At 35.7% G+C, this 72,089-nt stretch overlaps 1 protein-coding gene and 1 non-coding gene across 2 annotated transcripts; one reads left to right on the forward strand and one right to left on the reverse strand.

Moving 5' to 3' along the window:
* Positions 1 to 26,017: 26,017 nt before the first annotated feature.
* TRNAE-UUC (transfer RNA glutamic acid (anticodon UUC)) lies at positions 26,018 to 26,088 on the forward strand. The gene has a single exon. It is a non-coding gene; the product is annotated as a tRNA-Glu (tRNA).
* Positions 26,089 to 26,259: 171 nt separating this feature from the next.
* Positions 26,260 to 34,195, reverse strand: LOC141717832 (ATP-dependent DNA helicase DDM1). Its single transcript, XM_074520037.1, has 16 exons — positions 34,066 to 34,195; positions 33,710 to 33,821; positions 33,151 to 33,405; positions 32,974 to 33,060; positions 32,291 to 32,637; positions 31,993 to 32,182; positions 31,729 to 31,904; positions 31,162 to 31,231; positions 30,892 to 31,081; positions 30,240 to 30,335; positions 30,070 to 30,164; positions 29,864 to 29,983; positions 28,617 to 28,736; positions 28,357 to 28,455; positions 28,156 to 28,266; positions 26,260 to 26,951 (listed from the first exon to the last, which is right to left on the reverse strand). The coding sequence occupies exons 2-16, from the start codon at positions 33,779 to 33,781 to the stop codon at positions 26,712 to 26,714; spliced, it is 2,268 nt and encodes a 755-aa protein (XP_074376138.1). The 5' UTR covers positions 33,782 to 33,821; positions 34,066 to 34,195; the 3' UTR covers positions 26,260 to 26,711.
* Between the last annotated feature and the right edge of the window lie 37,894 nt (positions 34,196 to 72,089).

The raw sequence follows: 72,089 nt of genomic DNA on the forward strand, positions 1-72,089 counted from the left end.
CTTTAAGTCATATTCACATTATGGTCACTTCATTTTTCTAAGTATCGTAGGTTCATTCTCATTATCGTCGTCGGCTCCGCTTATGGATTCTTACGGTTTCTACTCGCACGGTCTCGGCTCCGACATTTTTATAAAATTCAAAAATCAGTATTTTTACTTTAAATTTATCTGAAAGTTAGAAAACTCAATATGTTACTCTCTGTAAAATTTTCATGATTTATGAACACTTTTAAGTTGATCCTTTATATTTTCAAAGTTCGTGATTTGTAGCAGTTTTTGTCGCGTAAATCACTTTTACTAAAATGGTCATAACTTTTGATTCGTAAATCGGAATCAAGCGATTCAAGCGCCTAAACGATCCTTATAACATTTAATATCCTAAAAAAGGGTTATTTTTCAATAAATTACAGTTTTAAACTTCGGGACTTTCTGCAGAAACTTAAAGTTATGATTCGTTAGTTTTTACGGAGTTATGTTTACGATCGGGGTTTCGTTTACGCCCTAACTCTTAACACAACCACCAACAATCATCATATCATCATCAACACACAAACTTCTCTCAAGAACATTATGTTCTTGAGGCAACAACAACCAACCTTAAATCTACTTAACTTAATCATCAAGATTTCACCAATAACACCCATTATACTAGGTTTACTACCACATACTAAATGGATCTTAAAAATGAATCTTAAATAAAGTTGGGTCAGAGATTTTTAACTTTCTTAAAAGTTTGATATGTGTACTTGAGGATGGTGGAGGCTTGGAAGTGCTTGGTATGATTTTTAGAACCTAAAACCACCATTGAAATCAAGGAAACCAAATAGAGGTTACTATTCATACTATTCACTAGTGAGTTTCTTGAATTTATTTCACCCATCAAACCTTGATAAAAAGAGATGAAAGAATTTTCTTACCTTAGTTTAATTTCTAGGAGGCTTGAGAATTAATTGGAGGATTTAACAAGAGCTAGAACTTGGAGTTTTGAATTTGAATTCTCTCCCCTTTTTTTTTATTAGGGCCGAATGGAGCATCAAGGGGGGTATTTATACTCCTCTTGGTTGCTTAGCTTGGTTGATTTGCTAGGTAACTTCTAGGAAGATGGGGTGATATCTTGCAATTGATTTTATTCTCCTATTATAGCATTCTAGGTTGATTCTTGGTTGCAAATCTTAGGGACAAATCTTTGTAGTTTGCTAGCTTACAAGCTAACTACAAGGTTTAGCTTCCTTAGCACACTATTTTGCTAGCTAGCTTGATCACCCTATGGTTAGCTCACTATTTGATGAAGTAACTATGGTTACTTCCTTACCATGGTTTAGTTAGTGCGTTACGTTTATTTAATCGTTTACGCATTCGCTCGGTTGCTTAAACGTTTTCGTAATACTTACTCGTAAATGGTTCGCGACATAATTCCTTTCATATTTATTCCTTATATTTTTATTTATCCTATTTGAATATAAATCCGTAGTGTTTTAATCTCATTATTATATTGTGATTCCCGTAATTCTCGATGAGTCGTAAATACGGCCGTTTTTCAAAGTTTGTATTCTTTGAAAACTAATAGCGTTTACATACACTCATTTGATACGTATAGTCGTAATATCAACTCCGAAACTCATTTTCTCATGCACTACATAGTGTGGGCTCAAAAGTTTTTCCCCGTCCGTCAGGGTTACTATTCATTAAACGTTTTACAAGGTCTCAAAAATTCGAGTTATTACAGTCTTCCCCTCTAACAAGGATTCCGTCCCGGAATCAAGTAGAAAATAAGTGGGGATATCTATTCCTCATTACGTCTTCAAGTTCCTAAGTTGATTCCTCAACATATTGACTTCTCCATAAGATCCTAACCAGCTTCACAGTCTTGTTCCTCAGCACTTGCTCTTTCTGGTCCATTACCCTTACTGGCTGCTCGATATAGGTCAGGTCTGGGGACTGGTAAGCGGTACTCATGTTTAGTCTGGTGCCTACGCATTCCTGGAAGCTTCTCCAAAATCGGGAATTAAACCTTGGGTCTCTATCTGACACTATGGCTACAGGAACGCCGTGTCTCACTACAATTTCCTTCAAGTAAATATCTACCAACTTGTCTACGGTGTATCTTTCGTTGATTGGTAGGAAGTGTGCGGATTTGGTCAATCTATCTATGATAACCCATATGGCATCATGATTGGTCTTTGTTCTTAGTAAGACTATCACAAAATCCATGGCTATATGCTCCCATTTCCATTCCGGAATCTCTAGGGGTCATAATAGTCCACTAGGTCACTGATGTTCAGCCTTCACTCTCTGGCATATCAAGCACTTGCTGACCCACTCTGCTACTCCTCTCTTCATGTTAGGCCACCAATAATATTCCTTAAGATCACGGTACATTTTCGTACTTCCTGGGTGGATTGAATACCTAGAGATGTGCCCTTCGTGCAGCAGCTCATCCTTTAATTCTTGCACATTTGGAATCCAAATCCGGGACGCATACCTCATGATCCCTTTCTCATCCTTCTCGCATCTCACTTCTTCACCGGTCAATGTGAAAGGAATATGTCCTAAGTCCAATCAGGTATTAGAATTTAGGAATAACTTTTATGTAATCTGTTTTGATTTCATTGATATTAATAAAGACTTGTTTTGTTTTTATTACGGGCTCTATCTATTTAAGTGTTTAAATAAGATATACCATAGTTTAGAGTAAAGCTTTTTATGGATTATGATGAGATCATAATAGTGAGACCTAAAAAGATGATAACTCTAAACTTAAATAGTTCCTGGTCATAGGATTACTAACTGGTAATTAATAATCCGCAAAGATCGGTACATACTATGCTTGCTTCATTTTGAAGGATGTCTGTTCTCATAGACATTTGTGTGGTGACACTATAGCTAGTATGTAGGTGCTTATTATGGAATAAGTTCACTGAACATGACTCGCCCAGCTGAACAACTGATGGAGTTCACTCACGTGTCAGCAGTTGTTCGCTTAGTGATAGTTGTACAAGTATCCTTGGACTTGAGGTCATCATAGTCATCTTGTGTACACTGAACTATGCTTTGGTTTAGTTCTTAGTCTCCAGGGACAATTATTAGGGCTCTTCTGGGTATAGAAATTTGTACACGAAGATAGTGTATGATCAATAAAGGATCTACCCCTTCCAGTGAAGGAAGCGAATGTTCAAGGCTGATCCACTTATGCTAGTTCAGGAATCTCTGGCCAGAGTAAATGAAATTAGAAAGGAGTTTCTAATTTGCATAGAACTATGCATAGTAAATGGTAAGCAAGTGATTGAATTAGATAGGCTTGACACGAGATCCATGCCTTGTATTTAATCGGGAGATTGTAGGGTAGAAGGAGTTTATTGTACGGTAACTATTCACTGACAGGTTCTTGGTATTCTAAGCAGTGAATTCATATTATCTGGATAGTCGCGATATGTTGAAAAGCATCACTCACGATGTAGAATAAATGTGATTAATTAATTAATCATATTTAATAAATTAGAGAATTTATATAAATAATGATAAAATAGTTTTATTATTATTTATTTCTACTATCGGCTTAATATTGAACCTACAGGATCACACCATAAAAAGAGAATGATTTTTTGGTGGAGGAATTAATTAATAATGGCTAATAATTATTTATTTGTGAAATAAATAATTAATTGGCAAATTTAATAATTGATTAAATGAGATTTAATTGATTATAAATTAATTAAGAAAAGTTCTTAATATTATTAATTAAGGATTTAATTTTTGGAAATTAAATCAAGAGAGAGAATTATTTCTAAAGTGTTTAGAAAAAGGATTAATAATTAAAAGGTGTTTTAATTATTAATGAGAATAATAAATGGGAAAATAATAATAATATTTATGGGAAAATTTCAGCTGAAAATTTTGCCTATAAATACACTATTATAGACCCTAATTTTATTCCAACCTTGAAACCCGAAAACCCAAAAAGTTTGGAACACCCAATTCTCTCCAGCTCCTCCTCCTCCTAAAAGTCGTTTTCTTGGTGGATACCGGTGGAGTGCTTCACACTTGAGGAGCAACTGCTAAGGATCTCTGATCGTTGTCTCCGAATTAATTTTAAAAGGTTAGATTCGATCCCTCGAATTTTTATTCACGATTTATATGCTTTTATTTGGATTTTGTATGTGTAAAAGTGTTTTTCCATGCCCCCGCTGCGTTAAAAATCCAACATTGGTATCAGAGCATAGGTTGTATGCATATAGATCTGTGGTAAAAATTTCAGAATTTTATGTGCTTGTATGAATTAATTATGATTTTTACAAGTTATGTCATGGATTAATTTTATCTGATGAGAAATCGTTTCTCAGAATAATTTTGAATGTTGATCTGGGTTCTACAAGTGTTGTAGATCGTCTGGGTATTTTTTCATAATTTTAGGATGTATAGATTTTTTATTATGAATTTTTGAAGTTGTTGCAATTAAATTCGTAATTAAATTAAGTCATATATATATACAATTGTTTGTATGTATATATCTATCATATGCGTCTGCTGTCTGTGATTGTTACGGAGTAAAAGAAGACAGCAAAGCAAGGAGACAAAGCACATGTGATGTGCTGCGGCACAGAAAGACAGGTCTGACAGCACGGCGATCGAGGAAAAGGCGGCGACTGATAACAGGACAAAGGACCGCGCGTCGACCACGCGCGCGTGGGGCTCACGCGCTGGCCTGCCACGCGCGGCGCGTGGATGACACGCGCTGGTGATGTCATGCTGATGTCAGCATAGGGGTTAGGGGCGCGTGTGGCGCGTGGGGGAGGTCTGACACGCGCCTGACAGCGCATGTGCGCGTGATGGCGTGTGGGACATTTTCTCGGGGCGCGTGCGGGCGCGTGGAAGCTCAGAATGGGGTGATTTTGGTGCCGTTGGATTCGTATTTTCGAGACGCTTCTAATGGTATATTATATGATATTTTATGAAATTGTTTCGAACTGTTTATAGCTAACAGAAGTGTTTGTGAGCTATTTTTAACTGTTTAAATTGCTTTTAAATACTTCATGTGATACATAGAGATGTATATTGCTTAGACGAATGTGCTAGATGATGTAACATGCCTACCTTGATGTTTATTCATGTTTATATATGTGATATATGCTTAGTTTATCATGCGATGATAGATTTAGGTAAACTTGAATGAACATAAGGCGTTTGTTAGACAACCTAGTATAGTGAAATTGTTTCATAACCTTAATAATAATATTATGAATACAATCATGAGATTCTTGTGTTTATGAAACACGTAATTGAATATGAATTTTCGATATGAGAGAAAGGATGATTCTGTCAACAACAGATTTCTATCTGTAAGAAAGGGTTATTAAGTGATGCCTCTTGACAATGCTCCACCCGATCTGGGAATCATCTGATTATTGATTATTGATTTGAAATATTTAATTTAAAAGGAAGAATTTCTTTATAATATGATTATGATTGTAACGTAATATAATCCCTCTAAAATTAAATAATATCAAGTAGTAATTGGCCAATGACACAACGGGCTTGTGTCGGTCATAGCCTTCCAACATGATAGAAAAGTAGTTCTTATTTTTGAATCATTGTCGGTTCGTGCTACAGCCGAGGGCTTTGATTTCGAAATAAGAAATACTTGTCTATTACATAGAGATGTGTACATTGAATAAGAATCTAAAGGTCGTTATGTGCCACAGCCGTGGGCCTTTGGGGACTGATTCAATAGTACGGAATGTTGGGTTAGACTTGATTTAGAATATTGAGTTTGTCGTGCTACAGCCGAGACTCAATTATTCAAGAGGCTAAAGTTTAATTAGGGAATAACATGAGATGTAATTGACAAGAGTTGTCTGCCTATTGAACATTGCATGGCGGTTCGTGCTACAGCCGGGGTTGTGTAATGGAATGTAGGATCCCTATTCCCACTAGCATTATGAATGCTTAATTTTTCACATAGGGGGTTGAATAAATTAGGAAAACTAGTGGGAGCCACTTATGAATAAAGACCCGATTCATATAGTGTTTTGAAATGAAATCGAATATTTGCTAAGTGTTGTTATGTGTTTATCATTTACAGATTTACTTTATACGTTATGTCTTCTCCACTATCACTCAGGAGCATACTGGATGCTCACAAATTGACTGGTCCTAATTATGCTGACTGGCTTCGAAACTTGAGAATTGTTCTCAGGATTGAGAAGCTGGAATACGTGATTGACTCACCTAAGCCCACTGAACCTGCTAGTGATGCACATAATGATGAACACGTTGTGTATCATAGGTGGATAGATGATGCAAATGTTGCTCAATGCATCATGCTAGCTTCCATGAACATTGAGCTACAGAAGCAACATGAGCATATGGATGCTCACACTATCCTAATGCATCTACAAGAGTTGTATGATGTGGCGGGGAGGACAGCTCGATATGAGATATCGAAGGAGTTGTTCGGTTGTAGGATGTCTGAGGGATCATCTGTGAATGACCATGTACTTAAGATGATCAATTTGATTGAACGTCTTGGACAACTTGGTTTTGCCATGGATGGGGAACTGAGCCAAGACTTGGTCTTACAATCGCTTCCGAGTTCGTTCTCGCAGTTTGTTGTGAACTTTCACATGAATAAGTTGGATGTCAGCCTGCCTGAACTCCACAACATGTTGAAGACTGCGGAATCGAATTTTCCCCCTAAGAAGAGTTCTGTTCTTCTAATTGGTGAAGGTTCCAATCCTAAGAAAAGGAAGAGGAACTCTTCCAAGAAGAAGAAAGTAGGTGAGAAAACGCCGGTTCCACCAAAAGCTGAAGACCCCAAGAGCAAAGTTGTTTGCTTTCACTGTAACAAGGTGGGGCACTGGAAGAGGAACTGCAAGGTTTACCTTGCAGAATTGAAGAAGAAGGGTAGTGAGACTACCGCTTCTGATTCAGGTATGTTCATGATATAAGTGAATATGTCATTTCTACTTGGGTATTAGATACCGCCTGTGGTTCTCATATCTGCAATTGTTGCAGGGACCAAGGAGAAGTAGGACTCTTGAGGAAGAGGAGGTGATTCTACTGATGGGAAATGGAGCAAGAGTTGCTGCTGAAGATGTAGAATCATTTCATTTACATAGGCCTACGGGCAAGACTATTGTTTGAAATAATTGTTATTTTGTTCCCTCGATTGTGAGGAATATTATTCCCATGTTAGACTTGGGTGGATTTTTCATTTATTATTGAGAATAATGAATGTTCTATTCTTAGAGATAATATTCTTTATGGACGTGGTGATTTAAATAATGGTCTGTATATATGTGACATAATTTACTTCAGATTGAACAAACTAATAAAAGAAAAGGGATGATGAAAATCTCACTTTATTGTGGCACTGCAGTCTCCATTTAGTGGACATGGAGAGAGGGCTGCAAATTTGCTAGGAATGGTACACACAGATGTATGTGGACCAATGTCTATGCAAGCCATGGGTGGATTTTCATACTTCATTACTTTCATAGATGATAGATCTGGATACGGATATGTGTTTGATGAAACACAAGTCTGAGGCCTTTGAAAAGTTCAAAGAATATAAGTATGAAGTGGAGAAACAAACCAAACATAGTATCATAATTCTTCGATTAGATCGAGGTGGTGAATACTTGAATGGAGAGTTTCTGGATTATCTCAAAGTAAATGGTATAGTCTCCCGGTGGACTCCTCCAGATTGGTATCTGAAAGGAGAAATCGAACTTTATTAGACATAGTTCGGTCCATGATGAGCTATGCAAATCTTCCAGTATTCCTATGGGGTTATGCATTGGAAACCTCAGCATATTTACTGAATAAGGTGCTTTCCAAATCTGTTCTTCAAACTTCGTATGAGATATGGAAAGAAAGGAAACCGAGTCTTAAACACGTTAAGATTTGGGGATGTCCAGCTTATGTCAAGTAAGTTGACCCAGATAAGCTGGAATATCGATCCGTAAAATGTAGTTTTGTGGGATATCCTAAAGAGACTTTAGGGTATTACTTTTGCACCGATCATCGGGTGTTTGTCTCCAGACATGCTACCTTCTTGGAAAAGGAGTTTATCCTTGAAGGAAACAGTGGAAGCAAAATTGAACTTGATGAAGTTCAAGAAGCACAAACTACTACGGATCAAGTGGAAACACCTGTTCTGACTGAACAACCTTTTGTGGAACAGCCCATTCATAGGTCAGGGAGAGTGTCTCGCCAACCTGAGAGGTAATATGGCCTTGTCATTGAGAATGACAATGAGTTGTCGATCATTGTTGATGACGACCCTGTGACCTATAATGAGGCTATGAGTAGTGTTGACTCAGAGAAATGGCATAGTGCCATGAAATCCAGAATGGAATCTACGTATACGGTATACAAAAGATTGATTATAGCAGATGGCCAGGTGGAGACCTATAAGGCCAGGCTTTTGGGAAAGGGATTCAAACAAAGGCAATGGATTGACTTTGATAAAACTTTTTACATGTAGCCCTGTTAAAATCAGTTCGGATTTTGCTTGCGATTAATGTGGTTTAAAGCAAGCTTCTCGTAGATGGAACATCCATTTTGATGAGACAATCAAAGAGTTTGATTTTATCAAAAACGTGGATGAACCATGCGTCTACAAAAGGGTTAGTGGGAGCGCGATAACATTTCTTGTATTGTATTGAATTAGAGATGACACACATAACAACATAGCAGACCCACTCACAAAGCTACTTTATGAAAGTCACTTTGATCGTCAAGATGGGTATTAGATACCAGAGTGATTGGCTTTAGTACAAGTGGGAGATTGAAAGGAATATATCCTAAGTCCAATCAGGTATTAGGATTTAGGAATAACTTTTATGTAATCTGTTTTGATTTCATTGATATTAATAAAGACTTGTTTTGTTTTTATTACGGGCTCTATCTATTTAAGTGTTTAAATAAGATATACCATAGTTTAGAGTAAAGCTTTTTATGGATTATGATGAGATCATAATAGTGAGACCTAAAAAGATGATAACTCTAAACTTAAATAGTTCCTGGTCATAGGATTACTAACTGGTAATTAATAATCCGCAAAGATCGGTATATACTATGCTTGCTTCATTTTGAAGGATGTCTGTTCTCATAGACATTGTGTGGTGACACTATAGCTAGTATGTAGGTGCTTATTATGGAATAAGTTCACTGAACATGACTCGCCCAGCTGAACAACTGATGGAGTTCACTCACGTATCAGCAGTTGTTCGCTTAGTGATAGTTGTACAAGTATCCTTGGACTTGAGGTCATCATAGTCATCTTGTGTACACTGAACTATGCTTTGGTTTAGTTCTTAGTCTCCAGGGACAATTATTAGGGCTCTTCTGGGTATAGAAATTTGTACACGAAGATAGTGTATGATCAATAAAGGATCTACCCCTTCTAGTGAAGGAAGCGAATGTTCAAGGCTGATCCACTTATGCTAGTTCAGGAATCTCTGGCCAGAGTAAATGAAATTAGAAAGGAGTTTCTAATTTGCATAGAACTATGCATAGTAAATGGTAAGCAAGTGATTGAATTAGATAGGCTTGACACGAGATCCATGCCTTGTATTTAATCGGGACATTGTAGGGTAGAAGGAGTTTATTGTACGGTAACTATTCACTGACAGGTTCTTGGTATTCTAAGCAGTGAATTCATATTATCCGGATAGTCACGATATGTTGAAAAGCATCACTCACGATGTAGAATAAATGTGATTAATTAATTAATCATATTTAATAAATTAGAGAATTTATATAAATAATGATAAAATAGTTTTATTATTATTTATTTCTACTACCGGCTTAATATTGAACCTACAGGGTCACACCATAAAAAGAGAATGATTTTTTGGTGGAGGAATTAATTAATAATGGCTAATAATTATTTATTTGTGAAATAAATAATTAATTGGCAAATTTAATAATTGATTAAATGAGATTTAATTGATTATAAATTAATTAAGAAAAGTTCTTAATATTATTAATTAAGGATTTAATTTTTGGAAATTAAATCAAGAGAGAGAATTATTTCTAAAGTGTTTAGAAAAAGGATTAATAATTAAAAGGTGTTTTAATTATTAATGAGAATAATAAATGGGAAAATAATAATAATATTTATGAGAAAATTTCAGCTGAAAATTTTGCCTATAAATACACTATTATAGACCCTAATTTTATTCCAACCTTGAAACCCGAAAACCCAAAAAGTTTGGAACACCCGATTCTCTCCACCTCCTCCTCCTCCTAAAAGTCATTTTCTTGGTGGATACCGGTGGAGTGCTTCACACTTGAGGAGCAACTGCTAAGGATCTCTGATCGTTGTCTCCGAATTAATTTTAAAAGGTTAGATTCGATCCCTCGAATTTTTATTCATGATTTATATGCTTTTATTTGGATTTTGTATGTGTAAAAGTGTTTTGCCATGCCCCCGTTGCGTTAAAAATCCAACACAATGTTCCTCTTTCCTCACTCATCTTCTTTTTCTGACATACTCATATCTTTTCAGTCAGCCCTGGCACAAGCTTAATCTCAAATAATCCTTTTGTTCCCCTACCGGTCATCCTCACGTCAATTTCCATCTTCTCAAATTCCTTAATCAACTCCTCCGATGTCATTATCATCTTGAGTCTTTCCTTCCTACTAAGGGTGTCAGCCACCACATTGGCTTTACCCGGGTGATACAAAATTTCACAATCGTAGTCTTTTATCAACTATAACCATCTCCTCTGTCTCATGTTCAGTTCCTTTTGAGTGAAAATATACTTGAGGCTTTTATGGTCAGTGTAGATCTCGCATTTCTCACCGTATAGGTAGTGTCTCCAAATTTTTAGGGCAAATACTATGACTGCTAATTCTAGATCATGCGTAGGGTATTTGCTCTCATATTCCTTCAATTTCCGAGAGGCATACGCTATAACTTTGTCGTGCTGCATTAGTACACATCCTAATCCTTTAAGCGATGCGTCGCTGTATATCACAAACTCTCCCTTTCTATCGGGAAGAGCGAGCACCGGTGCTGACACCAGCCTCCTTTTCAGTTCTTGAAAACTGTCCTCACATTTCTCTGTCCATACAAACTTTTCTGTCTTCCGGGTAAGTCTAGTCAATGGACCGGCTATCTTAGCAAAATCTTGCACGAATCTTCGGTAATATCCTGCTAAACCCATAAAACTCCTAACCTCTGTTGGGGTAGTTGGTCTTTCCCAATTGGATACCGCCTCTATTTTGGTAGGGTCAACTAAAACTCCTTTGCTACTCACCACATGTCCTAAAAACTGAACTTCTCTCAGTCAAAACTCGCACTTCGAGAACTTGGCATACAATTTCTCATTCCTCAAGATTTCTAAGACTATCCTCAAATGTTCTGTGTGTTCTTGCTCTGTCTTTGAGTAGATCAGAATATCATCGATAAAAACTATCACACATATATCTAGGAACTTTTTGAACACTCTGTTCATCAAATCCATAAAGGCTACGGGTGCATTGATTAACCCAAACGACATAACTAAGAACTCATAGTATCCATACCTAGTGCGAAAAGAAGTCTTCGGTATATCTTCCGGCTTGATTTTCAACTGGTGATATCCTGTCCTTAAATCTATTTTGGAAAAATGTACGGCTCCCTTGAGTTGGTCGAATAGATCATCAATTCTGGGGAGAGGGTACCTATTCTTAATAGTCAGCTTATTCAGCTCTCGATAGTCTATGCATAATCTCATATTGCCGTCCTTTTTCTTTACGAACAGTACTGGTGCTCCCTATGGCGACACATTGGGCCTTATCATTCCATTATCTAATAACTCTTGCAGTTGAGAAGCTAGTTCCTTCATCTCAACTGGGGCTAGCCTATATGGGGCCTTGGATATTGGTGTCATTCCTGGTGCTAACTCTATAGCGAACTCTATTTCTCGGTCAGGTGGCAATCCTGGTAAGTTCTCTGGAAATACATCCTCGAATTCATTTACTACGGGTATGTCCTGTATATTAGGGACTTCCTTCTTGGTATCTATCACATAAGCCAAATAGGCCTCTTTACCTTTCCTTAACAATCTTTTTACCTGTGGCATGGTTAGAAATTTCCGGTTCTGTCGTTGACCTTTAAACACTACTTCTTTTTCATTCTGCAATCTTATCTTTACTTTCTTCCGTTCACAATCTATTTGCGCTCCGTTACCGGATAACCAATCCATTCCTAAGATTACATCAAATTCTCCTAACGCGAATGGGATTAGGTCAACCTCGAAGATCTTCCCTTCTAATTTTAACTTGCACTTAGGGTGTACTTGATTTACAGGAATTATTTCTTTGTTTGCTATTTCCACTCGTAATATCTCACGTAAGGGTATGGCATTAAGTTTTAACTTTTTAGCAAAATCTTGAGATATAAAAGACTTGGTTGCTCCAGAATCAAATAGGATACTTGCATGTTCGGAATTTAACAAAAGGGTACCTGCTATCACGTCAGTGTTTCGGACAGCATCTTGAACGGTTATGTTGAAGGTCCTAGCAGCTGGGGGTTGGTTGGATGCAGCTTTGCTCATCCTTGAGGCTGGGGGATTCAACGTTGGACAATCCTTTCTCATGTGCCCTACCTTCCCACATTGGAAACACGTTACATTGGGTCGGGTGCAGTTATTGGCAAGGTGTCCAATTTGGTCACACCGGTAACATCTCAGAGGGGCTCTTGTCTGGGTACACACTCCAAGGTATCTCTTCTTACAGGTTTGACACTCTGGTATTGGGGCACGTGGTTGGCTATGAAATGTTGCCCTAGATTGTTCGTCGCCCTGGCCAACACTCTCTCTTGGGGCCTTTCTGAATCCGGGGCCTCGTGCAGGTTAGGACACCGCTCCCCTGACGAACCTGCTCGGAAGGCTCCTATTTCGGTTCCTATTCATTGGCTTCCAATCTTCATTTTCCTTCACACTCTGCTCACTTCCAGCTTCAACAATCGAGACTTTTTGCATTAAGGTGGCATAGTCTGTCAACTCTAACACTGCTACTCGGTTCTGTATCCACTGTTTCAGACCAAGCTGAAACCTTCGCGCTTTCTTTTCTTCGGTATTCACGAACTCAGGCACAAATCTCAACAACTCAGTAAATTTGGCCTCATATTCTGCCACAGTCATTTTATCATGTTTCAACTCCAGAAACTTAATCTCCATCTGGGTTTCCATAAACCTAGGGAAGTACTTGTCTAGAACAGTCGGGTAAATCTATCCCATGGAATCACAACATCAGTTTCTAGGTTTCGTTTGGACTCCTACCAGTAGTTAGCTTCTCCTTTCAGCATGTAAGAAGTGAAAATGGTCTTATGTCGTTCCTCAACACCTAGTATCTCGAAGGACTTTTCTATCTCTTTGAGCCAGGCCCGTGCTTCAACGGGGTCGGCAGATCCTAGAAACTCTGGGGGTTTGAGAGATTTGAAGGCTCTAAAGGCAGTAGTTGCAGTCTGTTGGGCAGCATGTGGCTGTGGTGGAATAGGTTGTTGGTTCAGATTTGCTCTTAACAGTTCCATAAATTCATTCATGGGGTTTCCTCCCTGATGGGTATCCTCATCCTCTTCTTCTACATATTCTTCCTCATCATATTCATTATTGTCTAGGTCTTCTTCACTTTCCTCATTCACTACAGGGTCAGGTTCACCTCGTTGTTGGTTAACAGATTCTGCGGGCTGTGCCCTGGTTCCTCTTCTACGGGGTGGTATTGTTCTGATATTGAAAATTGGTCAACATAGTTGTAATTATAACAGTTGGATTATTTTATTCATATGTAAGCATGTCATTTATTATCTAGCAGGTTTTTATAAAGTGCAATAATATAGACATCATTTCTTAATAACTGCTTAGATATATATTAATAAGATCTCCCATTTATATCTTGGGGATGAAACAACTAGTCGAGTTCATACATGCCTGATTACAATCTATCACTACTAGTTCTGAATACTGAAATGAAAATACATAAGCAGTGTACCCTGAAGGGCTAGGAACGCTATCTACTACTAGCTATCCTATCAAAATTGGTGATAAGTCACCCAACCTTCTTCAAGGTCCATATCTAGTCACTAGTCTCTCAGTCACTATCACTGCGAGTGAGGTCACGCACCCTCCTCATCGCTCCTGCAATCATCAGCTCTGCATCAACTACCGGGATGTATCATCCCACTGCTGTCATCCTCATCTGAACCCTGGTACGGAGCTCGATCCCATCGATCTCTCTGCGGGCTATGGCTGGGGAAGCAGCTCTGAAATTTCCTGGGTATCCTAGTCGGGTGGCTCTCTCAGCTGTCAGTGCCTGGTGTAACTCCGCAATACGAGCAGATGCCGCAGTGATCTCAGCGTTAAGCTGACCCACTATCCAGTCGTGTACGGCTGCATGCATGGTCGCCGGTGGTGGTAAAGATGAATATGGGTCGCTAGAGGATATGTCATGAACCTCGTGGAACTGTGCATGTATCGCCTCCTCATCATCATCAGTATAAGGCATAGGGCTCTGGATCCCTGGGGGTGGTGTAGGAGAGCGGATAGCCTGGTGAGGGTACATCTCTACATCTCTCCAGACTATGCCATTAGCTATGGGGACAAGAAGGTTAGTCTCCTCCTCTAGAACATCCTCAGTAGGATCATCATTTGAATCATCAATGGGTGGGCTCTCTAGCTCGGGAATAGGGTCACGCTCAGGAATCATGACCTCATCAACAGGATCAACCTCCCTCCTAGGCTCCACTGGTACCTGACACAATAGGCAAGGTGTTACTAACTTAGAGTTGGAATTCCCTTGAGGGTAAAACGGTCAAGACTACCCGTGTAGCCCAACGACGAATTCGACTTGAGCTCTAATTGATTATTTTGTTATTCCTATGTCTACATATTTTATGTCTCGTTGTTTCCAAGATTTGATAACCTAAGGCTCTGATACCATTTCTGTGGCCCAAAACCGGGGTCAGGAGTCTCGGAGGCCACGCCATTTAAACTCACACAACTCACACTACAATATATAAATACTCACGCTTCACGACCCCACACTTATCACACACACACACTTACAGGTTATTGTCTTGTAAATGAACCATCATAACTAGAGTAATTGTTAACCATCAAGTGATAATTATTATAACCCAAAAGTAATTAATCTTACCGGGGAGTGACCTTTAGGTAAGGCTAGTCCACCGGCCAAATATATGTTTCTTGTTTCTTACCTTACATAAGTCATACTTATAAATAAGCCAAACTATAAACAACTGAAAACTAATCCAGCTTATTCTGACTACCTGTGGTACAGCACCAAACAATCTACGGAACAGCTGGCCATTTCCTACCCGTTTCCTGGCTGTGGTTCTCATGGCAGGCATCTTGATTCACTATTGTGTTGTGTCAATTTAAGAAAACAAGTGTGAGCTATAATTCCCAGCATAATAATGTACAGTATGAAAATGACTGTATGATAACATTATATATGATTATTATATTTTATTCAAAAATAGTTTTCCTTGGTGATACACACCTTCTTATGAAAACAATTCTTTAAGGGATTTTAATATCATGCGAATACATTAATAGTAATCCCAGCACCTAGGTTTGGGTTACGGTATTGCATCACAATTCCAATTGGAAGAATTAGGACACTCGTTGGAGCCACCATATACGATGATCAGTCGTAATACGATAATAGTAACCTTTTTAACTAGTAGAAGGACGACACCTTCGTATCCCGGTTATCACCATTTCCACATTCGGGCTACGTGTCCCATTTTCGGGTATACACATACTTCACAAGTTCCTGAGTACACTGAGTACCTTCGCCTACGGTACCTTTGGTAGTCCATCTAGCACACATACTACCAGAGTCTACCCCTCCCTTGTCCTTTAAAAGAATTCTATCAATCTCGAGAACTCGAACCACATCGAAGTTCCCCAAGCATTTTGCTTGTTGATAGAAACAGCTTATCTCTCTAAGATATAAGTGTATATATATGTATATACGTACTTCCGAGAATTTCGGAGGAAGTACTAAGTATGTGAGTTGACCGTTGTCAACAGATAATTAATAAGGGGGAAAAGTTTCTCCTTGAAACTATATTCAACATATTAAATAAGTCGGGATAATATTCACCGATGATCTGAATTTATTCGAATGATATTCTGAAATCAGAAAGTATATTTTAAATCTATGATTTTTAAATCAACAATAAACCCTTTAATAAATAATAAATAATTAAATGATAATCGATAAATAATTAAACCTCGAATGGGTTTATTCTTTAAAAGAATATTTAAAATAATATTCCTCAACTAGTTTGTGTCTCCATAATTAATAATCTATAGTGATTAATCGGGTTCATTCTCATTATGTTCACTTCATTTTTCTAAGTATCGTAGGCTCATTCTCATTATCGTCGTCGGCTCCGCTTATGGATTCTTACGGTTTCTACTCGCGCGGTCTCGGCTCCGATATTTTTATAAAATTGAAAAATCGGTATTTTCACTTGAAATTTTTATGCCAGTTAGGAAACTCAATATGTTACTCTATGTAAATATTTCATGATTCATGAACACATTTAAGTCGATCCTTTATATTTTCAAAGTTTGTGATTTGTAGCAGTTTTTGTCGCGTAAATCACTTTTACTAAAACGGTCATAACTTTTGATCCGTAAATCAGAATCAAGCGATTAAAGAGCCTAAACGATCCTTGTAACATTGTCTATCCTAAAAAAGGGTTATTTTTCAAGAAACTATAGTTTACAACTTCGGGACTTTCTGCATAAACTTATAGTTATGATTCGTTGGTTTTAACGGAGTTATGTTTACGATCGGGGTTTCGTTTACGCTCTAACTCTTAACACAACCACCAACAATCATCATATCATCATCAACACACAAACTCCTCTCAAGAACATCATGTTCTTGAGGCAACAACAACCAAACTTAAATCTACTTAACTTAATCATCAAGATTTCACCAATAACACTCATTATACTAGGTTTACTACCACATACTAAATGGATTTTAAAAATGAATCTTAAATGAAGTTGGGCCAAAGATTTTTACCTTTCTTGAAAGCTTGATATGTGTACTTGAGGATGGTGGAGGCTTGGAAGTGCTTGGTATGATTTTTAGAACCTAAAACCACCATTGAAATCAAGAAACCAAAGAGAGGTTACTATTTATGCTATTCACTAGTGAGTTTCTTGAATTTATGTCACCCATCAAACCTTGATAAAAAGAGATGAAAGAATTTTCTTACCTTAGTTTAATTTCGAGGAGGCTTGATAATTAATTGGAGGATTTAACAATAGCTATAACTTGGAGTTTTGAATTTGAATTCTCTCCCTTTTTTTCATTAGGGCCGAATGGAGCTTCAAGGGGGGTATTTATACTCCTCTTGGTTGCTTAGCTTGGTTGATTTGCTAGGTAACTTCTAGGAAGATGGGGTGATATCTTGAAATTGATTTTATTCTCTTAGTATAGCATTCTAGGTTGATTCTTGGTTGCAAATCTTAGGGATAAATCTTTGTAGCTTACTAGCTTACAAGCTAACTACAAGGTTTAGCTTCCTTAGCACACTATTTTGCTAGCTAGCTTGATCATCCTATGGTTAGCTCACTATTTGATGAAGTAACCATGGTTACTTCCTTACCATGTTTTAGTTAGTGCGTTACGTTTATTTAATCATTTACGCGTTCGCTCGGTTGCTTAAACGTTTTCGTAATACTTACTCGTAAATGGTTCGCAACGTAATTCCTTTCGTATTTATTCCTTATATTTTTATTTATCCTATATAAATATAAATCCGTAGTATTTTAATCTCGTAATTATATTGTGATTCCCGTAATTCTCGATGAGTCGTAAATACGGTCGTTTTTTAAAGTTCGTTTTCTTTGAAAACTAATAGCGTTTACATACACTCATTTGATACGTATAGTCATAATATCAACTCCGAAACTCATTTTCTCATGCACTACATAGTGTGGGCTCAGAAGTTTTTCCCCGTCCGTCAAAGTTACTATTCATTAAACGTTTTACAAGGTCTCAAAAATTCGAGTTATTTCATTTGACATCATCAATCAGAACTTGTGCATAATTTCATAATGAACAAGTTGGGGGAGATTGTAATATATAATTAATGATGTCAAAGATTGCTAGAGATAACAATATCATTAGCATCTCTGATCATAGTATGAAGCAAGTCAAATGGACATCTGATCTGAGTAGAAGATTAATAAACAGCTATTTCCAGTAATCAGTTAAGCTTGGGGTCAACCCTGAGTAAGTTGTATTGTTATCTAAATTTATATTTTGTACTTGTAACACTTAAAGTCTGTAAAAATGCAAAGGAGGAGACTGGAGTCTTTTTCCTAAAACAGTATCAAGCCTAAGGATTCTATTTGGAATAATATCAAGAAGATCATGCCTCAGAAGAATTTTGAAGAAGCTAACAGTTGAATAAATCTGTCTGGAGAAAAATACCCTAAGTCAAGATCTCTACAAGTCACAGATTTAATATTATCGAGAAGTCATTCGAGAACTCCAGAATGACTTATCGAGAAGTCATTAAAGTTTCAGAGAGTACCGACGGATGAGGAACATCCATCGGAATAGTAGCTTGTCTAGTCAATGGATGACTGCTGTTAGACACATCCGTCGGGTTACAATCACTACTCGACGGATGAGCAATATCCACCGGGATAGAAGAAATGAATGAATTCAAAGTGGAGAGTCAGGAAAGCTGCTAGAGAACTAAGGAAGATATCGACAAGCAAAATTGAAGAAATGAAGATTGGAGATATCGACAAGTCATTCATTCACTAGAAAACTTAGGGTAATCGACAAGTCTACATTCAGTAGAGAACTCTGAGTTATCGATAAGTCAAAGTGAAGATATGAAAACTAGAGATCTCGACAAGCTGAAGACCTCTAGAAGCCAAACTCAATATGGAGTGCTAGAGATCTCGATAAGCCTATGTACTTATCGATATGTAAAGTGTTATTCAAACTGGAGATCTCGAGGTACAGTCTCAAAGTACAGAATTGCATATCAGTTCAATATCCAAGATAAACAATCAACAAACAATCCAACAGCTGGATTGACAAGTCTACAAAAAGCAGCTTGAAGAGTGTGCAAGATCAATGGCAAAGATTAACTGACAGAGGAAGATTAAAGTGCACACGGGGTGCTAAAGATATGCTAAGCCATAAATGGAAGATTTACTTTTCTATAAATAGAAATGGCAAGTGACAGCTTAGAAAAGCTAATAGCATGTTTATTATCCACTGTGTAAACCAGCAGTTAACTGAGTTATAAAGTTAACACTAGTCCTCTAGTTAGTGGTAACAATTTAGATCAAATCTCTTGTATCACTCTCAAGAAGAAGCTGAGCTCTTTAACATCAAAGAGTTTAGAAATTTTGTAGCAAAACAGTCTTAATTTTTAATATAAAAATTAAGTGAGTTTTGAAGATCTGTATTCTTTATTTTCTACAAGTTTAGATTCTGCATGAACACTTTTCTATACAAGATTTAATTTACTTTGTTCAACCATTAACTTTCAAGAAAAGCCTAAAATCAGAAAAACACATTCACCCCCCATGTGTGCGTGATTCATTACCTAACATATACCGTCAGAACAAGAGTCACAGCCATTAGAATCTCATTTTTAGACATCAGTCCCATCTTCTCCAATTTCTCCTTAGTAAGCTTGGGAGCATCAGGACTACTCTTAATACTCGGTAGATAAATAATATACAACAACAACGACACAACAATCAACGACACCAAACCCGGAAAATGGCCTCTTTATCCCAGTCCATCCACCCAATCGTCTTCTGAATAGTATTAAACGCCAAATTCGCATTCAACGGATTCGCAGCCATAGCTATCAAAAATATAGCACAGAAATACTCAATATAACATGCACAATTAAAGCAATCACTAAACTAATTAAAAAAATACAAAATTTGGGTTTCAAATTTAAATCCCCAATTCTAAAATTAGGTTTTGAAGCTTACCCAATTTAAGTTTTGACCACCGACTTAGATTTAACCTCCATCTTAGCTTTAAATTTAAGTTGTAAACTCCTACTTGAACAACCTCCTACGGCCCTTTAAACTTCAATGAGAGCACAAAGAGAGAGAGAGAGAGAGAGAGAGAGATGGAGAGAGAGAGAGAGAGAGAGAGAGCATTCGAGGAGAGAGAGAGAGAGAGAGAGAGAGAGAGAGAGAGAGAGAGAGAGAGAGAGAGAGAGAGAGATGGAGAGCACAGTTGAGTAGAGAGAGAGTTGTTCTTCAGTGATTAAAGTGAGAGAGGAGAGAGATGAGAGTTTTGATTTGTTTGATTTTATGGTTTATTTTTATGTTTTATCAGTTTGTGAATTTTAATTTTTAATGATATGTTGAAAAGGGGGGAGATTGTGACTTGAAATTTTTCTGAGGCGAAAAATGAGGGGGAAATTTTCAAGAGAAAATGAATTAGGTTAAGGGGGAAACGGGGGAGGCGCGCTTGATAAATTTTTTAAAACCCACTTATAACATCGGTTGAGCTAAAAAACCGATACGTATCTTACAAAAAGACATTGGTTGATTAAAACCGATATAAAAAGCACTTTTTACATTGGTGCCAACACCAACCGATGTTTAAGAGACAAAGTCTATTCTACTTTTTCTAGTACTGCGGGATGAGATACCCTATGAGGGTAAGGAAACATGTAGGACAAGATAAAGAGATCTTACTGAAGTACTATTTGGTTCTCTATTTTGATGATCCATTAAAAAAAATGAGTAGTGTGAGATCATGATGGATCTACGATAGAATTTGCCTTGATATTGGATTTCTCAAATAACGAACGAAGATAAGTATGAGGCCTTGGTGGCCAGAATCGCCTCAGCTAAAACCCCGAGGGTCAAGAACTTCAAAAGTTTGTGGAGACTCAATATTTGATGATTTCTCAAAGTAAATGGGGAATTCAAAATAAAGCACGGGACAACAATAAAATATGAGAAACTTGTGAAGACATGACTCACTTTAAATAGTGCTACATCCCGAGGGAGGGAAGCATGAAGGTCTTTGCCTAGGAAATGGAAAATTTCACGAGAAGCTTTTACTTCCAAGTCGAAGACACAAAAACTAATACAAAGCCAATAGCACCGATATGTGTGAGGACTCGTTTCCTAGAAGTCTCGACTAAAACTAGTCGGTGACCCGACGATGCCATGGAAGCATGAAAAATGCTGAAAAAAGATTTGAAGCTTAATCTGATTGCAAGGACTTTATACAAGAAGTAGTTCGTGATTCCTTACTTGAAATGCCCGAACCTCCAAACAACGGAATTGGCCTTAAAAGAAGTACATAAAAGGAACTGTGGGCTACGCTCGGGGGCAAGGATGTTGCTCAAAATGTATCCTATTTAGATTATATTGGACAAAGTTAATGAATAATTTCAAAGATTGTGAGAGGAAAGTATACTTGATGTCGGAAGCACACACATGTTGTTAGGAAATCTTATAAGATATTGATTTTAATCAATTCCCATGTCTCGTTTACAACATATGAGATTGATATTCTTGATATATTTCCCTAGCCGGTGTCTAGAGGTAGATCCAGACACGAAGAGGATTGAGGCTAAAACCCTTAGTTGTATAACCAACATTCAAGTGATACAATACTCGTAGAAAAGTGTGATATAAAAGTATGAATTCCCATGAATCCTATTGACGGGCGATGGAAATGAGAAGAAGGATAGTAAATCCTGCTCCACAACTATTCCTCATCCCTAACAAATCGGAAAGCCGAGGTAGCAGATTGAGGGACTAAAAAAGAAGAACGAATACTCGGGAAATGATTTGGCAGATGATCTACTACACCTACAAAGGGTGTATCATACGACTTGCAAAGAAAAGATAAGATTTATTCCATTATTAATGGCTGATAAAGCTGATGTTGTGATGCCACTAGGAATCACTCAAACAACTCCAAAGAATGGGGTCATTGAGCCCGGGAAGAACGAGGAAGACAAGACATATACTTTAGATTTGATGAGATCAACACCGGGATTGTTGAGCATCTGAAACAAGTTTTGATGACTATACTATAAGAATAAAAGAAAGATTTATTTGATAAAGAGACTTAGCCCTCGAAAAAATCAAAGCATCCTGAATTGGGCAGAAAGGAAAGACAATGCCTATTTTTGAAGAGTCATCCTAAACATGAACATATTTGGGACAAGGATCCCACAAACTTGGAAGCACTTTGAGAAAATAAGGTACTCAGCATTGACATACCTTAAACTCAAGTTTTAATATGGTTGAGAATATAAGTAGGACAACTCATCTGGTTGGACTAAGTAAAAATAAGGCTCGTAGAGATCACGATAATTGAAAGCTCGTATAAGCCACTTTCCGTCAAAATTTTAGGGATCGAGGAACGCAAGAAAAAATATGAAGATGCCATCATGATTTAGAGCTCGAAATAAGCTTCGTTTTGGGTATATTACATGCTCAAATCAGAGCAACGAGCGAAACGTTATGGCCATTAAAAGGCTGGTAACCCGTAATTCAGGGTTTTTGGTCTAAAAGACTAGGATTACTGGTATACGAGGTCAGGATTCCTGGTCAAAAATCAGTTCGGCCAGAGTGTTAAAATCACCCATAATTCGACGAGAGTCCTTGGATAGGGGCCGCATCCTGGTCGAAAATCAATCCAAACAGAGCGATAAAATTACCCATAATCTGACGAGAGTCCTCGTTGGAAGGGGGCTGCATCCTGGTCGAAAATCAATCTGACCAGAGCGACAAAATCACCCATAATCCGACGAGAATCCTGGTCGAATTCGACCAGAATGCATCCTGGTCGAAATTCTACCAAGAATTCACGTCAAAAGGGTACGAATTCCTAGTATGAAAGGTGCAAATTCCTGGTCTACAATGATTAGAATCCCTCAATCATGTTGCATAAGACCCCTCCACAAAAAATATATTTATTATTCAAATAATAAATATAAAGAAGAAAAATGTTATTAGAAATAATAATATTAAAATTCGGATCGAAATTTATCCGTGTGAAATTTTTTATCCGGGTTGGACACCCCTAATTTTGGGGCCAATATTATTCAAAAAATCTTGAATAATTAAATATTATTATTTATTAATAATATTTTGAAAAAAAATAAAAAAAATGAAAAAAAAAAGGAAAAAAGGAAAAAAAAGAGAGAAAAGAAAAAAAAAGAAAAGAAAAAAGAGAAAAGAGAAAGGGAAAAAAGAAAAAAGAAAAAGAAATATAAAAATACATATATATTCTGGTGGAATTCCAATCGACCAGTAGGGAGTAAATCTCTGGAGTTCGACCAGACCTCTAGTTGAGTGGGGAAAGGTGGCAAATTGCCACTTAATACCCCTAGTTTTGCGAACTTTGCACGATGGTTCCTGGAGTTTAAAAATTGACACATTTAATTATGAAAAATACCCGGAGGTATAGAAAAATTCCTAAAATATTAGGAAAAATATGAAAAATACCCGGAGGTATAAAAAAATTCTAAAATATTAGGAAAAATTATGAAAAATACCCGGAGGTACGGAAAAATTCCTAAAATATTATGAAAAATACCCGGAGGTATAGAAAAATTCTTAAAATATTAGGAAAAATTATGAAAAATACCCGGAGGTACGAAAAAATTCCTAAAATATTAGGAACAAAATATGAAAAATACACGGAGGAATGAAAAAATTCCTAAAATATTAGAAAAAATTATGAATAATACCCGGAGGTACGAAAAAATCCTAAAAATTTAGGGAAAATATCTGCGAGTACGGAAAACTTTCTAAAAATTTAGAAAAATACATGTGAGTACGAGATAATCCCCGAAAATTAAGAAAAAATACAATAAAATTCCTAAAAATAGGAATAAGGTAAGAAAATGAGTATGGAAAATTATATAAATTCCAGAAAATATCCTGAAGTCTCGAATAAGGCAAATCGTTGTAAATGTGTAGGTCGTTCCACACTTTACGCTAAAAACGATAACACGCATAGGGTAAGTGATAACCTAACTTCTACGAAACATCGAGTGTGTTTCTCAGAAGTTGGGGGGCAAATGATTAGGGATTAAAAATAACCCTAATTGAGGAGTTAATGTCGCATTAATTAGACCAGATTTGGTCAAAGAGGAATGCCCAATTAATGAGGCACAAAACCCCAACTATTTATTAAATTCGTAATTAATAAAGGGGCTAATTAAACAGCCCAATAAATGTGTTCAAATAAGTAACTACTTCTACAAGAAGTAGCCTCCAAGCAACTCAAATTCAGAAGAAAACTAATTCCTGCTTTCTAAGACTCCAAAGTCCAATCTGAGGTGGAGACTTGCCCATCAAGTCACCCAATTCTACCCTAATTCCCAGACTCTCAACGTCTATATAAAGAGTCTTACCCCTTCAACTTCAGCAGAACGTTTTGGGACAAGAGCTCCACACGTCACAAAGTCGCGAAGGCATCTTTCAGGCCACAAGGCCATTACATGAAACGACGTTTTAGATTCAGTCCTCGAAGGACATGAAAGTCACTACGTCCTTGGTGAGCTCTCGCTGCCATAGCCCCGAGGGCATGCATCACCAAGAACTACGTTTTGGCTTGATCCTTGGCATACGCCAAGGTCGTAGGCCTTTTGTGAGGGCAGATTTAAGTCACGAAACACAAGCGTAGCCATTAAAGCTCGAAGCTTATCCAACCCTGACATTAAATACCTACATTAAAGAAATACATGTTTTTTATCCATAAAAATATCTTAACTTAGAAGATTTTACCTAAAACAGATTTATTCAACTGCAAGTTTCTTCACAATTTCTCTGAGGCATGATCTTCTTGATCTTCTTCCAAAGTTTATTCTTAGACTTGAGACTGTTTACAGAAAAATACACCAGTCTAATTTGACAATTTTACACTCAAGTAATACAGTACAAAATACAAATTAATATCATCATACAACTAATTCTTAGAGCTGTCATTTTGACTTAGTCTTGTTATAGTACAGGCATGTCTTGCACAACATGAATGCACACATTTTACGTTGTATTATAATCAAAACACATAGATAATCAATATCCTGCATTTCACATAATAAGGGCACGTCCAACCCTGGGGCGAGTCCTCACTCTACGGGGTACACCCATTGCATCTTACTTCCAAATGACTCATATTACTCACTCCACTCAATATTGGGCGCGTTCTATCCCTAGAGCGTGTCTTCCCCTCGTGCGTTGCAGCCTAAAACCTAATTTTTCATCTTTTTGCTCCAATTCAATTTCAATTGACCCGTATTTGATCCGAGATGATCCAATACCAAATTTTAGCTATAACAGTACATCGACTATCCTTTTTATATCTTTTCGATGAATATTGATTATTTGACACAAAGAACAAAATATGTAACTTGTTTAATGATCTATATTAGAAATATTATGTCATCGGATTATTATGTTAGTTAGGTTTAAGAGGGTAACAGGTGACACTAGGGTACCTGTCACGAGACTCCCCGAAACCCAAATGGCATGCCATTTATCAATTAAATATAATAAAATTTAATAAATAATTATTATACTAATATACAATGAACTTGAATATAAAATTAAAGTTAGTTGACACTAACAACCAAATACCATCATAATACTCATTTACATTAGTAACTTTTTAGATATTAAAATATATGTAAATATTTTAAAATTATATTTATTATTTCTAGATATTTCTAATATTAAAATAATTATTAAAAAATAAAAAATTAATAAAAAGGCATGTCGAATCATGAAAAGACATGTCTGACTATGGCTAATTGACGTCATGTCATGCCCGTGTCGCTATGACATGCACCTAGTTGACACAAGTTCATGTTTTTTTCTTCAGTTATGAGATTTAACTCCCATTGAATAGTAATTTAAACTCTTCAGGTTGAATAAAATTCATTTGAAAACATGTTAAGATGAAAATCTTCTAAAATCTTCTGTGTGCAAACAAACATTGTCAGTCCGTTGTCGTCCAGCGGTTAGGATATCTGGCTTTCACCCAGGAGACCCGGGTTCGATTCCGGCAACGGAACTTTTTTTGAAAAAAAATTTGCCATATATCACCCAAATTCTGAAAGGAAACAGGATCAATAACTAAAGGCTTGATAAAACATTGCTGAACACAGCAAAATGGGCAACCCAACTTTTTATCTTTTGTTGTCAATTGTCATTTATCATCCAAACTCTGAAAGCCAAAGCTAGTGTAAATGGGATAGATAACTAAGAGCTTGATAAAACATTGCCAAATCCAGCAAAATGTTACAGACAAAAGCTGCAACTGACCTTGGAAGTTTTAGAGCTGCATAAAATATTGCAGAACCCAGCAAAATGTTACTATAACAGTAAGTTTACAACAATGTAAAGCTGGCACAATAATACTCCCAGGACAAATGAAAATTTACTACAATAACCTGGCAGAATGATACTCCCACTTTGGTGAACAGTTTAACTTGCTAAAAGCAATTTTCCAAAACAAATATTCTCACCAAAGATACATATAAATAGAGTTGTGGAGAACTCATCCAAAAAAGGTAGTGTTTTTCAACCCCACCATGTCTCCTAAAAATAGCATTTTTAGATAGTAGTACTCCCTCCAGCATTAAGCAACCCCCAGAAAATATTGCTTACCCTGACACTCCCTACTTAATAAATTAACTATGTGTTCACGGTGTTGAGCATACCCCCAGCTGCAGTTGGTATAACCACTTCCCAGCCAGGTCCTTTCAGAGGTAGCACGCTTGCAGTATATTGAGGCTTTCCATCTTCCGTTTTAGCATCAGCAGCCATAAGGTCACTCCTGTCCAAAAGCTTTTCTAAATCTTCTTCACTGATGTCTGTCTGAATCATCTTGTCTTCTTCACTTTCTTCATCACGAAGAAGGGCTAGTAGATCTTCCTGAAATGAGACATGTCATGGTAAGGCTGTAATACGGATTTCGGCACACCGTTTACAATACAACACATGTTATTCAAATATTGCAAGGTTGGCTGCATCTCCATGTTTACGCAACAGAGAGCTCGGATCTGTCAAAACAATCTGACTAGTTCTCTTTCTTAATTTTTTCAGGTCTATTTCTAGTCATTTATCATATATATTTAGGGCTTTTTTTACACATACAAGGGATTGCGATTTAATTTATGTAAACATAACAGATGATAGATGATTAGCCAGAAAATATATAAATAAAAATAACGAGGTTGATTTTTTGAAGGAATTGGCTTCTCAAATAGGTTAAATGCAATTTTGGTACCTAAAATGAAGTTCAACTTGCAAATACATCCCCGAAGCATTTTTCTAATGATCATCTCAATGTGTTCTCATTTTTTAACAGCACAAGCTATCTCATTTGCAATTTGCTAGCAAAAATGACATGGCACTTATGCCTGATCAAGCAACACCTGATCTCAATGAACTCTTGACTTTATTTAACATTCAAATGCTCAAAAGAAGACTAAAGTATGAACTAACTGCACAGATGATACCAAGTGTTTTTTTAACAGTTTCGTTCCGTTCTCCTGTACAAATTAGTGCAAAGGACACCAGTGTGGGTACAGTTATACAAATGTAAGCATCACATTGAAGTTATAAATTACTATAGGCAATACATGAATTCAGATGAAACTGAAGTAAAGTTGGTACTAGCTTGACCATGTACAGTTTTATGCTGCCACATTCTCTCCTACTCTACCACTATTCTCGAAACACATATCCTCAATCACCTACAACCCCAAGCTCAAACCTATCTAATGACATTTTTGTTTATATTTCTTCAATTGAGATATCTAATATCTTCGATAAATTTGCAGCAACTATAAATTTAGTTTCTTATACAAACAACACATCAATCACAGGCCCCGTGGTCTGAAATTATCTTTCAAGTACATAATCTAGCTATATATTTCATCATTAGAAAACAATGTCAATATTAAATACAGAGCGCATCAAACTAGGCAGTAAGATTGTTAACTATCTGACTAGTGCACATGGAAATTTTAGTATACTCTAGTCAAGCAATAGAAAGATAGAATCTTAAAAGAAAAGCAACCAGCCACTGCTGTGGAAAACGATTTAATGATATGTTTTCAATGATAGGTCATACCTCATCTATATCTGCAGTATCAGCTTTGGTTTTCTCCTGCATAAACTGCCCCTTAGCAATCACCACATGCTCAAGCTTTAACTTACTAAAAGCTCTTTTTAATATCCTGCCCTGTTAGGAAGAACAATTTCAATTACTTTTTCCACTAAAAAAAAGGCATTTTAGACCTAAAATGGGAACAAGCAAAATGTCCCAACTTACCTCAACAGATTGAGCAGTCGCAAACCTGTAAACATGAACAGGCTTTGTCTGGCCTATTCTATGACATCGATCCATTGCCTGTAGATCCATTTGAGGGTTCTGTACAGTAAATACCATATAAGTCAATCTCACCTAAAAGTACATTCAATTTAACTGGAGGTAAAAATTATATGCAAAAAAGAAATAGACAAAACAGTGTTTTGGAAAATAAGTCAAGAATACAAAAGGAATGGACAATGTAGTTCCAAGAAGGTACTCACCCAGTCACTGTCATATAAGATACAAGTATCAGCTGAAGTAAGATTGATACCCAGCCCACCAGCCCTAGTGCTTAGAATAAATATTCTATAATTACTATTCACGTCATTGAATTCCTGGATCTGATTGCCAAATAGAAAACAGTGATGATGACAGCTCATTATTGATACATAGAAAGAAAATAATGGTCTGTGGTGAAAAGACAAGTGCGTGTGTCATGTGATTAGAATAATAAAAAAACACAATAAAACCTCGATAAATAAATACACTTGGTACACTTGGGACCAGATATTTTATTCATTTAACGAGATTATTAATTTATTGAGATTAAAAAAAACATTACCTTTATCATATTGAGACATAAAAAATTATTCATTTGACGAGGTTATTTATTTATCGAATATCCATTTATCGAGGTTCTACTGTAGGTAATATACCAGTGATGGGTTCCCTTTAAATAATATAATTATAAGGACTAATTTGTCAATTAATGGAAAGTCTAAGAGTATGTAATTCATAAAACTAGAAACTAAAGGCATATACTTTCAAGCAGGATCTATACGTCTAAAAGCATGTTATTTCAATATTGGAAACAGAAAAAAAAAGAGGCCAGTTGTACTGAGCAGTGTGTGTGTGTGTATGTATATATATATATACATGAAAAGGAAATGTGGCTTGTGCACTAAGCCATTGATTATTGACAGACTAAATTTATTTCTCCATAACTATTACCTCCGATGGAGAGTGACAAATTCAAGCGCGTTCTCATTACTCAGTTAAGAATGTACCCAGAAAAAATGTCAAGCATCAAATATGTATCCTCTGTTTCTTTCACTAAAAACAAGAACCTTCCCAAGTAGATATATATACCAGCTCTAAGCCAATAAAAACATACTTCCTCCATCCCTAATTACATGTCCATTTTGATTTTCTAGGAGTCAAATTGACCAATTTGTGACTTAACGTTAAAAATTATCAATTAATTATTTTCAAAATCCCAAAGTAACATTTCAAAATAGACGAAATGTACTTTTCAATTGATATATTGTATATTATTTTTTTCAATTATATGGTACGTGTAAATTTCAGTCAAACTTTGGTCAATTTAACCAGTCAAAAGTCAAAGTGGACATGTATTTAGGGACGGAGGGAGTATCTTTTGAATGGAGAACAATATTTACTATAGTAATAATGGAGAAAAGAAGGTAACATGAGAGTTCCAAAATATGAATGCAGTAGAAGTTGCTACCTGTTTTCTTCTTTCTTCCAATTTTACACTCCCATCAATTCTACAAACTTCGAAACCGCTTTCTTCAAGATAGTAATGCATTATATCCAGAATCTTGGTCCACTGGGAAAAAATGAGAACCTGTTCGTGGAAAACTATGAGAACAAGCAAAACCTACCACTTTAGTATAGGTATAAACTACAAACACAGAAGCAATAAAAGCATACTTTGTGTTTCCGAGCTAATAGCTTTTTTAACAATTTGTCCAGCAACTGAAATTTTCCGCACTGTCCAACTATCTGCTCAACAGGGGGGTACATAACTAAAAACATAAAAAGTTAGCTAAACTTGTGGGAATGATTATCTAAATATTATTAATGAACATCAGGAAACATACAGGAACCGTCATAAGCTGACTCAAGGAGGTCAGGGTGAGCACAGTTTTTCCGCAGTTGAACCATCAAATTCTGAAGCCTTCCTTTGAAGCCACGACCTGCAAATTTTCATACTAAGTTTAAACTATTGAAAATGCTGTAAAATAACTTCAGTAAGTACAACTGTACAAGTCAATCAAAGTGTCATTCTCCCAACTTAATACAGGAACTAAGAACTTGTTTCAACCTAACAGAACATGACAACATGAACTCTCGAGCAGAGGCGAATCTACCTTGGGGCCCTTGGGGGCACATGACCCAACATTAAATTTTTTTTCTTTTTTTACCCTTTTTATATAAATCACAGCATTTATTCCCATGAATATTATTGAAAAAAAAGTGGTAAATGAATTAGTGTACACATGAATCCATATTAGAAGAGTCTTATTGTGATAACTGTATGTTTAAGACATAAACTGCTCGTTTGTTAATGAACGGGTGCATTTAATTGTATCTTCTTGCATTAACTTGTATGTTAAAAAATTTTGTGACCCCTAACATAAAATTTCACCACTGCTCTCGAGAAACGTCAAGTGAAGTTTTTAATTGTTTACTAATTCTTTCCACCTGTGCACATATCCATATTTTCCAATAATAAGACAATAGATTCCTTACCGGTATCAACTGTCTCTAGCAGGTGATTTTCCAGTGTCCTGTTAACTAGATGGTCCTGGAAGTTCTTCTGATGCTCGGTCATTGTGGCATACAGAATAATCTCCTTCTTACGAGGAAGCATTTGCTCAACATCTTCTTTCATTCTTCGAAGGAGGAAAGGACGCAGTATAGCATGGAGTTTTGCCACCACCTGAAATCACCCTTGAGAATCAGTAATAGTGCAAAACACAAATCTCCAATAATACAATCCGTAAAAATATGCAATTGTACTCGTGACTGTCTTGTCTCTTCCAGTTCTTCCTTCCCAGCTTTATTGTTGCTTTTCCCAGAGAGATCAAACCTAGATAATAGATGATGCAGTCATATAAACATGCTACACAGGTAACATTTTCTTTTTAATGGAAAAATAATTAATTTGTATCTACCACTCATTCCAAGCTACAACCCAAAACAGTTTACGTAATTAACTCAAGCACAACCCTATAATTACTCACTTCTAGGGTAAAGAGAACTTATTAAAAATGACAAACACCGGCCTGACTCCTAATCCTACATTGCCCTTAATATTTTTAATATCCTTCCCCGGGCCAGGGCTAAAAGGGCTTTATAAAGCAATTTGCCTCTAGTAACTGTGATATCTAGTCAAAGACACTATCATGGTAAAAGCTTCAAATTTGTTGTTCGGAACAAAAAAGGTAAAATAAATGTCCTTACAAGTTTTATGAATAATTGTTGAACAAACTCTGTGTATTTCTTTACTAAACCAGCTTTATTCAGTAAACCTAACTCAAGAAGACATTTGTAGCATGCGAATGATATTTCATAATGCATGATTACCATGATTCGAATTCTTCATGAGAGGAGAATATATCAGGCAAAATAAAGTTCAACAATGACCAAAGCTCTGCCAAGTTGTTCTGCAAAGGTGTCCCAGTTAACAGCAACTTATTTTCAACAGGTAAATGTTTTAATTCTTTCAGTAGTTTGCATTTTGAGTTTTTCAGCCTGTGTCCCTACAGTAAGAGAAGTGAGGTCACATTTAAAGAAATAAGCATAAAAAGAAAAAGGAAATTACAAGACAAAACAGAGAGAAACATTTACCTCATCCACCACAATGTATTTCCAACTATAATGTCTCAGATATTTCTTTGCATCATTCATTGCAACTTCATAAGAAGTAACTACAATGGGAAATTTGGGGCCTATTGACCGAGGCATACTCTCCTTCCTTAACTGTTCCCTTGCTTTCTGGTCTCCGTGGTAGATGATTGCATGAATTGATGGTGTAAACCTTAAATTCAAATTTTATAACAGAAGTCCAGTTACATAGTTGCAGAAGGAAAATATGAGGTAACTACCTAAAATACTACATAATATATAAACATAAACACAATATTACCTGGATATTTCATTGACCCAATTTGAGAGGGTTGACAGAGGAGCAATGACCAAGTATGGCCCATCCATCCCCTTACCTTTCAAGTGTGCAAGAAAACCAATAGTTTGTATTGTCTTTCCAAGCCCCATTTGATCTGCCAGGATCCCATTAAGCCCATTTTGCCATAATGATATCATCCACTTAACACCTTTTATCTGATATGGCTTCAATTTACCACCAGTCAACAAGGGCACAAGTTCGGCCTGCTCTTTTTCAATACTTTCTTCCTTAGTGAGGCTTGGGTCATCAGAAGCAGTGGTATCTTCAGATCTTGAGAGCATAGCTGCAACAGCCCTCTTAGCCTTTCTCTGGAGGAACAAGAGATGTCAAAATATTTTAAATAAACAAACACGGGATTTCTTCCATAAAACATGATAACACAAATTGCAGGAAAAATACTGCAAATTGCCAAAAAGAAGTAAGGTAATCATTATAATAATTTTATATTTTGTTATCTAGAGCGTGGAATTGCATAGGATTGTCAGGAAAAGGAAGCAAAACAAAAGGCGAAATGCATTCCAAAGCGTTCAGATTTAGTAAATACTGATTCATCCTTTTCCAAGTGTTCTATCATTGATAGGATGTCAAAATGAAGCACTCTAAGTGAGCATTGAAAGGTTAAATACCAAAAAAAGTAAGCTTACAGTGTTGTAGTTTGAGGCAGCCTTTCTTTTACCGCCACGGCCTTTCTTATTTGGCTTAACGTCTTTGCTATCTTCTTCCACTCCATTCTAGCAGTCATTGCATAAAGTACTTAATTAGCAAAGCAAAGTCAAATATAGATAGTTCCAACATAGCTTTAAAGAATACATTAGGTATACCGCTGTGATATCGTCCATTTTCTCCAGCAAAAACTTCGTGTACAGGTGAGTCTGTGTCAGAAGCTCGTCCAGCTTAGAAAACTGTGAGTCATTAAGCTGTGGTGCCTCCTTGACCTCCTCTTCATCCTCATGCTCTTTCTTCAGCTTTTCTTCCTCAAGAGCCATCTCACTCGAAATAAGAGAAACATCTCCATTTTTCGCATCAAGAAACACTTCTTCCTCCAACTTCATCCCAGCCTTCTCCTTACACATATCCTTCAAAAAACATCAAAAATTAAAACTTTACGTGTTACAAACCACCACCATTCTACTCACAAAACATAAACTCAACAAATAACAAAACTCTCCCCTAAAACCCTAATAAAACCGCAAAACAACAAAAAACAACACCACACTTTCTCAATTCACAACCTTTTACACGCAAACATTATGCTCACAATAACCGCATTACAACATAAACCGCAAACAACCGGCATATCATATCGTACAACAAAATAGCAAAATGCACAAAATGCATACACACAAACCCATATAAACACAAAAAATAAAAACAAGAAACCTCTTCTTCAAGCACAGAAGTAGGAGAATCAACAAGAGCTTCCTCCTTCACATGCGCTCCATTCTCCGCCATTTCTCGAAACTTCTTCGAAATCGAAACGCCCTCAAAAACCCTAAACCAACAAACAAAAACACAACAATCAAATTACTCAACTTTATCAAACAATACACACATAAACACCACAATACACACACATCCCCCATAACCAGACCCCCAATTAAACAAATATGAGCAAATTACAAAACTAGGGTTTACAAAATATACATACAAATACACACAATCAAACTGTCTTGTGAAATATAAACGCTATAAAGCTGAGAAATGTAAATAAATAAATGAAAAGGATGGTGAATTACTTGATTAATTAGATTTGAAGAATCGAGAGAGAGAGATACAGAGACAGAGAGGCGTAGATACAGGGAGGAGTGAAAAAGGGTTGTGGTGGGAGAATAAGAAGCGTTTTTGTAGGCCCCGCTGTGTTTAGTTTTGGCGGGAATTTGTTGTATCTATTTGACCTTTGTTGGTTATTTATTTACTGTTGTGCCACTGGTGTGGTTTGGTACAGCTGGAATGGGGTTAGTGGGCTCGTTGTGCGGGCCGTACAGGTAGTGCCTTTACTCTTGCTTTTGGAGCCCCATGCTGTAATAAAATATTCATATTTTGTGTAAAAAATTGGTGAGACAATTTTGTTATCAGGATATTTAATGATTATTTTTTAATGATTTGAACAAGTGAGTATGAATATTATGTCAAAATATTAATGTAGAATAAATTTTATATAATTTAAGATCTACAAGATTGATTTTGTAACGTTATTGTTTGTTTATATAATGTTAGCTAGATTGATTGTTTATTTTTATTTTATTTTTCAACTAGGTAGAAAAACCGCATTTCGCGCAGTTTGGAAAAATATGTTAAATAATAATTTTAATTTAAAGCAAAAAAATTGATTAAAAAAATATAAAGTAATATTTTTGACACCACAAAATTAGTACTTCGGAACGTGAAAGAGGGGAGAGAGATATTATCACAAAGAGAGGTTTACGTTTTGCAAATTTATAATAATTAAAATTTATTTTGTACAACTACCCATATATACCAACATATATGATTACATAATTTCTTGTATTCCACAATATTCAGTCAAAGATCTTTATGTGAAAATATAATAATTTTAAAAAAGTTATTATTATCATATGGGTATTTGAGGCGGGAATTTTTTTGTTAAAATAAAATGATTACTTTTAGGCTTATTTTATGAAAATTAACTTTAACCAAGCACCTGGTTTGGTTAACAATTACATAAGGATGGTTCCTTTTGATACTTCTATTTCATCAAAGTACAAAAGACAACTCTCTCACTATTACAACATCTAAAAACTGCTTTATAGAATAACAATGCATAAATTGTGCTACTACACCCGGGATGTGTGTTTAATTAAGTATAATTCAGGAGCACAGCCGTGCTTTCTTGCATTGCAGACTTGCAGATTGTTGTCAATTGTACTTTCTTGTTCTTTTCTTCTTTCCGGTAAGACTAAAGATATAACTGTAATTTTCTTGATCGGCTTATTGACAATGGTGAGTAAATTTAAAATCTCACTATAGCAGTGATTTCTTACATGTATTGTATTATGTGTACGGTACATTTTATAAAAAAAATGAAGATAATCTTCACATATAACCAAACATGACTTGTAAACTGCATTTTATCATGATCAAAAGTTCTGGTTTACTATTTAAATTAGGCATCAACAGGAGTTTGAAAGTTTGTAATCGATCTTTTACAAACGCATGTAATAGATCTAATTCAAACATTGTTACATGAAGTGAAGTCAAGTAAAAGAAGTCAAGTACATTTGCGTAAAACAAAAACCAACTAAACAAAAGTTCCCACAAAAATCAGTAACATATATTCTATTCAAACTTTGTTTAAAAAACTCTTAGCTAATAAATATTCAAACACTATAGACTTTACAGCGCCATAGGAAATAATCATCTTAGACTAAAAGTTCTGTCTAAATATATAAAAAACTTGTAAGTAGTATTTTCTGCTAATTTGAAGACCAAAACAAATAGTTGGACACTCATAACTTTCACAACTTTAAAGAATCTTTGAATCTTTTTCTTTTTATTGCTAGGATTGTATCTGCGATCTATTTCAAAAATTAATTTCATTGTTAAAGAAATTCATAGTTCACTTCTCCTTGGAGGTTTATTATAAATCCAACTTAGGACGCCCGATAAGCATGACAACTTTGATGTTAGAATACAGAAGACGGAAATGTGAGTAGTTTTATAACTTATGAAGGCTGAAGTATCGGGAAATTACTGGTTGGCCCAAGATTATTTTTAGCATCAAATTCCATTTGAAGTAGATTATGCAGCTCAATATAACATGCATCATCTAATTTTGAGTTACTTTTAGTTTGATAAGTTTTTGATAGAATACAGTTAGAAGCAATAGTTGAAAGAACACTTGGTTACCTGAGGCATGGCAAATTTCCCAGAGGAAAAAGATAAGTTGGACTTAATCCTTGATATACAGGGATAGTTGTGATGCTGCTTCTTAAATTGAGTGGCTACAACAATGACAAGATGAAGCTCATAACGGCAGAAGAAATTTTTAAAAATGTCATTTCACAAAAGAGTCGGGGTTCACTTACATATTTTGACGGAACATGTTTGATATCAATGTTCACTTCTAGATTCACAGCTGAAGTTTCATCGACAGAAAACCAAGGCCTATTTTACCCAAGATATACCAGAAAATGATACCCCAAACGAAATTATTTTTAAGTGAATTTGCATAAGAAATTGTTCAGTCGTACGTACTCATGTCATGTAAAATATCTGGCCGAGAATTATCATGTACTAATAACAAAAATCCCAATATACTCTAATGAGGATAAATCTGTAAATATTATGTCCAAACTTATTTTATTTTAGCTTAATTTTTTGTTGATAGCAAACCAGAAGTTATAGACCACAGTACGAGTGAAACCCAATCTCAAACCTCGGCGTGTTGCTGCAACAATTCCATAAAACTAATAACCTCATTAAGCATTATAGCCTTGCCAGTAATTCTTAGTAGAAATGGTAAACAAAATTAGCATCTCTAAGAAATTAGTAACACTAACATAACAACAATGGAAAAGTTAATAATCTCATTAAACATTACAGCCTTGCCAGTAATTCTTAATGGAAATAGTAAACAAAATTAGCATCTCTAGGGAATTAGTAACCTAACAATAATGGAAAAAGTAGTATTTTGGTTACCTTATTTGCTACTTGATGCAAGTTCTTGCAGCAATCTCATAAGCTCATTAATGCATTTCTCTTCTCACCTGCAAACATGAATACAACTTTTATAATAAATCATCAGAATTGCTTTGCTCAGCTGCAACCTCTTCGCCCTTAAGATATTATGAACAGCCAAGATGATGTCCATGTTATGAACAATGATGTCCATGACTATATATCTATATATAATTTACTTTTATAAATTTTAACCCTAGACTATAAAAAGAAGTGCATCGAGTTTACATATATACAACTCAGATGAATTTGCAAGGTCAAGAATTGATGTTGAGTATTTACTTGTAAAACAAAAAATCATCAGTTTGGTATGCGGGGAATTTAGTACTGGCTCAAAAGGAAGCAGCTGGAACTCAAAAGCTGAGGAGTGGAAAATATGCACTAAGAAAAAAAGCACATGACCAGACCTCAGTCGCAGATCCGCGAGTTTCTGTGGCAATGGAAGAAAGAACATTAGCTGAAAAAAGTCAAAGCTTACACAAAAATGGTTTTAAGTGCAGAAAAGGGACGTCAAGTTAACCAAAACAAATGATGTTACAATTGTCAATGACAATAATGCACGAGAGTCAGATGATTCAAAGGCAAAGGTAGGAGGCCATTTCAAAGTAGACCGAACAAATTTTCTCTAGCCGATCCAAATTAATGACCGGGAATAATAAAAAAAATAAAACAATTTGACTGATTTTTTCAAGCAATAAAATGCCAAGATCTCAGAGCAAATAATGCTCATAGTAGGAATATGTTTTGAGTCAGTATTGTTAAGTTTCTAAATTTCATAAATTTGCAGATAATAATCCAATAACTTTTAATAACACTTAATAATCAAAACCCATATTTTAAAATGCAACAAATAATCCACAATCTCAAAACCCATATTTTAAAATACAATAAATCATCTACAATCGCGAGATTTCACTGTCGAAATACTAACAATGACAACATGATAAAATGGCCTCATCAAAATCCCATATTTTTAATACTAAACACTCAAAAGCAATTCAAGAGCCAAACAAAGTAACCAGGTCAAGCAATAAACATCAAAAAGGACTTAAACATTCAATCAAATAACTCAATACTGTAATTCAGACATGTACAACCAAGTTAATGTCATAACAATCAGATCTTTAGTACATCCATTACGATTTATGCATACACATCGTACATAGTAAATACATAAACTTGCAATACACACGTATGTGTGTCTGTGTTTCGGGAAAAAGTGCTTACCCAGCCATGAAGTTTGTTATTGATACAGCTGTTGTGTTCTTCTCTCTATAATACGCTCTGAATGTGAATCAAGATGTGCCATTGAAAAGAATTGATCAATTGCCTGCAAAAATCAAATATTATGAGCCCTAATAATATTAATTATTAATAAAAAAAGACACAAAACATAAGCAAAAAAGTCGATTAAACAATACTCGACCTTCCTTATATACACATGCTCCCCAATTACGATTAAGAAGGCGGGGAGTCCGAGATTGAATAAAAAATAGGCTGTTGATTTTCTTGATAGTAATTGGCTTGCAGTAACAAAGAGATAGAAGAGAAATAAATGGAGTTTTAAAAAAGCCAAGAAAATAATTTAGACGCACGCGGACAGTGCCATGTCAGGCGCCTGTGATCCTGCTTTATATAGATGTATTGATTGATAAGTCACTGGTCAAAGTCATTATCTAATAATCAAGACTTAATTGCAATGATGTGACCCCGACTATTATTTTTTACCAGAAAAATAGCTGATTTTTTTAAACTATCAACTAAGTGGCTGACAAAAAAATTTAAAACAAACAATAGCATTCCGTCAACTTTATTTAAAAGAACGTTAAAGTGCCTTTTAATCTTCCAAGGATCGGGGTTAAATGGGTAATTGATGTCAAATAAAGTAATACATACACTTTAATTATTGTGTAACTCACTCGAACTCTCCATCAAAAAGGAAAGACGACACCTCCTTCAACAAAAACCCTAACTCTCGTATAATCAGGCGATCAAGTGGCAATCAAACCAAAATGGTGTTGGGGGCCGAGGTTTAAAGAAGATGAAAATGCGTTCAAGCCGTATGAATTTCCGGAATATATTGGTAATTATTAAAATCCTAGCATTTTTTTCTTAAAATTTATGCGTATTATGGTGTACAAGACATACCTGTACTTTAACAAGACTAAGACAATTTGTCAACTCTAAGTTGTATTGTTATCTTAATTTATATTTTATACTTGTAACTTTTAAAATCTGTAAAAATGTCAAAGGAGCAGACTGGAGTCTTTTTCTATAAACAGTGTTTAGCCAAATAATTCTATCTGGAAGAAGATCATGCCTCAGAAGAATTATGAAGAAGTTTGGAGTTGAATAAATCTATTTTAGAAAAAATATTATAAGTCAAGATCTCTACAAGTCACAGATTTAATGTTATAGAGAAGTCATTCGAGAACTCCATAATAGCTTATAGAGAACTCAGAAAGCTACTAGAGAACTCAGATATATCGACAAGCCAAATTGAAGACATGAAGATTGGAGATATCGACAAGTCATTTTTTCATTAGAGAACTCAGAGTTATCGACAAGTCAACATTCATTAGAGAACTCTGAGTTATCGATAAGTCAAGTTCCACAAGAGAACTCAAAGATATCGATAAGTCAAAATTCACTTGAGAACTCAGAGATATCGATAAGCTAAAATTCACTAGAGAACTCTGAGATATCGACAAGTTAAATTTGACTAGAGAACTCTGAGATATCGACAAGTCAATAAGCCACTAGAGAACTAAGAGATATCGATAAGTCAAAGTGAAGATATGAAGACTAGAGATCTCGACAAGCCAAAATTCTCTTATAGAGAACTGGAGACCTCTACAAGCCAAATTAAATATAGAGTGCTAGAGATCTCGATAAACCAATATACTTATCGAGATGTCAAGTTCTCTATAGACCTAAACTGGAGATCTCGAGTGAAATTCTCAAAGTACAAAATCATAGACCAGTTCAATATTCAAGATAAACAATCAACAAACAATCCAACCAGCTGGATTGACAAGTCTACAAAAAGCAGCCTGAAGAATGTGCAAGATCAATGGTGAAGATTAACTGACAGAGGAAGATCAAGATAATCACAGGATGCTAAAGATATGCTAAGCCAGGAAATGGAAGATCTACTTTTCTATAAATATAAATGACAAGTGACAGTTTAGAAAAGCTAATAGCATGTCTTATTGTATACTGCGTAAACCGGCAGTTAACTGAATTATAAAGTTAACATTGGTCCTTCAGTCAGTTGCAACAATCTAGATAGAAAAATCTTATAATTCTCTCAAGAAGAAGCTAAGATCTTTATCAAAAAAGAGCCTAAAATTTTGTAGCAAAACATTCTTAATTTTAATATAAAATTAAGTGAGTTTTGAAGATTTGTGTTCTTTATTATCTGCAAGCTTAATTTCCGCATGAACACATTTTACTACAAGATTTAATTTACTTTGTCCAGTCATAAACATTCAAGAAAAGCCTAAAAACATCTAAAACACATTCACCCCCCTGTGTGTTATTCATTTCCTAACAAGTGGTATAAGAGCAAAATCTGAAAGTAAACATATTAAAGATCTTGGAAGAATGAATACACAGAAAATCAGTAGCATTAAAATTCCTACCTTTGACAAAGCTAACTACACTCTTTGGAAAAAGAAAATGTTGTTGTTTATCAGGATGGCCAATCCACTCTATATTCACATGCTCAAAAATGGGCACTTCACTCCTATGGTTAGAGTTGAAGAATCAACATATGGTGATATGGTAATTCCACCTCATTATGCTCCAAAAGACCCTTTTGAGTATACTGAGCCTGAAAAGGAGAAAGTTTCCCTGGATAGTGGCCTGCAGTTAATATTGATTGAATCACTTGACAATATAATGTACAACAACATTGTCAACTGTGACACTGCCAAGCAAATATGGGAAAAGAGTGAGATACTCTGTGAAGGGACTGAGGAAGTTAGATCTAATCAAAGAAGGATACTGATTTTACAGTCTGAGGGTTTCATGGCCAAGCCAAAGGAAAATATAACAGATGTGTTTGAAAGGTTTAACAAGCTGATAAATGATTTGCAACTTCATGAAAAATACTATGAAGCTGAAGAAATGAACCTGAAGTTCTTGCTTACTCTCCCTGATCATTTGGAACAGAAAATCTCAGCAATCAGGGAAGGGAGAGACTTGAGTAGGATAACACTGTAAGTTCTATATGGAATTCTTAAAACATATAAACTTGAAATGATTCAGAGAAAACCATTGAGATCTGGCCAAGGACACGTTGTAGATGGCTCAAGTGCCTTAATTGTCAATGAAAGCCAAACACCTATTGATGAGCCAAGATCTCAAACTCCAGTGGTCTCAACTAGTAAGCAAAGAACAAATGATTCACAGGAACAAGTCATTCTGGAATTGGAAGAAGATGAGTTCTATACTCTTGATAAACTGGATGAGCTAGATCAGTCAATGGCTTATTTGGCTATAAAATTCTCTAATATTAGAGTAAAGAAGCCAAGATTTTTCAAGGGCAAAGGACAGTCTTTCAACCAAGACAACAGCTAGAAAGGAAAAGGGAAGTACAATTCTGAGAGTAAGAATGGTTACAAAACCGGATTTGTTGACAGATCTAAGATAAGGTGCCACAACTGTGATGAGTTGGGCCATTTTGCTACAGAATGCAGGAAACCCAAGAAAGCAAAGAAGGATAAAGCTTATCTTGAACTTGAAGCAAAGTATGAAGCTCTTCTGAAGAAACAGTAAATCAAAGCTTATATTGTAGAGGGTAAAAGTTGGGATGACTCTGAAAATGATGAAGATGAAGAATTTGGAAATTATGCACTCATGACCTTGGAGCAAGGAGAATCATCCTCATCTAAATCACAGGTACCAACTCTTACCACAATTGATTTAAATGTGAGTCAATATAAGGAAACTGTAGAGAAGATGAGCACATAAATGTTTCACATCCACACAAGCATGATTGATGCTAATGAAGAGGTTAGCAGATTAACAAAGATAAATGAGAAGCTTGAAAGTGAGAAGCAAGAAACTGAATTGTTGTTGGTGGAACTTGAAGCTTTAAAATAAGAAAATGCATATTTAAAGAAAAAGCTCAAGTGTGCAAGTGAAATTGAGGCAGTGCTAAGGGAGAAGCTGGAAAAGAATGAAGTGAAGCTGAAATCTTTCAGAAATGCATCTGAACTGGTTGGACAGTACCATGAGAAAAACAAGCCATGTGCAAACATTGCTATTGGCCTTGACTATGATGCTTTAAATGACAAAAAGAAGACTGTAGGTCACAAAGGGAAAGCAAAAAAACTGAAGATGATCCAACCTTTTTGAAAGAGGTTAATGCATCTATATTCAAAGTATGTGAAGTCAACTTCAGTGAAGAAGAATTAATTATCAAGCAAGAAATTGCTGATGAGGATAAAGAGAAGAAAACTGCAGAATCAACTCAGTCTTTCAATACTAAAGAAACGCTCATGGACAAACAAAGTCCCAAGACACCTGTCAAAGAAACCAAAAGTGAAGATGCAAGAAAGAAAAAGAAAAATAGAAATGGGAAAATAGGGATAAACAAAAGCAACAATTTTGCTTATATTGCAGATGCTCCAAGAAAGAAGTGTGAAAAATGCGGCTCTGTGAATCACCTAACTCACCTTTGTAAAAAGGCAGTTAGCAAGCCAATTGAGGGAGCCTGCAAATATAATGAAGCAAATGCAAATGATCCATATTCATTATGTAACAAGTTTGACTGCATTTCTTGCAACTTGAAAGTAATGAAGAGTTGCCACAAACTGAGAGTAGACCTCAAGGAAACAAGAATTGGATCTACAACAGAAAGAAAAAATGCTCAACAACTAATGAACTCTATTTTATCTAAAACTACTCATTCTACTTCTGCTAAATCGGTTAACAAGAAGAAAGTATCCAACGCTGCTTGGGTTGCTAAACACACTTAAAACTCATTGTGTGCAGGGTAAAGTGAAGAAAGTCATGTGGAACACAGACAGTGGGTATTCCAAGCATATGACAGGTGATAAAGCCCTGCTATCACAATTTGAGGAGAAGGATGGCCCTTTGGTGACCTTTGGAGACAACAACAAATGATTCACAATGAGATATGGCAAGATTGTTTCTGAAAATGTTGTCATTGATGATGTAGCACTGGTAGTTGGTCTTGAAGTGAACCTTCTCAGTGTTAGCCAATTTGCTGCCAAAGGCTTTGAAGTTTTATTCAACAAAGAAGAATGCACTTTTATCAGCAAGAAAACTGGTGAAGTTGCTCTGAAAGAAGCAAGGAAAGGAAACTTGTTTGTTGCAGATTTTAACTCAACAATTAAGGATGGTGTGTGTTGCTTCTACACCAAGGCATCAGAATAACAAAGCAGGCTCTGACATAAAAAGCTGTCTCACTTGAATTTCAACATAATTAACACCTTGGTCAAAAAGGAGTTGGTAAGAGACATTCCTAAACTGGAGTTTGTTCAAGTTGAAGTTTGTGAAGCTCGTCAGAAAGGAAAAATGAAAAGATCAAGTCACAAGTCAAAAACTGTGAATTCTATAAGTACTCATTTGCAACTAATTCATATGGACTTGTTTGGGCCAGTAAATGTCTTATCAATTTCAAGGAACAAATATGCACTTGTGATGGTCGATGATTTCTCAAGATACACTTGGGTAGAGTTTATGCACTTTAAAGATGAAACTTCACATATCATAATTGAGCACATTAAGAAGATAGAAAAACAGGCTGAAGATTACAATTATGTGAAAAGATTGAGAAGTGACAATGAAACAGAATTTAGAAATGCAACATTGAGTGAATTCTGCAAAGACAAAGGCATTGTTCAAGAATTCTCAGCTGCTAGAATACCTGAAAAAAATGGAGTAATTGAGAGAAAGAACATAACATTAGTTGAAACTACAAGGACAATGTTGCAAGATGCCAAGTTGCCAACAAGTTTCTGGGAAGAAGCTGTTAACACTGCATGTTACACTCAAAACAAATATCTCATTAACAAGGCACATGGCAAGTCACCCTACTCAATCATGTCTAAAGGAAAGTCTATTATAAACCATCTTCATGTGTTTAGAAGCAAGTGTTACATTTTGAAAGACAACTCTGAATATGTGGGAAAATTTGACTCAAAGGTTTTTGAAGCAATTTTTCAGGGATATTCACTGGAAAGAACAACCTATAAAGTTTATGTGATTGATCAAAAGAAGATTATAGAGAGCACATATGTGACTTTTGATGATGACAAGTGTCCAGGCTTGGAATGCCTTGATGATAATAAAGCTGAAGCCCTTGCATTTAAAAACCTCAACATTGAAAGTAATTCTGATGGGGAAGATGAAGTTGATGCACAACAGATATTAAATGAAGATACTACTCAACAGGAAAATTATGAAAATGGAAGTTCATCTCAAACACCTGAATTTGATAGCACAAACTCAGGGGGAGAAAGAGAAGAAGGATCTAGCAATCATACCAAGAATGAAGGCACAAGTCAAAAAACTAATACAAGGAAGTGGGATTGAAGTCAAACTAGAGATGCAATTATTGGTGATCCTACTGCTGGTGTGAGGACTATAAGTGCAACTGCTAATGAGTGTCTACATGCATATTTTCTGTTTCAAATAGAGCCAAAGAAAATTGATGAAGCTTTAATGGATCCTGATTGGATATCTTCCATGCAGGAAGAGCTGAATCAGTTTGAAAGAAGCAAAGTTTGGAAGTTAGTTCCTGCACCAAAGAATAGAAGCATTATTAGAACAAAATGGGTGTTGAGGAATAAAATGGATGAAAATGGTATAATTGCCAGAAACAAAGCAAGGTTGGTTGCAAAAGGCTGCTCACAAGAAGAAGGAATTGATTATGATGAAACTTTTGCTCCAGTTGCAAGACTTGAAGCAATAAGAATTTTTCTAGCATTTGCTGTATATTCAAATTTTAAAGTGTATCAAATGGATGTCAAGAGTGCCTTCCTGAATGGTGAGCTAGAAGAAGAAGTTTATGTGCAACAACCACTTGGCTTTGAAGATCCAGAATTTCCAAATTTTGTGTACAAGTTACTCAAGGCTCTATATGGACTAAAACAGGCACCTAGAGCCTGGTATGACACACTGTCATAATTCCTACTAAAGCATGGTTTTACTAGAGGTACCATAGATAAGACTGTCTTCTACAAGAAATATGGTGAATATATGATCCTAGTTCCGATTTATGTGGATGATATCATCTTTGGCTCTACTAATGAGAAGTTTTGCCAAAGATTCTCCAAGCATATGCAAAGTGAATATGAAATGAGTATGATGGGGGGAACTAAGTTACTTTCTTGGACTTCAAGTTAGTCAAAGAAGTGATGGTATCTTCATCCGCCAAACTAAGTATGTCAAGGATCTATTGAAGAAGTTTGGTATGGTTGATTGTTCACCTGCATCTACACCTATGTCTACTGCAACAAAGTTGGATGAAGACAAAAAGGGCAAGAGTAAAGATATCTCAAGCTATAGAAGGATGATTGGATCATTGCTTTATTTAACAGCAAGTAGACCAGATATTATGTTTGCAACATGTTTATGTGCTAGATTTCAAGCCAATCCAAAAGAATCACATTTGATGGCTGTAAAGAGGATTTTCATATATTTAAAGGGAACTCCAAACTTGGGATTATGGTATCCCAAGGGAACTGGTTTTGAAGCTGTTGGTTACACAGGTGCAGATTTTGTTGGATGCGGGGTGGACAGAAAGAGTACTAGTGGGAGCTGTCAGTTTCTTGGACAAAGACTTGTATCCTGGCATAGCAAAAAACAACAATATGTGTCAACTTCCACAGCAAAAGCTGAATACATAGCTGGTGGAAGTTGTTGTGCTCAAGTGCTTTGGATTAGAAATCAGCTAATGGACTATGGCCTAGTGTTACACAAAATTCCCATTATGTGTGACAATACTAGTGCTATATCTATAGTGGCTAATCCAGTTAACCGTTCTAGAACAAAGCACATTGATGTAAGATACCATTTTATTAGAGAACATGTTGCAAATGGTACCATTGAGCTCATTTTTGTTCCAACAGAAAAACAACTAGCTGACATTTTCACTAAACCTTTGGATGAAGCTACTTTCACTAGACTTATAGGTGAAATTGGAATGCTAAATTCTTCATCCTAAGGCAAGAACTCAGCTAGTATGTTGCAACAAATTAATTTCCAGTAAATCATAATCAATTTGATTTTATTGGAAATTAACTGAAATATGAAGTATAAATATTTCAAAAATCTCTGCATATTTATTCTTCAAAATAAAAATTCAACTTGGAATTTTTCAAATTCTAAGTAAACTGCTCAATTGTTAATTTACGTTCTTAATATGTAAAATTAACATAAGGCAGAATTACAGCAATAAAAAATATATAGAGAACTGAGTTCTTGATAACTCTAATTGACTTCTCGACAAGTCTGTTAGATATATTTGAGATGTCATGTCTAATATGATTCATGTTTAGTTTTTATATCTTAACAAATAGGACATATCAGGACTTATAAAAATTAGGACTTATAAAAATCAGGACTTACTGGAAGTCATAACTTAGTATCAGAACTTAATATCATAACTTAAGGTCATATCAGAACTTAAGTGCAGGAAGACTTTCATATAAGGAAGGAAGCTGATTTACAGTAGAAGATCGAGACTAAAACAAAAGAAGATATGCATGGAAAGAGTTAGAAGACTGGAAGACTTGTAGAAGATATCTGATTGATATATTTTAGGAGACAGAATTACTATATTCCATATTAATTAAAAGTTATCTTGTACATGTGTACTATATAAACACATACTTAGGGTTTACACTATATTTGTTATCATTATCGAGAAAATTATACATTGTAACCTAGCAACTCTTAGTGACATTTATTCATCACTGAGAGAGAACAACAATTTTTATTATAACAGAGTTTATTCAACATACTTGATCTTTGTTACATACTTGTGTTAAATCGATTTGATTGTATTAACATTGTATTCAACCCCCTTCTATAGTGTTGTGTGACCTAACAATTGGTATCAGAGCTTATCTGTTAACATACATACAGTAAAGATCCAAACAATCATGTCTGAAGAAGCACAGACTCCAACCAAGCCCACTAAAACTGAAGAAACTCAAAAGACTCAAACCACCAGTCGATGTGAGACTATTAGGGTTCCCATACTGAGACCTTCTCAATATCCCATATGAAAAGTGAAGATGGCTATATTTCTGGAAGCTACAGATCCAGAATACCTTGATAGAATTAATGAAGGACTACATAAGCCTACCAAGCTCTCTGTTGTAGTTGCTGATCAACCAACAAAGACCATACCAAAGGAGAAAGGTGAGTACACAGCTGAAGACATCTCATCTATTGCCAAGGATGCAAGGGTAAGGCATTTGCTGCATAGTGCCATTGATAATGTCATGTTAAATAGGGTAATTCATTGCAAGACTACAAAGGAGATATGGGATGCCTTGGAGAAAAGATGTCAGGGAACTGATGCAATCAAGAAGAACAGGAAGACTATACTCACTCAAGAGTATGAGCACTTTGACTCAAAAGATGATGAGTCAATAACTGATTTATATGACAGGTTTGCCAAACTCTTGAATGATCTGTCACTGGTGAACAAGAAATATGATCTTGAAGATTCAAATCTAAAATTCCTTTTAGCTCTTCCTGAAAATTGGGATTTGAAGTTTACTACCATAAGAGACAACTATGACCTTACTGAAACTACTCTTGATGAAATTTATGGTATGCTCAAGACTTATGAACTTGAGATGGCTCAAATGAGCAAGAGGCATGGAAGAAAGTCAAGGACAGTTGCTCTTGAGGCTGAGGAGGAATCTCCTAAATTGGCTGCCTCAAAAAGGGGCAAAGGAAAGGCTCTCATCATAAAGTCTGATTCAGAGTCATCATATTCTGATGATGATGATTCTGAAACTGAAAGTTTACCTGAGATGGATGCTGATGATGAGATTGTGTGCTCTTACGGTGAAGGGTATCACAAAGATAGCCTACAGAAAATTCAGAAAAGGCAAGAAGTTTTCCTGGCAAAGTGGAAATTCTGGTAAGAAAGGGTTCAGAAAGTATGAAGGTAAAGGAAAGTCTGACAGAGGAGACAACTCAAATGTCAAATGCTACAACTGTGATGAAGAAGGCCACATATCTCCTGACTGCAAGAAAGGAAAAAGCGCCAAAGGGAAGGCACTTGTCAAAAAGAAGAAAAGTTGGACAGACACTTCAAATTCTGAACATGAGGTGAACTATGCACTGATGGCAAATGCTGACAGCAGCCCTGAAACTGCTGAATTGAAGGTACCTCAAACAACTTATGCCTTTCATACTGATGATATTACTGAGTTAAAATTGTATCTTAAAACCATGTTTATTAGTTATAGAGATCAGACTTTAACATGTGAAAGATTAAAATCTGAAAATCTTGCTTATAAAAAGAGAAATGATTTTTTAGAAAAGGAGTTAGTTTTTCTTCATCAAACTAAGAAGAAAAAGATGATGCTTTATATGTTAGAGATGAAGTGTTAAAATTGAATGAATCTTCAAAAGCTAACTTAGAAAAGGAAAGAGAGATTATCAGAACTTGGACTAACTCTGGCAGAACAACTCAGAATTTATTAAGTAGTGGAAACTGGAAAGAGGGCTTAGGTTATGGAGATGATAAAAGTGAAAAAGGAACTGAACAAATTGAGCCAATTATTGTTAAACAGACTGCTAAGCCAAAGGTAAATCCTGTTAAGTTTGTAGCAAAAAATGTAAAGTCTGATTCTGAAAATATGAAAGAGTCTGTGACAGAAGTTAAGGAAAATTCAACTTCTGACAAATTAGAACATGATAAACCAGCTAAAGTCAACATAGGCTTAATGACAAAAAGCAGCTTAAGCATAAGCTGAAAGAGATTAGGAATGTCAACAAGGTAAAGGAAGCTAGGAAAAATAGGAATGGAAAGGAAGGTGTGAACAAAAGCAATAATTATATGCCTGTTCCTAATGCTCCTAGAAAGAAATGTTATAACTGTGGAAACTCTAACCATCTTGCTTCTTTTTGCAGGAAGAATAAAGATATAAACTTTTTACCTCCTAGATCAGGAGTTAAGAGTTAGTCTGTTAGGTTTAAACCATAAAATCCTTGTTTTCATTGTGGTAGTTTATGGCATTCCATTTATACTTGTAAGAAGTATCATAGTCTGTACTATGATTATTATCAAATAAAACCTTCTTTAAAGAAAGTTAGTATTATTCCTTCTAGTGTATATTCTGATGCAAAGTCTGATATAACTCTCTGATAAACAGGATGTTGGCATAAACTCTGAAATTAAATCCGCTGCAAATGCTAACAAACTTAAAAAGGCCAAAGGATCCAAGCAAGTCTGGGTCCTTAAATCTAACCATTAGTGGTCTTTGTGATTGCAGGGCAACAGGAAAAACATCCTAGTGATGGACAGTGGATGTTCAGGACATATGACTGGAAATAAAGTCCTGCTATCAGACTTTGTGGAGAAAGCTGGCCCGGGAGTTTCTTATGGAGATGGCAATATGGGAAAAACTCTGGGATATGGCAATATCAATCTTGGGAATGTCATCATTGAAACAGTAGCTCTTTTCTCAGGACTTAAACACAATCTGCTAAGTGTGAGTCAAATCTGTGACAGAGGTTATCATGTGGATTTCTTTGAAGAACACTGTGAAGTTGTAAGCAATTCTACAGACAAAGTGGTTCTGAAAGGTTACATGCATGGTAACATTTATAAAGCTAGACTTTCAACAAGTTCTGATGGTTATGCAATTTGTCTGTTGAGTAGAGCATCAATTGAAGAAAGCTGGAATTGGCACAAAAGACTCTCTCATTTAAATTTCAACAACATAAATGAGCTTGTAAAGAAAAATCTTGTGAGAGGACTGCCAAAATCAGTATTTGCTCCTGATGGCCTTTGTGATTCTTGTCAAAAGGCAAAACAGAGAAAATCTTCATTCAAGAGCAAAACTGAATCTTCAATTCTTGAGCCTTATCACCTACTGCATGTTGATCTATTTGGTCCAGTCAATGTCATGTCTATTACAAAGAAGAAATATGTATGGTTATAGTGGATGAGTTCACAAGATAAACTTGGGTGTATTTCTTGCACAAGAAGAATGAAACTGCATCTACTCTAACTGATCATGTCAAACAGCTGGATAAATTGGTCAAAGATTCTGTTAAAATAATAAGAAGTGATAATGGCACTGAGTTCAAGAATTCAATCATGGAAGAGTTCTCCAAAGAGCATGGAATCAAACATGAATTTTCTGCACCTGGAACTCCACTGCAAAATGGAGTTGTAGAAAGAAAGAACAGGACTCTCATTGAAGCTGCACGAACAATGCTTGATGAAGCAAAACTAACAACCTACTTTTGGGCTGAAACTGTGCAGACTGCTTGTTTTACACAGAATGCTACACTCATAAACAAGCATGGAAAAACACCGTATGAGATGGTGAAGAAAAAGAAGCCAAGTCTGAAATACTTTCATGTATTTGGATGTAAGTGTTTTATTCTTAAGACTCATCCTGAACAGCTGTCAAAATTTGATCTAAAAGCCGATGAATGAATTTTTGTTGGATATCCACTTTCCACAAAAGCCTTCAGAGTCTACAATTTAAGAAAAAAGGGTTGTCATGGAATCTATCAATATATCTTTTGATGATAAGAAGATTACTGGACTTGAAGATTTCAATGATCATGATCAACTGAGATTTGAAAATGAAGATTTAAATTTTGATTCTATAAATTCTGATGACTTAAACTCTGATCCTGTAAGTTCTGACGGGTTAAGTTCTGATGTCATTGAAACTATGGTAACAACTCTAAAGGAAAATGCACCTGTCCAGGGGGAGCAAGCTGAAGATCCTACCACAACTCAACACTCTCAAGAAGCATCAGAACCTGTCACTGGCTCTTCAAGTTCTGATTCATCAAGTTCTGATGAGCCAAGTTTTGATAATTTTGGAAACTCTGATTCCTCAAATCCTGAAGGATCTAACTCAAATTCTGAAGTCTCAGAGAGCATAACTAAAAGGGAGCATCAGAAAATGTTGATGGAGATAACATGGATCATGGGGGAGGATCCAGTTCTAGAAATCAACTTCCATCTGGAAGCAAGTGGCCTAAATCACATACACCTAACTTAATAATTGGAAATCCTGAAGCAGGTGTCAGAACTAGAACTGCAACATCAAATGAATGTCTCTATCATTCTTTTCTATCTCAGACTGAACCAAAGAAAGTGAAAGAAGCTCTTCAAGATGCTGATTGGGTGCAAGCAATGCATGAAGAGTTAAATGAATTTGAAAGAAATAAAGTCTGGACCCTAGTACCAAAACCAAAGAACAGATAAGTTGTTGGCACAAAATGGGTGTCCAGAAACAAAACTGACAGTGATGGCATAATTACAAGGAACAAAGCAAGGATGGTTGCTAAAGGCTACTCTCAACATGAGGGTATTGATTATGATGAAACATTTGTACCAGTTGCTAGATTGTAAGCCATACGAATCTTTTTGGCTTATGTTGCTCACAAAAAGTTTAAAGTCTTTCAAATGGATGTGAAAAGTGCTTTTCTCAATGGAGAATTGGAAGAAGCGGTATATGTTAAACAACCTCCAGGATTTGAAGACTCAAAATTTCCAAATCATGTCTACAGGCTTGACAAATCACTTTATGGCCTTAAGTAAGCTCCTAGAGCATGGTATGAGACTTTAGATCAATTCCTTCTGGAAAGTGGATTTCACAGAAGTACAATTGATAAAACTTTGTTCTACCTCAACCATGGAAAGGACTTACTTTTGGTACAAATATATGTTGATGTATCATATTTGGTTCTACAAATGCCAAACTCAGTGAAAGGTTTGCAAAGCTAATGCAGTCAAGATATCAAATGAGTATGATGGGAGAACTTAGTTATTTTCTGGGACTTCAAGTCAAGCAAAATGAAGAAGGTACCTTTATCTATCAATCCAAGTACACCAGAAATTTACTCAAGAAATTTGGACTGCAAGACAGTTCAACTGCATCCACTCCCATGGCCACTGCAACCAAGTTAGATAAAGATACTGGTTCATCAGTAGATATTACTAACTACAGAGGTATGATTGGCTCTTTACTCTATTTAACTGCAAGTAGACCTGATATCATGTATGTTATATGTCTTTGTGCAAGATTTCAAGCTGATCCAAGAGAACCTCATCTAATAGCTGTGAAAAGAATTTTCAAGTACCTCAAGGGTACAGCTGATCTAGGATTGTGATATCCTAGAGAATCAGATTTTAAGCTAATAGGTTACTCAGATGCATATTTTGCAGGATGGAAAATAGACAGGAAAAGCACAAGTGGAAGCTGCCAATTTCTTGGAGGCAGATTGGTTTCTTGGTTTAGCAAGAAACATAAATCAATATCCACATCGACTGCAAAAGCAGAATATATTGCTGCAGAAAGCTGTTGTGCACAGATTCTTTGGATGAAGAATCAGTTACTGGATTATGGGTTAGAATTTTCTAAAGTACCTATTTACTGTGATAATCAAAGTGCTATTGCTATGACAGGTAATCCAGTGCAACACTTAATGACAAAGCACATCAGCATTAGGTACCATTTCATAAGGGAACATGTGATGGAAGGTACAGTGGAATTGCATTTTGTTCCAACAGATCAACAACTAGCAGATATCTTCACAAAACCACTATGTGAAGCTACTTTTACAAGACTGGTAGATGAACTTGGAATGGTTTCAGGTTATTTCTCTAAATCTGCTTAGTTTTTGTTCTCATGCATCAGACTTTATGATCAGTGTTTATAGATTGTCTTATCTTCATGTAATCTGTGTTTAAATTGAAATACATTAAATGCTGATTGTTATCTGACATGGATTTATATACTCTGATAGTGATTTGAATGTTCCGTGACTATTCAATCCAATGAGGATTATTGTGCTAGATGCTGACCTAGTAGTCTTTAACATACTAGAAATCTCATGTCTGAATTAGTTGTTTATGTGGAAATTCATTAACACAAGCAAATTCTAATTTTGAGCTTAGTCAAATTTACTTTGTGTATCTTATTACTAAGTCACAAACTAGATTCTTGCTTTTTATCTGTCAAATTCTGATGTCAGTAAATCTTAAGGATGAACCACATGCTTGATAAGCCTCACTTATGAAAAAAAATTAAAGTCGGGTACTCCTTTGAGATCTAGAGTAAATATGTGGAAGGGAAGACCCAAGTGCATTGCTGGTATTAAGTAATATGCATTAGAAAAGCAAATAAATTTTTTCTTGGTGACTTTTCATATTCTCTGATTACTGGAGAAATACTCTGATAATAGCATAAATTATGATAGCAGTTGTTACTCATTTACATTGAGAAACTACTGTGAAAAAGAATTATAAAAGATGCATAAAATAAGCACAAACAGTTTGAGGTGGACTCATGCACAAATTTATCCTATAGTAGACTTCATTATTAATGACAGATTTTAAGCACTTTTATTAGTTATGCCTTATTTCTAAGATGTACTGAAGTATATCGGACTTTAATCTTTATCTGATATTTAGCTAATGCACACACTCTAACTCCATATGAATGATGAAAATTACTATGGTGATTAAGTTATTTTTTGACAAACAGTTAAGTGTCATTTGCATCAATTCTGAGGACAAGTTCTGATGGAAGTTCTGATGATTAATCTCTGAAGAAAACAAGTCAATATTTATATAAAGAATCAAAAAAACAGACATTCACTTTTTGAGTACAGAAGCCATATTCTGATGACTGTTAAAATCTAATAATAGTCAAGTTATGATATTAAATTCTGATGAAAACTCTGATGCTTACGTGGAATTATTCTTTACTTGACTTATTTATGGTAATTACTGTAACGGTCATATTTTATCAGAATATGATTAGGTGAGATAAAAACAGTCATAATCATTTGGGTTAGTGGTAAACTTGTTTGTCTTGAAAAACTACATGTGCATAGTAATTAATACTTATTTCCCGTTCCCATTAACTCCTACTTTAACTATTGACTGTTCACATATTGCCTAAATCATTACACATCGGTCCAGGGAGACGCTCATTAAGTTAACTCTACACTTAATCATTAATCAGTCCTCTAGTCCCTTGATATTCCATTGCCTATTTAACCGACATTTCATCTCAGACATGTCATCTTCTATTCTCACACAAAATCATTCTCTCTCTTTTAATTCTCACTATTTTCCTCCTTCATAAAAATGGTTCTTGTAAACATGTTTATGAAATATGAAAACTTCAACGTCGAGTTCAGTTGTGGTGACTGGGAACAGGAATGGCACGTCACTGCCATTCCTGATGAGATATGGAACTTGGTTCCACAAGAGGTTCAGACGAATCTCTTGTTCTTTGAGATGGACTATCAACTCCATCTTGATCGCTTGGAAGAAGAACAGAGAGAGGCTCTTCTTCAGCAAGAACGGATCATCCGTCTTGCAGTGCTAGTTGTCAACATCAGGAGGAACTAATCGATAGTTTTCCTTCTTAGACCAAGGCTGTTAATGTTCACCATCTTAGACTAGGATTATCTTGTAATCTTTTGCATGTAATCTACAAATTTCATAAAATGTACTCTTTTGATATTTTAATGAAATTTCTTTTGATTGCAAGATTTAGTCTTTGTTTATCTCGCATTATGTGCATGTGAATGTTCTCATTGAAGCCTGTTAATCTTTACTTCATCCACTTGAACTGTATTTATTGATGAATGTTTTGATTAAAATTGTGGTTACTAATAATTTGTGATAATTTGACAAACAAATGTTGAATTTGAATCGACATATCCTGACCTACACTTGAGAAAGTAGAAGCAATTGAGAAAGCTCAAGAGAAGCAACATGCCCAAATCTCTGAGGTTCTGGAAAATCAAGCTTCTCAACAGGCTCAATTGAATGATATTCAATCTTCAGTGGAATTTCTTCTCTCACTCCTACTATCAGATGATGCCAAAAAGGGGGAGAAGATATTTAAGTCCAAATGCTCTAATGATCAAATACTGAAGAAGAAAGATGATGAAGCTGATGACCAGGGAAACCCTAGCAAGGGTAGAGGTCAAGTTCAAAGTAAAGGGCAGAGCAGCAAGGTTTCTTCTAGGAAACTAGTCAAGTTCAAAGTAAAGGGCAGAGGAGCAAGGTTTCTTCTAGGAAACTAATTACTGAAGCAAGCAAATCTTCTATTCAAAAGAAGACAAGTTCTGAAGCAAATCTTATATTCAAAAGAAGACAATTTCTGAAGCTGCTCAAACTCAAAATCTGATAGCAAGTACTGAAACTCAAAATCTGATATCAAGTTCTGATGAGCAAAGTCTGATGACAAAGCCTGATGTTATGATGCAAGGTGGAAGTCAAGATTCTCAAAAGTTCATGCAAACTCTGAAGCTCAAGGAGAAGCAAACTACTGTCTACTACAAGGATCCCAAGATTCAGACACTTGATGAGGAAATTGCTAGAAGATTATTTCTGAAGCATAATACAGGAATGGATTTGGAAAATCTCAAGGAGGAAGAAGCTAAATTTAAAGCTGAAAAGACAAATCTAAAGCCAAAAGCTTCCGTTGCAAAGAAACCTCCAAGGCCTAAGGTAAAAGGCATTGTGATCAAGGAGAAGTCACATACTGAGGCATCAAAACCCAAAACAAGATCACATATTGAGATTGATCCCAAAGACAAAGGGAGAGGAAAAGTTGATGAACCAATCAAGCCACTGGAGATGAAAAGTCCTCAAATTCTGATAAATCCAGTATGCAACATGGTTCAAGTTACCGATGACACTCTTGCTGAAGATAAAGATGTTCAAACTCTACAAAGAAAGAAGATTACTGAAAAATCAAAGACAACCTCTGACAAGGTTCAAGTTGTTCAGAGTGAAGAACATCAAGCTATAACTGAAATAACAAGTTCTGATAAAGTCATCAAGTCAACCTCTGACAGTGCTCAAGTTCATTTAGACAAGATGGAAGTAGCTGATAAAAAGAAAATTCTGTGGAAAAATGTCAAACCATCAGGTCCAAAGAAAAGCCAAGTGTTGTCAACTTTCATGACTATTGGGTTAAATGCTAGAGAACCAAGAGACAGGGCCGGACTAGGTTCTGATGAAGCAAAGATCAAGACAGGAGTTGAAGTTGCTACTAGATATCCATTTCTATTGATTGACAGACCTCTTGAAGATGTTACACATAAACATCTTGATAAGGTTATCTCTGTTCAAGTGGTACTGGATGCTCATGACAAGCACAATGTAAAGGAAAATCTGATTCTATTTCTTGAAGATGGAAGGACATATCAGATGTCAGAATCAGATGTGCTGAACAAATCACTGAAAGAACTTTAATTCTTTCATTACCTTTTAGAGGTAAAGTATGATATTACCAGGAGATGGTCAAACTTCATATTAAAGACCATCAGAGATAAAGTAAGAATTTCTAGTTCAAGAGTTACAAAATTCATTCCTAGTATTGTTGAAGATGATGGAAGTGAAACTCCAATGAAGAAGGATTCTGCTAAGCTTGAAGTGTTACTGAATGAGAAATGGTTGTGCTACAATGAAGATTCTTCTCATCCTAGGGTAATAAGACTGAATGATGATTTAGAAAGAAACCATATATCTGCTTTAAGGACTGCAATCTATCAGATTGGAAGTCAGAATAAAGAGATGAAGCAAGTCAGGACTACACTATCTCAAGTCCTGAGGATTAAAGAAGAAAAGTTGATATCAAGCTTTGTCAAGAATCATTTTGGATTCAGATTGACTCAGTGAGATTCGTAAAAGCTACAAGGACTGTAAGTTGTAGTTAGTTATCTAGTTAAACTCTTATTTGCATTTGTACTTAAATGTTATTGACATCATCAAATCTATTAACTTGTATATTTTGCATAATTTACAAGTTGGGGGAGATTGTTAGATATATTTGAGATGTCATGTCTAATATGATTCATGTTTAGTTTTCAAATCTTAACAAACATGACATATCAGGACTTACTGAAATCAGGACTTACTGGAAGTCAGAACTTAAGATTAGAACTTAAGGTCATATCAGAACTTAAGTGCGGGAAGACTTTCATATAAGGAAGGAAACTGATTTACAGTAGAAGATCTAGACTAAAATAAAAGAAGATATGCATGGAAAAAGTTAGAAGACTGGAAGACTTGTACAAGATATCTGATTGATATATTTTAGGAGACAGAATTATATTCCATATCAATTAGAAGTTATCTTATAACTGTGTATTATATAAACACAGACTTAGGGTTTACACTATATGTGTTATCATTATCGAGAAGGTTATACATTGTAACCTAACAGCTCTTAGTGATTTTGTTCATCATTGAGAGAGAACAACAGTTCTTATTGTAATAGAGTTTATTCAATATACTTGATTTTTGTTACATACTTATGTTAAATCGATTTGATTGTATTAACATTGTATTCAACCCCCTTCTACAGTGTTGTGTGACCTAACAAAGTCATTTTAGGACTTCTCGAGTGAGTTCTCGACAAGTCAATTTACTGACTTCTCGATAGGCATAAAAATAACTTATCGATAAGTCCTTGTAGAGTTGTCTAATAGTATTAATTGTTATTCCCTAACAATACAACATGAATTACAGAAGGGTGGTTGAATGTAATTCTGGCTACTTTTTCAAGATTTTAAAAACTGTTCTAACTGAATATATATAAGTGTTTGATTTACAGAGTGCGGAATGAAAGAATTATATAAATCAAAATACAAAGTAATAAAAACACAAGCTTTTAAAACTTTCTGATGGATTTGAATGTATCCACCAGATATATATATATATATATATGTTTGAGAACTCTGTGTAGCTTAAAATGGCTCACAACTGCTTTACAAGTAGAACAAACAAACTAGAGAGAAATTCTTGACAAGTACAACTTTTTCTATCTCTCTTTAAAATTTGTTTGCTTAGTTGAATGTTCTACTAGATACACTTGGTTTATATATCACCAAGTTTACATGACAATAAGACAAGATAATAAAAAAACATATCTAGTATAACTCCATGCTGCTTCACTACTCTATTCCAACATCTTTGAATATCTTCACAATTGTATGGAAATGGTAATGCTTATTTGTTCTAAAATTCCTGCTTAACAGGCTGCCACATTCCTTTTGCAAACACCCAACGCATGTGATTGTGTTGTCACTGTCAACATATATTTGAATTTGAGCATCCGTCGGGTACATGTTTTTCATCCGTCGGGAAGCTTTGTTGATCATCGGTCGGGTAGCTTTGTTGATCATCCGTCGGGTAGCTATTTGTCACTTGACTCCATTTCACTTTTACATAATTACAAGACATCTCATATTTATAATTAATCAACCTATTCTGCATATCCACTAGTAGTGGACATGACTCATATACTCCTACAGAATCTACACAAAGTTGTTTGCAGAAATGTGCTACAATACTTATTTGTTACATAAGCTACTCACATGGTGGATGTCAAATTGTCATCCGTCGGGACTATATTAAATCATATGTCGGGACTATAATTGATCATTCGTCGAGTGCTACAAATTTCACTAAGTTAAATCTACTAAGGTGTTTTGTTTAATTTATCATCAAGTTCACAACATATTCCTAACAATCTCCCCAAATTTATGTCTACTGGAATTGTAGCCATAAATTAAGAGAAACTTGATGATAACAAAACTTTATAAAGATACAGATTGAAAGGTAGTAGATAAAAATGATAAGTGCTACAATATTTACTGAAAATTGAATAAAGCAAAGTGTACAAAGAGTTGCTCACAATCATTATCAAGATGCTCCTCTATTTTGAGCAGATAAATCTATTTCCTTGATTTTCTGGATTTCTTCCCAAACCTCATGTTGTTCTCTTCTTTCTAATTTTGGAGTTGTCTGTGGAATTCAAGTTCACCAGCTTCAGATAAATCCAACATTTCTTGCATTTCCAATAGAGTCTCATTGCTAGAGATACTCAACTGGTCCTCCAATCTGAATAATCTTCTAACTCCCTTATCATCCATAAATTCCATCAGCCAATAAGGCCTCAAATGTACTCTCTTTCCTGTGAAGGGAATTGATAGAGTTTTTGGAAGTGCATCTTTGGATTTATTACTTCTTAGCTTTTCTATCCTTTTTAAAACCAGTTTCCTTGCAGTTATATTAAACACAAAGTTCTTCTTGAAGGATGAAAAGACTTTTATCTAAAAAAAATGGCTTTCTTGAAGAATCATGTGAAGTGGCCATGTAATCTCTTTTCCTCTCTTGTATTTGAATACCATCCTTTCAGGAAGATGTTTATGAGCATCAATCCCTCTTACTTCTTCCAATTCATCTAAGTAGAGGTTTATGTCAGAGAACTCCTTGATGTCAGAGATGTATAATAGATCTCCCTTGTTGACTGTAGATTGAGATTTGGTTAGGGTCTTGGATCTAAGAGTCACAGGCTTCACTTTCTTGATTACTCTAGTCTTTGTCTTCTTTGGCTTATTGAAGATAGGAAAATTCAGCTCAGGAATTGGCAAATTATCCCAGTCTACTGGCTCATCCTTTAGAATTATGGACTCACCATGAATATTCCTAGTTGGATCTACCACCTTGAATTCTTCAAATACCACTGAGGGTTTTGATGTCTGAGTTGAAGTTGTAGACTTTTTGGGAATATAGTCTTCCATTTCCTCTTCACTAAAGTCCAATTTTCTCTTGATTCTTTGCTTGTACCTTGGTTTCTTTATATGTTGGGATTCCTGTTGTATTTTCTAATCTTGAGGTTCATCAATCACATATGGTTGTGCAGAAATCTCAGTTGTAGTCTTCACAGCTTGAAGTTTGACCAAGATAGCAGTTTGCTGCTTCTTTTGTTTGAGCTTCTTAGCATCTAAGGTAGCCTGCTTCTTTTCTTGCCTGATTCTTTCTTTCTCTTCCTTCTTAGCTTCTACAAACAGAGGGTGTCGAGCCACCACACAAATTTCTTTACCATTTATGTATATTTTGGCAATTCTTCTTTTAAGTGCTGAATCAGTAGGATCTTTGAAAAATGCAATAGACCTAGCCAACAACTTCTTTTCATCTGGCCTAGGTGTTTCAAACACAGTATCCATAGGATTTTTATCTGAAAACTTTGAGTAGTTTCTTTTAGGCTTCAGGACCAGATTTGCCTTTGGAGATTTGATACAAAAAGTTTGACCCTTTTCCAGATAATTCAAACTCATCTCATTCACAGAAATATGATTGACTTTAGAGTGATGATTAAAGATTTTGTTTAATTTCTGAATTGGTCCAAATTTTTGTTGAATTTCTTCATCTATTCTTCTCCATTTTTCTTTTAGTTCCTTCTCAGCTGATGCTACATCAATCTTTAGCAGTTTGTCATTTGATTCCAGTGTTGCTGCTGCCAGATTTATGATGTCAATGTTGTCCATGACTGGTGGCTTAGTGAAAGCAATTGTTGGCACAATTACTTTGTTGACTTGAATGTTGAGCTGTTTCTCCCCCTCACTTGATGATCCTTTCTCCCCCTTTTTGTTAGCATCAAGTTGTTGAGTGGAAGGGAGTTGAGCAGCCACCAGTTGTTGGAGCAGAGCAGTTTGAGTTTCTTGATTAGCAAGTATCTTGGCCATTGACTTCTCCACATCAGATAATCTAGAGTCCATGGCCTCAACCTTTCTATTGAGATCAGCTTCCTTCCTCAGTTTCTGAGCTATCTCAGTCATGGTGGTTCCAGGAATTCTAGCATCCAACCTTGCTATGAAATCCTGTTTTACTTCAGAAACTGCTTGCTTAATTTCATCCACAATTTGACTGTGTTGGAGAGCTTGAATCTTATACAGTTGAAGAGCTTCACGATGTTCTGTAAGTAGTCTCTTTGTGTTGGCATCTGTAGATGCTTGAATGGTTGTTTGGCTAGCCGACGGATGACTGTTGTTAGACACATCTGTCGGGATACAATCACTACTCGACGGATGAATGATATCCATCGGGATAGAAGAAATGAATGAGTTTGGAGTGGAGACTATTGTAGACTCTGTGCAGATTAATGAAAATTTGGGCATAGATTTTTCAATAGACTCAGAAAGAATTGGCAAGTGAGCCAAAAAATCATCTAAAAGATGATGCTCACTTTCTTGGATTTTTGGCTTCTCCAACAGAGTTAAAGATGGAGAATTTGGAAGTGATGTATTAATCATGTCTACATCCAATGGGTGTGTAGGTGAATTTGGTGTTTCAGGTGCTTCTATCACTAAAGATTTTGGTTGTGACTCCACATTTACTGGAGCCACATCAACCTGTATTTGAGATGGTGCAGTGACTGAGTCTATTGCTTCAGTTTGCACTGTGTGTGTTCCCTATGCATCCCCAAGGGTTTTAGATCTTTTCTTTCTAGCATAAGTCTGTGGTGAACTTGTATTTCTAACCCTCTTGACCTGTGCTCCTGGTTTAGAGCTTGTTTCAATAGTAACATCCTTTTGGGAGAATGAAACTAGAAGTGAGCTTATTTCCTTATTAACAACCACAGTTTGTTGGGAAACTGTGGTGTGTCTAGGCTTGGGTACACTCATCTCACCAGCCTTATCCTTAGGGTTTCTTTGATTTTAACCATATCCCTCACCTTGCTCACTCACCTTCACACTCCCCTCTTTGTGTTTAGTAGATTTTACAACTGGTTTCTTTTGAGAGAAACCAGAGGGGGCTTTCTTAGCTTTGGACTTTGAAATTATTGTTTTGGTAGCTTGGGTAGGCATTTGTTGGGTCATTGATACAGATACCATAGCTACACTTGAAGGCAAATAAATGTGTGAGGTTGGAAGAGTGGAGACAGTGGTGCTTACCTCACTTACCTGAGGTCCCTCCATGATTGGAAAATAAAGGAGGGGCACCTCTTTGTGGTGACTTGCCCTGTTGAGATCAACAATGACTCTCCTTTCTTGAACCCAACAATTCAGTTTGTTGGTTGGGTTCTCAACAACAATAGTCTCAATAAGATGGTTAGCAAGCATCATAAAAAATCTAGCATAATAGACACTTTTACCTCTCTTATTAAGTTCTCCTAACTTATAACCTAACTCAAATATGATCAAGTCACTAAGGTTAAAGTACTTATCAGTAACTAGCATATAAAGCATGTTAAGCATGGAGATGTTGATAGAATCAAAATTACTAATTTTACTAGAAAATACTTTAGTTACCACATCACACAGATAGCTCCATTCCTTTCTAAGACCTAGCCTCCTAATTTCACTTAACTTAGAAGTAGAAAGTGCATAGCCCGTAGAATTTAGCATGTTAACTATATCAGTATCTGTGTGTGGAACAGTAGCATTGTTATCTGGAATTCTAAAGCATGCTTTGATAATGTCACTATTGATGCAAAACTGCTTACCTTTAAGTGTAAAAGTTATGGTTTTGTAAGATGAGTTGTACACGGCAGTTGTCCATATCTCCTCCACAACTTCACAGTAGATTATAGGTGATTCCAGCATAGCATAACTGAGTTTACAGCTCTTCACAAAGTCCATCATCTTGTGAAAGTCTCCAGACAGTGGAATCTCCTTATTCACAAGAGCTACAAAATTGTTCTTTTCATAGATATATCCAGATTGAGACATGATTTTGACTACTGGTGTCATTTTTAGAGAATGAGAAATTTGCAGAGAGAATATTTGCTTTGGAGAAGAAAGGAAGTTAGAGCAATTGATTTGAGAATGATAAAAAAATAGAATAAAGATGAATTCTGCTTTTGTACTATCTCGAAAATAAACTGTCAAAATAATAAAGTGAAGTAAAGTGACCAATCAAAATAGCCCAAAATAGCCGTTTAAAAATAATTAAACTGTAAAAATTCTGTCACTTATCCGTTGTGTTATGCTTACAAAATGTAAGTATACTCGATGGATAACTTTCAGAGTTCTAAAGGCTAAGATTGAGACAACTCGACGAATGAGGATAAATCAATAATCCGTCGAGTCATAAAATAATCCAGAAAAGTAATTGATTTTTATAACAAATAATATTCCGACGGATGATCAAACTCGATGGATAATGAGCATCCGTCAGGATGTGAATTTTGATTTAGCCAAAATTTCATCCAAAACAGAAAAATCAATTAAGTTTATGGCTGCATTAAAACTTGCAAAAATATCTGAAATAATTCAAAAATAATTAAGCATACCTAACTCACTTACCAACCTTGAAAAGGTAGATTCATCAAATGGCTTTGTAAAGATATCTGCAAGCTGCTTTTCACTTGGAACAAAATGAAGTTCCACAGTACCATTCATCACATGTTCCCTAATGAAGTGGTATTTGATGTCTATGTGCTTTGTTCTTGAATGTTGTACTGGATTTTTAGTGATGGCAATTGCACTTGTGTTATCAAAAAAAATGGGAATTTTATCTACTTGTAGACCATAGTCCAACAATTGGGTTTTCATCCACAAAATCTGTGCACAACAACTTCCAGCAACAATATATTCAACTTCAACTGTAGAAGTAGAAACTGGATTTTGCTTTTTACTGAACCAGGACACAAGCTTGTTCCTTAGAAATTGACAGGTTCCTGTTGTACTTTTTCTGTCTATTTTACAACCTGCATAATCTGCATTTGAATAACCAGTTAGATCAAAACCAGAATCTCTAGGGTACCAAATGCCAAGTTTTGGTGTTCCCTTGAGATATCTGAAAATTCTCTTAATAGCTACTAAATGAGATTCTCTAGGATCAGCCTGAAATCTAGCACAAAGATAAGTAGCAAATATTATATCTGACCTACTAGCTGTTAAGTACAGAAGTGAGCCAACCATGCCCCTATAGCTTGAAATATCCACAGACTTTTCAGAAGTGTTTAGTTCAAGTTTAGTTGCAGTGGTCATGGGAGTTTTTGCAGATGTGCAATCCATTAATTCAAACTTCTTTAAAAGATCATGAATATATTTAGTTTGACTAATGAATATTCTATCACTAACTTGCTTAACTTGTAATCCAAGAAAGTAAGTTAGTTCTCCCATCATGCTCATTTCATACTTACTTTGCATCAATTTGGCAAACTTTTTGCAAAGTTTTTCATCTGTAGAGCCAAATATAATATCATCTACATAAATTTGAACAAGTATACTAGAGCTATTAACATTCCTAAAGAATAAAGTTTTATCAACAGTACCTCTTGTGAAGTGATTTTCTAAAAGAAACTTTGATAAAGTGTCATACCAGGCTCTAGGTGCTTGCTTCAGTCCATAAAGTGCTTTCAAAAGATAGCAGACATATCCTGGAAAATTTAGATCTTCAAAACCAGGAGGTTGATTGACATAGACTTCCTCCTCCAAATCTCCATTCAGAAAGGCACTTTATACATCCATTTGATAGACCTTGAAATTGGCATGGGCTGCATAGGCTAAGAAAATTCTGATGGCTTCAAGTCTTGCAACAAGAGCAAAGATTTCATCAAAATCTATTTCTTCTTATTGGCAGTAGCCCTTAGCAACCAATCTAGCTTTGTTCTTGACCACTATGCCATTTTCATCCATCTTGTTTCTGAATACCCACTTGGTGTCAATTGGACTCTTTCCTTTAGGTTTGGGTACCAACTTCAATACCTTGTTCTTTTCAAATTTGTTAAGCTCCTCCTACATAGCTAAAATCCAATCAGGATCCAACAAAGCTTCTTCTACCTTCTTTGGTTCTTCCTTAGATAGGAAGCTGCTATATAGACATTTTTCTTGAGTTGCTCTCCTTGTTTGAACTCTAGAAGATGCATCACCGATGATGAGTTCAAAAGGGTGATCTTTAGTCCATTTTCTTTGTTGAGGTAGATTAGCTCTAGATGAAAAGGCCTCATTGTTGTCTTGATGTGTGACTGAGTTTTGATTATAAGAAACCCCCCTGAGTTTGTGAATCTTTGATTTGAGAAAGGGAAACTTTCTGTACGTGATCTATTCTGACTTTCAGCTTCTCTCAATGTTCCGCTAGATGATGCACTTTGTGTCCTGATGGATGAAGCTGATTGTCTCCCGACAAAAAGGCAGATTGTCTCCCGATGGATGAAGCATTTTATAACTCGACATATGTTGAATTATGTGCTTCATTAGTTATAGATTTTTCTGCATTATCCTTAGTAACTGTTTCTTGATCACTATCATCATCACTGTCATCACTAACCATCTCCACATTATCCAACTCGAGGATTTCATGGAAATCTCCATCTTGCATTCCTTCAATCTTTTTGTCATCAAACACAACATGTACTAATTCCATAACAATGTTGGTTCTCAGATTGTAGACTCTATATGCCTTTCCCACAGCATATCCAACAAAATTTCCTTCATCTGCTTTAGCATCAAACTTTCCATGTTGGTTAGTTTGATTCCTTAAGATATAACATTTGCAGCCAAAGACACGAAGGAAATTTAGAGTTGGCTTTCTATTCTTGAACAATTGGTAGGGTGTCGTGCACTTTTCTTGACTTACCAAAGAAATATTCTGAGTGTAGCAGGCAGTATTCACAGCTTCAGCCCAAAAATATGTTGGTAATTTTGATTCTTCAAGCATTGTCCTTGCAGTTTCAATAAGAGATCTATTCTTTATTTCCACTACTCCATTTTGTTGTGGAGTTCTTGCTGCAGAAAACTCATGCATAATCCCATTCTCTTCACAAAATGATCTCATCACAGAATTCTTGAACTCAGTTCCATTGTCACTCCTGATTCTCCTTACTTTAAAATCAGGATGATTGTTGACTTGCCTTATGTGATTGATGATGATTTCACTAGCTTCATCTTTAGACTTTAGGAAATATGTCCAAGAGAACTTTGAGAAATCATCCACAATTACTAGACAAAATATTTTCCTTGAGATGGACAACAAATTAATTGGTCCAAACAAATCAATGTGTAGCAATTGTAAAGGTTCTTCAATTGTTAAATCAAACTTCTTCTTGAATGATGCTTTGATCTTCTTTCCCTTTGGGCAAACATCACACAATCCATCCTTAGTAAACTCCACTTGAGGAATACCTCTAACCAGTTCTTTCTTGACAAGTTCATTCATGGTTTTGAAGTTTAGATGGGACAGTTTCTTGTGCCATATCCAACTTTTATCTTGACTTGCTTTACTGAGAAGACACGTGACAGATTCTGCATTTGATGAGTTGAAGTCAGCTAGATACACATTCCCTTTTCTCACTCTAGTGAGAACCACTTTGTTGCTCTTTTTTTTTATCACAACACATGCTTCTGAATTGAAGGTTACTGAATTGACCTTATCACAAAGCTGGCTGATACTCAACAAATTGTGCTTGAGACCATCCACTAGGGCAACCTCTTCAATGATGACATTGTCTTTTGAAATCAAGCCATATCCCACAGTATAACCCTTGCTGTCATCTCCAAAAGTAATACTTGGGCCAGTTCTCTCCTTGAACTCAGTGAGCAGGGTAGAATCTCCAGTCATGTGCCTTGAGCAACCACTATCCAGATACCAAAGATTCTTTCTGTTTCCCTGCACACATCAAAATCAAATCAAGTTGATTTTGGTACCCAAGTTTCCTTGGGTCCTACCTTGTTAGCTTTATTCTTTGGTTTCTTAGGTTTGATCTCATTTGACTTGAGAATTTCTGATTCATCCTTAGTCATCTGAGTGGGCCTTTGAAACCAGTCATTAAAACAGAATTGCCATGCACATTTTGATTAACAGGAAAAGGCATGCTATTTGCAAACATGTTATTCCAGTAAGGCATGCTAAATGATATTTGAGGCATACTAAATGCAGCATAATAAAGATTAGGTGCAAATGGCATATTAACAAATTGTGCATTCATATTCTGAGCAGACATAGCATTCATAGGCATGGTAGGCATGGCAGTCATGTTGGGAAAAGAAGATGGTGCAGACATAGGAGTAGGCATGGTAAGTTTGCAATTAACAGACAAATGATTAATACCACCACACTTAACACAGATTTTTCTTGAATCATACTTATCAGGTATGTAGTTGTTATGTTTGTTAATTCCTACTTTCCCATTTCTATTATTTTTCTTTTTAGCTTCTGTTTTTAACCTCAATCTTTTCTAATATGTCATTCAATTGCTTGATGGACAGATGACCAACATTAAAGTTCTTTTCTTTCCTGACTTGACTTGATTCTCATGGAATAAAGTTCTTAGAAACTGAGCCATATTCCTCATTTAACTTGGCTAGCTTAGCTTTGCTCACATGTTTACTCACAGCCGGCGGATGTGGCTCTTTGTCACTTGACAGATAATCCTTTTGATTATCCGACGGATGATTTTCATCATCTATCGAGTCCACATCTATCAACGATCCTTCAACCAAATTGGATTCCAGCTTCTCCTTACTCCTCTTCCAGGCTGCATCACAAAAGGGCTTAATACCTTGAACTTTAGTGATTTAAGCATGGACATCTCTGGATGACTTCCATGCTTTAATCACTTCCTGTTCTCATTCAAGCTGCTTCTTTAAAATCTCTTCTTTCTTCAAGGACTCAGTTAATTCATCCTTAGCAATCTTACACTCAATTCTCAATTTTTTAAATTCAATAAACTGAGACTCTGGCACATTATTCCTCTCACTTAAAAACAAATTGTTTTCTTTAATTTTAGCATTTTCTTTAGTGAGGGACTTAAAGGTAACACGCAAGTGATATAATTCTGTGGACATGTCACTGATTGTATCATTACACTCAGCTTTAGATAAATGTTCTAGGTTAGTGATGATTACCTGATTACTTAAAGAACTTGTTTCTGTATCATCAGACTTGGCCATCAGGGCTAGGTTGACATAGCTTGTTTCTTCATCTTCATCCAATCCATCAGCTGCCCAGTCATTTTCTTGTGTAATGAAAACACTTTCCTTTTGCTTGAGCAACTCAAAATATTTCTGTTTATAATCAACAGGCTCAAACTTCTTCTTGCTAGAATATGACTTTCTACACTCATTGGAAAAATACCCTGGCAACCCACATCTGAAACATTTAAATTTGGATTTATCCACCATATTTCTAATTGGCTTGGATGCTCCAAAATTCTTTTTAAACTTGAGCTTGGAAAGTCTTCTGGATAGGAATGCTAAATGTTCATCAATATCATCCATGTCATCTTGGCTCAATTGATCTTCATTTTCAGCTATCAGCTCTTTACCCTTACTTTCACAGACCTTTGATGTAGACTCAACAGCTTTACCTTCATCTCTTTATCTTTCTATAACTCAACAACTAGTTCTATGGACCCTCCTTTCTTCCTTCCTTTCCCCATCCTCTCATCTTGCTCAATTTCAAGCTCATAAGTTTTTAAGATACCATACAGTCTCTCCAAGGTGAACTCCTTGTAATCCTGAGAATTTCTCAATAAAACTGTCATTGGCTTCCACTCTTTTGGAAGAGATCTAAGGAACTTGAGGCTATAGTCTTTTGTTTGATAGACTCTTCCATGCAACTTCAGAGCATTTAGTAGCTTTTGAAATCTACTAAAAATATCAGTGAGAGACTCACTTTCTTCACAGTGGAAATGCTCATATTGTTGAATCAATAGCTGCATCTTGTTCTCCCTTACTTGCTCAGTACCATCACAAATAATTTGGATCGTGTCCCAAACCTCTTTGGTTGTTTTACAGTTAATGATGTTATCAAACAATCACCATCAACTCCATTGAACAAAATGTTCATGGGCTTCTTATCTTTCCTGACTTGCTTAATATCAGGGTCTGACCATTCATGCCTAGGTTTGGGAACAGATGGTTCATTACCAGTTGCAGCTCTCATTGGTACATGAGGACCTCTCTCTATGCAGTCCACATAGGCCTCATCTTGGGAAAGAAGATGTAGGTGCATTTTCACCTTCCAGCGGTGATAATTATCTTTGTCCAGAAATTGAATTTTGACTCCAACATCCTTCTTGTTCATCTTGCTGTTTGTTGTGATCTTTACACTCTTTGTACTTCAAGAGCTTGCTTTGATACCAATTATTATTCCCTAACAATACAACAAGAATTAAAGAAGGGGGGTTGAATGTAATTCTGACTACTTTTTCAAGATTTTAAAAACTGTTCTAACTGAATATATATAAGTGTTTGATTTGCAGAGTGCAGAATGAAAGAATTATATAAATCAAACACGCAAAGTAATAAAAACACAAGTTTTTAAAACTTTCTGGTGGATTTGTGTTAGGTCACACACACACTGTAGAGAGGGTGAATACAGTGTATAGTACACTCAAATCGAACTTTAAGAACTTAAGTAACAGAAAACAATCTTTATTGAAACAATAAACTCTGTTACAGTATGGAACTGTTACCTCTCAGTGATGAACAAATATCATGAGAGCTGCAAGGGTTACAATGAATAATCTTTTCTAATAATGATAACACTTATAGTGTAAACCATATGTCTGTGTTTATATACTACACAGTTACAAGATAATCGCTAATTGATATGGAATATAATTCTGCTTCCTAAAATATATCAATCAGATATCTTTTCTTCCAAGTATTCCATTCTTCACGGAATTCCTTCTTCATGCATATCTCTTCTTATGTTTATCTCGATCTTCTTTCTTTTAATCAGCTACTATCCTTATCTGATTGTCCTTCAGCACTTAAGTTCTGATATCTATCTTCGGATAATTATCTCCTGATAATATAAGTACTGATATCCTTAAGTCCTGACTTCCAGTATAAGTACTGATCAACAGTTAAGTACTGATTTATCCTGTTCACGTAAGATTCTAAAAGCTAAACATAAAACATATTAGCCATGACATTATCAAATATATCTAACAATCTCCCCCAACTTGTAAATTAACAAAATATACAAGTTTAACAGATATTTGATGATGTCAAAAACATTAAGTACAAATGCATGAGAAATAGACTAGATAACTACAACTTACCGTCCTTAAAGTTTTTACCAATTTCAACTTCTGATAACAACTTCAATCTGTATAAATATCAGAATTTAAGCAGTTGTAGATCTTCGACTTGGCTTCTTCATTTTCTGATCTCTCTGATGTCAGGAATTGTTCTGAGATAGTTCTTCAACAAACATTTCTCAGCATATCTTAGTTCATCAATCATTCTCCTTTTAACATCTTTAAGCTCTGCAGTATCTTCACCAGTTTGAAAGATTGCAGCTCTGAGATCATTAATCTTTGCTTTTCTCAACTCCTGATCTAGTCTTATGACATATGCTTTGTCGGACTCAAGATTGAATTCAAGTCCCTTAATACCAAGATACGTTCTGATCTATGCAGTATTAGGCTTCATATCAACAATATCACCATTGTGATCTTTGTACTTTGGAACATATATGCTGTCAGACTTAATAGAATAAAGCATTTTCTGTCTCTGAATCTGTTCTTTTAAGTAGTTTGCAGCAGTCTCTGTTATTCTGTCATCCACTTGAAGTAAGAAAAGTACATGCTCCAATTCTTCAAAATACTTCAAAGGAATGGCATTTTGTCTTATATGATAAACCCTACCATCTGTCATGAAATACAATATGATGTATTCTTTCAAGTAGGTATGGTAAACCATCTGTACAGATTCCAGTTGATTCAATCTCTCAGGAGTTGCTCCAATACCTGGTTCACTCAAGGAAGTTGGATCATTGGTAGTGTTGTGTACTCTTCTTTCATCAGCACTTCCCAATCCAGTTTTATCTCTAGCTTCCTTTCCACTAACTACTCTTGCTTCAAAACCACTTGCAGTAGTCTTCAAAGATTGAGTCTGTTTTGCTTTAGTGAATCCTGGTAGGAGTGTCTTTGATATATTTTCTGATATCAAGTTAACTTGAGCTCTGTCAGAGGTTACTTGCTTCTTCTGAATATCAGAACATACAATTTCTTGACTCTGAACAACTTGAGCCATGTCAGAGGTTGTTTTAAGAACTTTTCTTGAAGTCAGAGCAAGATCATCTTTTTCAACAGCAATTTCTTCTTCCTCAGGAGGTACATAACCCTTGATAGGTTCACCAACCTTTTCTTTACCCTTTGATCTTGGATCTATCTGTGGTTGTGATCTAGCCAATGTTGCTTCAATATGTGTCCTTTCTTTGATCACAATGCCTTTAAGTTTTGGAAGTGACTTTTTACCAGAAGCTTCAGATTTAGATATGACTTTCTCTGATTTAAGTCTGGCTTCTTCTTCCTTTAAACTTTCCAAGTCCATTCCTGGATTTTCTTGAAGAAATAACTGTCTTGACATTTCCTCATCAAGATCTAGAAGTTCATCAGAACTTATCCTTTTACCAGCAGCAGAACTTATTCTTTTCCCAGTATCAGAACTTGTTCTGTGACTAGCTTGTCTTGATGTAAACCTTCTACCTTGACTATGACCACTACCCATTCCAGAGTTTCCTTGGTCATCTTTTCCATCATCCTTTCCTTGCAGTGTCTTGTTGGTTTTGCATTTGGACTTAATTACCTTCTCCCCCTTTTTGGCATCAGCAGGTAGTAAAAAAGAGATAAGTAGTTCCACTGAGGTCTGGATTTCAGTAAGTTGCGATTGCTGAGAAGCTTGATTTGTCAGAATTTGATCAATCTGAGCTTGTTGTTTCTCTTGAGTTTTCTCAATATAAGCAATCCTGTCAATGGTAGGTTGAAAGAACTTTTTCTTATCATTTTTCCAAACTTGTTCCTGTTTGATAAAGTTCTCCTGAATCTTGTGTAGCTCTGCATGAGTAGTTGAATGAAGACCTTGTAGATGTTTAGTACTCAATGCAGCGACTCTAAGCTGGGTTTTAAAATCATCAAAATTTAACATTTCATCAGCTTTAGTCAAGTGCTCAGCAAGATGTAAAGCATTTGGAACACATGAAACTGAGTTCCATTCCTTAGTCCACTCCTGACCTGCAGGAGTTTCACTCCAAGGCACTGGTGCATCCCTGATAACAAACTCCTTTACCAGTTCAGACTTAGGAAGAGTC

Source organism: Apium graveolens, chromosome 4 (genome assembly GCF_009905375.1).
Source record: "Apium graveolens cultivar Ventura chromosome 4, ASM990537v1, whole genome shotgun sequence".
Classification (NCBI taxonomy): domain Eukaryota; kingdom Viridiplantae; phylum Streptophyta; class Magnoliopsida; order Apiales; family Apiaceae; genus Apium; species Apium graveolens.

Coding starts and splice junctions, on each gene's coding strand:
- LOC141717832 (XM_074520037.1), bottom strand. CDS start 33,781: ATGGCGGAGAATGGAGCGCATGTGAAGGAGGAAGCTCTTGTTGATTCT. Junction 31,082..31,161: donor AAGAGACAAGACAGTCACGA/GTACAATTGCAT, acceptor GGGTGATTTCAG/GTGGTGGCAAAACTCCATGC. Junction 28,456..28,616: donor TCTTATATGACAGTGACTGG/GTGAGTACCTTC, acceptor TTTACTGTACAG/AACCCTCAAATGGATCTACA.